We start from the raw sequence: 71820 nt of genomic DNA on the forward strand, positions 1-71820 counted from the left end.
CGTTGGAGGACCCCCTCCGATGTATGGGTTTGCTCCTGGAGCCAGACCTGGTCCAGGTGGCCATACGCAGGTCCAGGCTGGACATGCCCAGTGGGGTGGTTGCCTCTGGCTGCCTGCCTGTTGCCCTCAGCCTTGACCGTGCTCAAGTGACCCTGGAAAAGGAGCATGCATTTTCCACTAGTATGCTTAAGGCCTTGCGTGACTCATGGGCGCCACAGGGATTGGAGTTTGTAGTGATTAATGGCAACACAATAATTGCTTACATTTTATAAGTTTCTTTTTGGTTTCCGTGATTGTTAGTTGTTCAACTTTATTGAGCAACCAAGTGTCCCCTTATGTGTTTAAAGCCACTGTTTTAATTCTGAATGGGTACAGATCTTGTTACCCATATGTAACCACCACTAATAATAAACTGTTTCCATACAGCCTGGTGTTGTATCTGTCAGACTAATTGGATATTCCTTTTAAAGAGTCGAAATGGGAGCAATAGGCCGAATGAATCATAGGATAGAATTACAGGATGGTTAAAGCGCAGGAGGCCATTCAGCCCATCATGCCAGCACCAGCTCTCTCCAAGAGCAATTCAGCTAGTCCCAGTCCCCTGCCCTTTCCCCACAGCCCCGCAAATGATTTTATCCAATTCCCGTTTGAAAGCTATGATTAACCCAGTCCCCAATTGAACGTCTGCCTTCTGCCCAGTGTGAGTCTGAGCCTTGCGTTTCTATAGCCCCTTTCACAACCTCAGCATGATCCAAAGGGCTCTTGAAGTGTTGTCATCGTCACCGATGGCAGCCAATTTCACACAGCAAGCTCCCACAAACAGCGAAGTGATACTGACCCAGGTAATAGCGAACTTGAATAGCCTTTCTGACCAAGACACACTCATTCCTCCCATTGGCACCACTAAGCGACCTGTCCCTTTAAAAGATGTGCGCTTGCGCAGCCTTCCCCCAACCGCCCCATCCCGGGAAGGCGCATGCACAGAAAGCAAGCAACATCGGATCAGCTGAACGGAGGTGGATAGGGGGGGGGGGGGGGGAGATTGGAGAGGAACGCATGCGCAGATTCTCGGATCGAAGGGGGCGTTTGGGTGCATGCGCAAACGCTGCACGGAAGGAACTGTCGCATGCGCAGACGCTCGGCTAGAGGAGAGGGAGTTGGGGCGCAAGCGCGGACATGCCGGCTTGTCTGGGTGGGGGGGGGGGGGGGGGGGGCGGGGTGGTAAGGTTAAGGCGCGTGCGCGAACTTGAACGCCGGGCAGGGGCAGGGGCAGGGGCAGGGGAGCGGGGTTTAGAGCGCATGCTCGGAAGTCACGCTCGGCGGCGGGGCAGCGAGAGCGCATGTGTGGACGCTCCGGGCTCGGGACGCAAAGTGCTCGGCATCACTCGCGTGCACGCAATACGCTCGGGTGCGCGCGCGCAGTGGAGCGCCGGGTCAGCGGTGAAGCCGGGGCCGCGGAGAGCTGGCGAGTGGGGCCGGCCCGTGTAGGGAGGGTGCAGGCTCCGAGCTTCGGCCGCATTCTGCCTCCCTCCCTCCCTCTCCCGCTCGCCCTCAGTTCCCGCTGTCCGCCATGGATTAGGAGGAAGCGGTAAAATCCACTGACCCCCGGGGGCCCGGGCCCAGCTGCTCGCCATGAACATCGACGTGGAGTTTCACATCCGCCAGAACTACCCGTGGTCCAAACTCCCCGGCAATGTCCGGCAGGTGAGCCCGGGGTCCCGGGGGAGGCAGCCAGTGACAAGAGCCCTGCCTCAGAGGCTAAACACACACACACCCCCGCCCCCCTCAGTCAGCAAGTTCAGGCATCAAGTACCTCCCCCCGACTCCAAAGCACTGAATCCAGGCTGGTGTTCCCAATGCAGTACTGAGGGAGTGCGGCACTGTCGGAGGGTCAGTACTGAGGGAGTGCGGCACTGTCGGAGGGTCAGTACTGAGGGAGTGCGGCACTGTCAGAGGGTCAGTACTGAGGGAGCGCCGCACTGTCGGAGGGTCAGTACTGAGGGAGTGCGGCACTGTCGGAGGGTCAGTACTGAGGGAGTGCTGCACTGTCGGAGGGTCAGTACTGAGGGAGCGCTGCACTGTCGGAGGGTCAGTACTGAGGGAGCGCCGCGCTGTCGGAGGGTCAGTACTGAGGGAGTGCCGCGCTGTCAGAGGGTCAGTACTGAGGGAGCGCCGCGCTGTCGGAGGGTCAGTACTGAGGGAGTGCGGCACTGTCGGAGGGTCAGTACTGAGGGAGCGCTGCACTGTCGGAGGGTCAGTACTGAGGGAGCGCTGCACTGTCGGAGGGTCAGTACTGAGGGAGCGCTGCACTGTCGGAGGGTCAGTACTGAGGGAGTGCGGCACTGTCGGAGGGTCAGTACTGAGGGAGCGCTGCACTGTCGGAGGGTCAGTACTGAGGGAGCGCTGCACTGTCGGAGGGTCAATACTGAGGGAGTGCTGCGCTGTCGGAGGGTCAGTACTGAGGGATCACGGTACTGTCGGAGGGTCAGTACTGAGGGAGCGCCGCACTGTCGGAGGGTCAGTACTGAGGGAGCGCCGCACTGTCGGAGGGTCAGTACTGAGGGAGCGCCGCACTGTCGGAGGGTCAGTACTGAGGGAGCGCCGCACTGTCGGAGGGTCAGTACTGAGGGAGCGCCGCGCTGTCGGAGTGTCAGTACTGAGGGAACGCCGCGCTGTCGGAGGGTCAGTACTGAGGGAGTGCCGCGCTGTCGGAGGGTCAGTACTGAGGGAGCGCCGCGCTGTCGGAGGGTCAGTACTGAGGGAGCGCCGCGCTGTCGGAGGGTCAGTACTGAGGGAGCGCCGCGCTGTCGGAGGGTCAGTACTGAGGGAGCGCCGCGCTGTCGGAGGGTCAGTACTGAGGGAGCGCCGCGCTGTCGGAGGGTCAGTACTGAGGGAGCGCCGCGCTGTCGGATGGTCAGTACTGAGGGAGCGCCGCGCTGTCGGAGGGTCAGTACTGAGGGAACGCCGCGCTGTCGGAGGGTCAGTACTGAGGGAGCGCCGCGCTGTCGGAGGGTCAGTACTGAGGGAGCGCCGCGCTGTCGGAGGGTCAGTACTGAGGGAGCGCCGCGCTGTCGGAGGGTCAGTACTGAGGGAGCGCCGCGCTGTCGGAGGGTCAGTACTGAGGGAGCGCCGCGCTGTCGGAGGGTCAGTACTGAGGGAGCGCCGCGCTGTCGGAGGGTCAGTACTGAGGGAGCGCCGCGCTGTCGGAGGGTCAGTACTGAGGGAGCGCCGCGCTGTCGGAGGGTCAGTACTGAGGGAGCGCCGCGCTGTCGGAGGGTCAGTACTGAGGGAGCGCCGCGCTGTCGGAGGGTCAGTACTGAGGGAGCGCCGCGCTGTCGGAGGGTCAGTACTGAGGGAGCGCTGCGCTGCGCTGTCGGAGGGTCAGTACTGAGGGAGCGCTGCGCCGTCGGAGGGTCAGTACTGAGGGAGCGCCGCGCTGTCGGAGGGTCAGTACTGAGGAGTGCTGCGCTGTTGGGGTCAGTACTGAGGGAGTGATGTGCTGTCGGAGGGTCAGTGCTGAGGGAGCGCCGCACTGTCGGAGGGTCAGTACTGCGGGCGCGCTATACTGTCAGACGGTCAGTGCTGAGGAAACGCCGTACTGAGGGAGCGCCGCGCCATCATGTGGGTGATCAATACATAGAGAGTGCCGCACTGTCAGAAGTGCTGTCTTTTGGATGGGCCAAGCTCTGCCCCCCAATCAACATCACTGAAACAGGTTAAAGCAAAATACTGCAGATGCTGGAAATCTGAAACAAAAACAAAAATTGCTGGAAAAACTCAGCAGGTCTGACAGCATCTGTCAAGAGAAAGACAGTTAACGTTTCAAGTCCAGATGACCCTTCTTTGTCACAGAAACAGGTTATCTGGTCATTATCACACTGTTGTTTGTAGGCTCTTGCTCTGTGCAGATTGACTGTCATATCGAAACCTAGTTACTGTTACAATGTATGCAAAAAGTTCTCCATTGGCATAAACTGTTTTGGGATGTCCTGAAATCATGAAATGCAAAATCTTTCACTTTCTTGACCTCTTTGAGTGATGAGTGGTATAGAAGTGGGGTGAGGTATGATAGCTCTTCTGCTGGCACAGATATATGGGCTGAATGTCCTGCTGTGCCATATGTTCTATGTAAATGAAAGTTTTTGTGTCTTTCTTAACTTGTGTGTGTGTGTGTGTGTGTGTGTGTGTGTATGTGTATGTATTCACATACACAAAATGGGTATATATAATGTTATGATCTGGTTAGGGACGGTTAACATCCAACCACCTTTTAACCAATAGAACTATGCCACATTTTTACCTTTTTTAAAACAAGCACAAACTTTATTGTATATAAAAGACTTAAACAAAATAAGCAGCATTAATTTAACGATATGGTTTATGACTATGTATGTTATACACTCAGGTTTACTTCTTACTTCCACCCACTAAATCTCTTTATAAGACACGTCCATCTTAAAGTTATTTACTTCTTTAGGGACCCCCCATAACTATGCCACAGTCCTCTGGAAACTATTTTTAATTCTCATCAGTTCCTGCTGTTCTCAGAGGTAAGATGGTTATTTGCTAACTCTTGCCTCTGATTAACTCATTCCCTTGTTCTGGTTACTTTTCCTTTACTTCCAAGTTAATCTACTGGTTGCTTTCTCTGTGAGGACCACTGTAGATTATTTCACTAGTTTCAAACTAGGCAATCTCGCAGCTTCAGTTCCTTCACAAAATTCAAAGTGAGATTCAGCCTCACCCCCATTCTACACAGTGAATGATGAAGTTAGATTTTTACTCTGCTTAAGTGCAGGTCTGTCTAACTGTCATTGCCTTTGGCTATCTTCTCTCAGTGAGCTGCAAACTGTACACACCAGCTCCAAGCTGCCACTGAGCTTGGATGGTTCTGTGTCCCTTTATACAGCCTCAACCGGTTTCAGTCTGCCCAGAAGTTTTTGTTTCTAAACCTCAGATTCAGTTTTTGTTTCCTTAGGAACGTGGAGGGTCCTTTTCCTTTTCTGTTTCCGTTTTCAGTTTCTGTTTTCAGTTAGGGTTATGCATAAAGTGCTGTTGTAACCTGCTGTTTTGTAGCTCTATCTCTTCTATTCTGACCTTTTCAGTGTCTACCTTGTTTAGCCCATTTTCTACAGTTGAAATTTTTAGTTTTAAAAATGAATAATTTATTTTAAAACACATGAGCCCTGAACTAGATATTCACAACAGAAGGGATCAGAGCATCTGTTACCTGAAGCTATTGTTCTCTGCCCCTGCCCCCCACGTCCACAGCCACACTGCAGTATCCCTATATCCAAAGAATAGCTCTTTCTGCCCCTGCAGTTCCATCATTCAAAAGCTGGTGCTGCTCTACGTCAAATTTTGTTGCTTGAGGGTGTTCAGTGTCAATATAATGTGCTGCTTCCTTGAGCAATAACTACATATGTAGATGAAAGGAATTGGAACATATTTTTATAAAAAGGGTTGAGGCAATATTCATTTATTGCAAATTGGAAACTTTAAAAGATGAATCAGAATTGTTTTCAATAGGTGCAGCTATTGCTTTAATTACCAGTTAAGCTGTTTGTCTTGTTTTGCAAGCTAAAGCACTCTCTGCTTTGTATGCCATACATCAGTTTGGCTTGCATCTTGGGAGTACAATATAATCTTAAATTTAATCTGTGGATGAATAAATTTGATGGTGTAAACTTTTGTAGAGGAATGTAAGAGCGTTGCATGAAGTAAGTAATGTTGGGTTGCACATAATTCAACATGGAAACCTGATGTGGTGCTGGAAAAACTTGCTAGATAAGACAACTTCTGAGTCACAGAGGGCAGCTGCTGTCGTTTAGAGATGTTATTTTTTTTCCGCTGCAAAGTTGAAGGGAGAAGTTGTAGAATATATATGGCCCCAGGGATGGGGAGCCGATGGGGTGGTGATGGTGTAGTGGTAATGTCACTGGACTGGTAATCCAGAGAGCCAGGGCAATCCTCTGGGGACCTGGGTTCAAATCCTGCTAAAAATCTGGAATTAAAAGTCTACTGATGACCCTGAAACCATTGTCGATTATTGTAAAAAACCCATCTGGTTCACTAATGTCCTTTAGGGAAGGAAATCTGCCGTTTTTACCTGGTCTGGCCTACATGTGACTCCAGATCCACAGCAATGTGGCTGACTCTTAAATGTCCCCTACGGATGGGCAATAAATGCTGGCCTAGCCAATGACATCCCATGAATACATTTTTAAAAATCAGGGATTTTAGATTGGAGAAGCTGGGGTTTTTCTCCTCTGGGCAAAGGAGATTGAGGAGAGATTTGATAGTGTTGTACTAGATTATGACAGGTTTAGATAAGGTAGACAAAGAAAAGCTGTTCCCATTAGCTGATAGTACAAGGACTAAGTGTTGGAATCATATCTCTTTAAACTGGATTTTTCTTTTTAAATATGGAAGGACTTTGCATTATTTGGACATTGGAGGCTGCCCGCGAGTTTTTTTAAAAGGGTCATAAGTTCACCTTGGAGCTGTCAATAAGCAGGCCGCTTCCAAGCAATCACCTGAGCTGCATGGTACTTGAGAAGGAGTTTTGTTTGTTTGTTTTGAACTGCAAAGAACTTTAATTGATGAAAAGCTGGAAGACAAAAAGGCGATCGTATGGCAGAAGAAAAAGCCTTAAGTTTAACCTGTGGTTTTGCTTTCAATCTTGTTGGGGAAAGGCTGAGAACAGAAGGCTACCCTGACGAGCTCTCTCTCCCTCTCTGCTTTGCGAAACAGTGTGTGGTTGGACCTGTAGCCAGATAATCCTCATCCGAGTGTAGTTTGTCTGCTAATTTTGGACTTACCAGCTGAGACAGGAAGAATTGGTCCAGCTATACTCTCTTTCATACTGAAGCGCCGTTGGTGAACTTCCCAACATCCAGTGGGCCCAGCAGCACTTCACCCGAGGGAACTTCAGACCAACAGCACCAAACCCCCTTGAACTTTAATTTTTTTTCCTTCTAAGAATGTTTTTTTTCCATCCTCCTGACTCTGGAGACACTATCTGTGTGTCTTTTGTTTGTTTGTGTCTGTGTATGTGTGTGCACTGGGGAATTTAACAAGGGTTAGTTAGTCACACTTCCGGATTACAATCAAGTCGACCAGCTCTTGAAACTTGTTTAAAAGGAGTTCTGTTTTATAATAAATCAATCATTCTGAGTTAATGAAAGAAGTCTGCTCAGAGTCTCTTTTCTGCTGGTTACTAGAAGTATAGGTAAGCAATTGGCCATTTTGGTGAGAAAATTAAACATTCAAGTTAATGGTATGGCCTGCGGAGTAGTGGGGCTTGATAATTCGTGCACTCCTCCCATCCCGGTCGTAACATATGGGTGACACAGATTTAAGGTTCAGGGGAATGTGAGGAAGAACATTTTTTACACGGTGCGAAGTAATGACCTGGAACTCCCTACCCACAAGGGTGGTGGAAGCAAAGATGATCAATGATTTCATAAGGAAATTGGATTGACGTTTGAGGGAAATAAAATTGCAGGACTACAGAGATAGAAGGGGGGGAATGGAACTGACTGGAATGCTCGACAGAACAAGCATGGACTCAATGGGCCAGGTGACCACCACCTGTGCTGTTATGACTCTGACTCTATATTATCAGTTGTGTATGTTTTGTGCAGAATGATATTTCACCGCTAGTAATAAATAATAGATTTATGCACTTCAGGACTTATGTTGGTACGGTAATATAGTGGTTATGTTACTGGAGTAGTAATCCAGAGTCTGGACTAAAGAGCATTGCATGCAAATGCAAAATGAAAAAACAGATGGCCTGGCCATTTTCTATGACTGCTTATCATGACCAGTGAATGAATATCAGAAAATGCTGGAAATGTTCGGCGGGTCAGGCAGCATTTGTAGAAAGAGAAAAAGTTAATGTTTCAGATGGATGACCTTCTGCCTATTTCCGTTAGCCAAGGATATTGAGGGTTACAGAACCAAATTGGGCAGTTGGAGATGCAGATCAGGCATTAGAGTCAGTGCAGAAAAGATTCACAAGAATGGTTCTAGGAATGAGGAACTTCAGTTATGCAGATAGATTGGAGAAGCTGGGACTGTTTTCCTTGGTGAAGAGAAGATTGAGAGGAGATTTAATAGAAGCGCTCAAAATCATGAGGGGTCTGGACAGCGTAGGTAGAGAGAAACTGTACCCGTTGGTGGAAGAATTGAGAATGAGAGGGCACAGATTTAAGGTAATTGGCAAAAGAAGCAACGGAAGCTCGAGGAGAAATTTTTTTGCACAGCAAGTGGTTAAGATTGGGAATCCGCTGCCTGTGCGTGTGGTGGAAGTAGGTCAATCGAGGTATTTAAGAGGAAATTGGGTTATTATCTGAAAAGGAAGAATGTACAGGGTTACGGGCAGAAGGTGGGGACATAGCACTCGGTGCATTGCTCATTCATAGAACTGGTGCAGACATGATAGGCTGAATGCCCTAGCTCGTATATTCCTATCTAGCATCTGTCTGATATTATCGAAAGTCTTGTGCATGGCATGCACTTCATGTCCTCAAACCATACTTCCCACTCTCTCAATTGTTTTGGTTACACTTTAGTGGCGATATTTACAATGTAAAAAATGATCTGTTAATATTATTAATGCATTTTTGGCATGTCAAGTCATGCTCTCGATGTAGGGTCTGATTGCTCTGTACCCCTCTCTCTCCTATAAGACACTCCTTAAAACTTCTCATCATGCTTTTGGTCATCTGCCCTAATCTCTTGTGGCTCAGTGTTGAATTTTGTTTGCTAATCTGCTTTGAGATATTTTATTACATTTGAAGTTGCTTTCTAAATATGCCTTGTTTATAGGTGGCACTGTGGATCAAGTAACTGAAATCTGACCCATTTAAAAGCAATTTCTCTCCACAACACTCTTCCACCCCCCTCCCCCCCCACCCCGGCAACCTCTTTCCCTGTTAATCTAATAATTTGACTAAATCTCAATCTTCACCCAATGGATGGGGACCTGGCCCTCCATGTCCTTTTGCCAGCTGTACTTTCCTGTCCACAGGCCTATTTCAGACTGTGGCTTGTGCCAGGCGTTTGGCTAACTGGCCCACCCCCCTATTGACTTTCCCAGGTGATGCGTGATAAAGTCACTAACCTTGACCCATCCACTTTGTTGCTTGCACCCTCTAAACCGCAAACTGAAACCTGTAGCTTCGTGAGCCCTTCGCACCCTCCCCACCCTGGAATTGACTGGCGCCTGATTCTGCATTCATTCATGGACGTCTGCTCCACTGTTAACTTCTGTTGCTGTGCCTACTGCATTGCTAATTTATTGATTTTTTTTCTTTGCTTTATGAATTTGCTAAATTCACTGCTGTTCCATGAATCTGTTGATTTGACGTGCTTATTGTGAATTTATTAATTCAGCGTGCTTCAATAGTTTGGTATACCCACAGTAGTTGATTTGTGCTCACTGTTCCGTTAACTATTGAGACGTTGCTCTCTGCTCTTTGGATCTGTTCGTTCACTGTTCCCTGCTGCTATGTTAATTTGCCTACTTTTCTCAGGCCTGTTCACTACTTAATTAAGCGACTCATTCCCATTATATTTATGCCTCTATCAGCGGCCCATCTCTGTTTTGTTTATCAATTCGATGGTATGGCTGGTGCATTATGAATTTATTGATCTTCTGGTGCCAGGCATGCCTGATTGTACCTTTGCTGTTAACTGCTGCCTACTCCTACTTCATTCCCCAGTGTCTGTTGCACTTAATTCACCGGTGTTTGCTATACTATATGTTTACCTATTCACTGTCCATCTACCTTGTGCTGCAGTTTCATTTCATTTGTTATTTTCATGCTGTTGGCTGAGGGATAAATATTGGACAGGACGCTGGGGAGAACTCCCCTACTCTTCTAGAAATAGTGTCACTGCATCTTTTATGTCAGCAGAGAAGGCGGATAGGGCCTCGGTTTAATGTCACAGCTGAAAGATGGCACCTCTGACAGTGCAGCATTTCCACTGGGTGTGCTAGCCTGAATTTTTGTGCTTAAAAGTCCCTAAAGTGGGACTTGAACCTACAACTTTCTGAGTCAGAGAGCAAATTAATCTAATGTACTTTTTTTTTGTAAAGGAGACAATTTGGGTGTTACCAGTCTCATTTTGTTAGGAAATAGAGATAGTTTAAGTAAGTTGCATGTGTATTCGGGTGTGTTAGGAATAAGGTATATCTTTAAATTTAAGTTTTAGCTTTAAGTTTAATGTATATTTTTCTATTTGTAGGTTAAAAATGTGAAACCTAGGATCTAGTTTCATTTTAGAGTGGAGACAATAGGCCTGAGGCTTTGTTTGTGTGCCTGCATTCTAATGAGATTTTATGGCGCTTGAAGGGAAGTTAAAACAAGGTAGAAACAAACTGTGTTTTTGCCTAGCAACAGGGGTCCAGAGAGCGGGACCCACAGAGACAGAGAAAACCAGAAAAGCAATTTTAGTTCAGTTGAAACCAGGATTCCAGAGAGGCTGGACTCAGCTGAGAGAACTACAGAGAGAGCGGATTTTCCATAAAAATTCTAAGAGAAGGTACTTGAAACCAGGGAGCAGGTCCTAATAGGAAAAAAAAAGGTCAAATGAAGGACAGGAATCTGGAAAAGGCCCTGTTAAGTGAAGTTAAAAGTAAGGGGCAGAGGGAAACTTGAAGGGAGAGAGCTGCGAATGCAGATTTAAAGCAATATAGGCTTGGGAGAAGCCAGAAGATTCAAGGGGGCGGCCAAAGGTCTGTAACTCTTTACTATGGGCATGTGAAGCAGTGGTGTTCTGTTGGCACGACTGAGAGAGTGCATGGAAGAAAGCTTGAATGCACATGATGATCCAAGTGAGAGGAACATCAGGAGAGTTTGGAGGTGGTCTCTAGCGGAAGGCATTGAGAGAAAGCATCGGTTTGGGAGCGGATTCCAAAGCGAATTCTTGGAGAGTGGAGATTGGAAACCCTTATGTAGAAGATGTAGTTCAGTGAGCCCGGTTGGCTCACGGTGTGACAAGTGTCTGGGGGGAGTTGAGAAGAGACCCATAACATCTTTTTGGGGTGGCATCTATCACTTGGTTTCAGAGCGTGGTGTGCCTGACCACAGGTTGCCTATTGGTTTCCATGGGCTATGTACTTACTGTGAGCATTAGGGTGTAAAATAGCTTTTTGAAACTTGTTTTATCTTTACGGCTGTATATGTATCTGTAAAGGTATAGTTGTGGTTGAAGGAATATTGTAATATAGTTCATCTTTTTTTATTCATAACTGTTTTGTTCTTTTGTTAAAAGTCCATCAGCTGACTCCTATGACTCTGTCAGTAGCCACTCTGCACATAGCTAAACAAAAAATAAAAGTTAGGATCTATCAAGCCAGGTTCCACCTTGGGATCTGACTTGTCCAGTAGTAACATCAGCTGGGATGTTAACAATTACAAATAAAACTTGTGTGAATGATTGGATCTAAAATATTACATAAAGCTTTTAACCTTTAACCACAATTCTACAAATGAAAATGAAATTGTATTCACATGCAGTAATCAAATCATGATCTTAGTTTCAATCGTGGGGAAAGCTCATGCTTCAAATGTTTTGATATTTAAAAATTGAAATATGTTTTTGGTGCTGTGTTCTTTCAATATTAGAGCTGACTTGAGTCAGAGAGTGCCCAGAAGAAGAGCTTACTGATGTGTAAAGTCATGTGGAATATGTATAAAGTTGTCATAGTGTCAGCTGTGGATCACACTCTTACCTCTGAGTCAGAAGGCTGTGGGTTCAAGCCCCACTCCAAATAGTTGAGCACATAATCTAAATTAACATTCCCAGTGCAGCACTGAGGGAAAGCTGCACTGCCTTAGGCGCTACCTTTCGGACGAGGTGTTAAACTGCAGCCCCAGCTGCCCTTTCAGGTGGACATAAAAGATCTCATTGCACTTTTTTGCCAAAGAGCAGGGGAGTTAACCCCTGGCCAATATTTATTCCTCAACAAATTATCATGTCATTATCTCATTTCTGTTAACCTAAGAAAGCACACAAAATTGTGACCTATTTTTTATAACTGTATAGGATGTGGCTTCATTCAAATCAATGTTCCTATTATGAATTTCTGACAATTAATAAGGAAGATGAGAACTGCTTTCTGGTATCTTTTACAGAGTCTGGGCAACTCACAGCACGAGTATGAGAAACAAGTTCTGCTTTACAGCATCCGCAATCAGCTGCGTTACAGGAGTAACCTAGGTAAGCAGAACTCTAATGTTTTATCAGTGAAGTCTGATGTATAGTATTTTCAATTGTATTCACTTAATTCACCCTGCCCCATCAGGCCATGTGAGGTTAAGTGCTAGCTCCTACACAATGCCCCAGTGTATTGGAAGTATGCAACTTGTATTAATAAAAGGCAAATTTCTCCAACCAGCCACCAGATTAAACACTCACTCCCTCTATCACCGGTGCACTATGCTGGCAGTGTGTACCATCTGTAGGATGCACTGCAGCAACTCACCAATGGTTCCCTCATCAACCAACCAGAAGAATAAGTGCAGCAGCTGCATGGAAGCACCATCACCTGCAAGTTCATTTTTTTATTCATGCAAGGGATGTGGACTTCGCTGGCTAGGCCAGATTTATTGTCCATCCCTAATTGCCCTTGAGAAGGTGGTGGTGAGCTGCCTTCTTGAACCACTGCAGTTCCTGTGGTGTAGGTACACCCACAGTGCTGTTAGGGAGGGAGTTCCAGGGTTTTGACCCAGCGACAGTGAAGGAACGACGATATATTTCCAAGTCAGGATGGTGCGTGGCTTGGAGGGGAACTTCCAGGTGTTGGTGTTCCCATCTATCTGCTGCTCTTGTCCTTCCAGGTGGTAGTGGTTGTGGGTTTGGAAGGCTCTGCCTAAGGAGCCTTGGTGAATCCCTGCAGTGCATCTTGTAGATGGTACATGCTGCTGCTACTGTGCATCAGTGGTGGAGGGAGTAAATGTTTGTGGAAGGGGTGCCAATCAACCAGGCTGCTTTGTATTGGATGGTGTCAAGCTTCTTGAGTGTTGTTGGAGCTGCACTCATCCAGGCAAGTGGCGAGTATTCCATCACCCTCCTGAATTGTTCCTTGCAGATGATGGACAGACTTTGGGGAGTCAGGAGTTGAGCTACTCGCCGCAGGATTCCTAGCCTCTGATCTGCTGTTGTAGCCACAGCCACAATCATCCTGACTTGGAACTACATTGTCATTCCAAGCCACACCATCCTGGCTTGGAACTATATTGACATTCTTTCATTGTCGCTGAGTCAAAATCTTGGAGCTCCTCCCTAACAGCACTGTGGGTGTAACACAGCACAAGAACTGCAGCAGTTCAAGAAAGTGGCTCACCACCACCTTCTCAAGGGCAATTAGAGATGAGTAATAGATGTTGGCCTTACCAGCTATGTCCATATCTGAGAACGAATGCAAAATGTCCCTTAATCGCTTTTTTCCATACTAATCCATGTATGCCAGAAATTCAATTGGAATCTTACCATTTTATGTCTTGGGTTTCTTCTTTGAAAATTAAATGGGCTTGTTCCAAACTGTGTTACATTATTCAGTCTGAAAGATGGTCAGACTGTTGACCAATCCAGCACACACTCGTGTGCATCAGTGATTTTAACTGCTCCACCATTGGTTGTCGTGCCTTCAGTTGCCTAGCCTTCAAGCTCTGGGATTTCTTCCCCAAACCTCTCCGCTCCTCTACCTCTCTCTCCTCCAAGACGCTCCTTAAAACCTAACTTTTTGACCAGAGTTTTGGTCACCTGTCCTAATAAGTGACTCAGTGTCAGATTCTGGCTGCTGATGCTCCTGTAAAATGCCTTGGAACATTTTGCTATGTTAAGCGTGCAATATAAATACAGGTTATTGTTGTAATCATGCTGCATCGCTGACTGCCTTCTCTTTATTTTCCCCCACAGTGAGATACATCAAGAAAGATGAACGCAAGTACTATGAAGAGCTGTTTAAATATAGCAGAGAGCATCTCATGCTGTATCCATATCATTTATCTGACATTATGGTAAAGGGACTACGAGTTACCCCTTTTTCCTATTATATAGGAATTATGGAGGTGAGTTTCAAGCATTCAGGGACTTAAATTTGTGCAATCTCTTGTGAACATTTTTATGATGTAAACCTGTATCCACTAGGAATTTGATGGCAAACCAAAGTTATTTCAGCTGTAGTCAGTATTTTTTCCATTCATTGGAGCCCAGATTGCTAACAGCAAAGCGTCAAATCCCTTGTTGCTTGTTAAAATGTTTCTGCTATAGAATCAAACTCGCCCATAGAGGATAACTAGTTCAAGTGGCATCTGAGTTTGGAATTCGTGCCTCTTTAATGGGAGTTCGGTGTTGTCACCCGAAAACTTTCTGGTTCATCCTTGGATTATTAATTGTCAAGGTCAATGGGAAATATTCCCATACCTTTGATTCCTCTTCCTTTAACCCAAAAAATAACCTTTTGGAGCAAGTGGGGATGGATGAAAAGAGTTTATGCCACAATGTTGAATCTTTTCCTTCATGGAGTTCTGCCATTTTGGTTCATTGATTCCTCCTTGTCACAGTGGCGATGTGTATTTACAGGTAGGTGATGTGCAGTTCCACTCACTTCACAGGGAGCTTGCTCTTGGCATTGTTCTGAAGCTGACCCAGGAAAGTCCTTGATAATCTGGGTATGTGGTAGTAGCTGATTGAAACCCCATCCTCCACCTTAAACATTTGCTGCTTCCACCAACAGTGCACAGTGGCTGCAGTGTGTACCACCCACAGGACACAACTTATCAAACTTCCTTTGACAGCACCTTCCAAATCTGTGATCTCTACCACCAAGAAAACCCAGGCCAGCAGACGCATAGGAGTGCCACCAAGTTCCCCTCCAAGCCACACACCTTCCTGACTTGGAACTATATCACCATTCCTTCATTGTCGCTGGGTCAAAATCCTGGAACTCCCTTCCTAACAGCACTCTGTGTACTTGCACCACACAGGCTTCAGCAATTAAAGGAGGCAGCTCACAACTTTCTTGAGGGCAATCAGGAATGTGCAGTAAATGCTTTAATGCTTGCATTCCAAGAATGAATTTAACAAAAAAAAAAAGTAGCCAATTGGCAGGAACCTTTTTATTCGCTGGATCCTGCTTCATGCTCTTTATAGTGTTAATTAAAATTTGTTACATAAGCCTGAGAGCAAAAGGTAAAATAAGCATTTGTTGATGAATAAGCATCGACTCTTGTGACCTGAAACTTATTGACAGTTCATTTCAGAAGTACTTTATTAGCAGTAAACTGCTTTGAGACATTTAGTGGTTGTGACAAATGCTATATGAATGCAAGTTTTTTTTCTTTAATTGGGGACATTTTTTTATGAGTCCACTGACCGAAGTTGTTTCTGCTGTGGTCAGTAATTCTGTCCTATTGGTTTCATTCATTGGAGCCCAGATTTTTAACAGTGCTACACCCAAGTGGGGTGAATTGGTAGCCTGACCAAAGAGCTGATATAGGCACCATGGCATAAACGTCCTGAAAGTACCAGATCATTCAGTAATTCTAATTACGGGAACTGACTGGCTATTAGTTTTGTTAATGCACTTCTCTGCTGGCATGTTGTTGAATAATGACAAGATTTTTCACCACATGGGAAAGAAAATTGTGTTGGAGAATTGCCATTGGACTCTGAATTCTGAATCAGAGCAGTATTTGTTAAGGTTTGTGTGTCGATTCCCTGCTGCTTTCTTGACCATAGTAATGTGTGACTTAAACCAAAATAACCTTTCATATTTGCCATCTTCAACAAGTCAACTGCAACAAAGTCTTAAGTCATGCAAGAATGGTTTCCTTCTGGTTACCTGCCTTTAACTAGAACATTACATGCTGTGCTAATGTATTTATATCCTAGCACCATAAAGATGCTGATGATTAAAAATTGCAGCGTTACATGTAACTTTAAAATTTATAGGGCTGTAGTAACTGGGGTTAATTGGTAGTTCTACCAAAGGGCAGGCACAGGCACAATGGACCTTCTGTGCTGTATCATTCTATGATTTTACATAGCATTTATGGCAAAGGAATAAGCCATATAGTCAAACAGCCCATGCCAGGTGTCCATGCTCCACACTAGCCACCCTCCTACCCTGCTTTGCCTCACCCCATCAGCATAATCTTCTAAATCCATGTTTATTGGCTCCCATTAGTTCCTGTTTCTCCAAGTGCTTGATGCCTTCATCCTATCTTGTACAAAATTGCAAGGAGAGGAACTCTGAAACTAAGCTAGTTAGCAGTGTTAGCCACGTTTCACTGATTTTCAGTTCTGGCTTTCAGAGAGATTGACAAAAGGAGTCAAAAGCCAGAGCTGCAGCAAGAAGCAGTTAGTCCTAGAGTTGTAACTGTTCTCTGTAACACCAGCTGGAGCACATTCAAACCCTGGCTGCTGCTTTTAAAACTGGTGAAGACAAGACGAGAAGTTGCTAGCTGCGTCAGTTCTCGGGAGCTGCTTAATTGAAATCTGTGGATGGATTTATAGACCTGTGTAGGGATGGAATTACAAATTTGACAACAACAGCCCTTCAGTTTCGGAGTCCAGTGGAGCTGTTATTTATTTTGCATAAACAAATTTAATAAACAAAAACATTTTTTTTCTTTTTAGGATATTATGAACAGTGAAAAAAGTTACGATTCGTTACCTAACTTCACAGCTGCTGATTGTAAGTCTTTCGTATGCTTTTGCTGTCTGAATAAAACTGATCTTTTATGTTATATGTACAAAGGTTCTTCACCTCAAGCATTGCCTACTGTACCCCCAAGTGACAACAACCTGCATTTATATACACACCTTTATGTCGTAAAACATCCTAAGGTGCTTCACAAGCAGCTACTATCAAACAAGATTTGATACTGAGCCACCTAAGGGGACAATAGGGCAGCTGATCAAAAGCTTGGTCGAAGATTTAAGCAACTGGAAGGAGTGGGAGGCAGAGAGGCCCAGGGAGGGGATAAGGGCCTGTGCAGCTGAAAGGATGGCTGCCAATGGTGGAGCGATTCAAATTGTGGATGAGAAAAGGGCCATTTTGGAGGAGCGCAGGTTTCTGTGACTCTAGTAAATGGTTGGGCAATTGAATATTCAAAATCAGTGTTAATTAAGGTAGATTTTTTTGTTTTAAAAGCTACAGCTTTAACATGTAATAAATAAATCTATTAATAATGAATCTACATTGCTCTAACCGCTCATATTACCATTATAAAGCTTATACCCCTGGATTAGTATATTAAATTTGATTCTAATTCTGCACTTCTGAAAACTAAGTTGTGTAAGATGCTTATATAAATGGAAGTCTTTCTTTTTAGTGCGGCATTTCTGCTTATTGTTTTCTATAGTGTGCTTGGTGTCATGCTGAGGAGCTGGGGCGGAGACAATAAACTCAAGACCAATTTTCTCCAAACCGGATGAAGATTTGGGGATGAGGTTTCTAACGTACCCTTGTTACCGTTGTTGGCAGGGACCTAGGAGCAGACTCCTCACAAGCCGACGGAGGCCTGGAATCAGATCATATGTCCACTCTGGATGATGCCATTTTGTGTTTATCAACCTGTTATGTTGTTTGGAGAGAGAATGGCTTAGAAAAATAATTTAAATCAGTAAAAATGACTGATTTTTAAGAAGTGAGCTTCCAGAACTTTTTTATGCACTGGACAAAGCATTATTATTTCAAAGAAATGGCAGAAACAAAGCCCATGAAGTATGTTGATGTTGATTTCTTCAGGAACTGGCTTGTCTGAAATGCATATTTATTTTATTGACACTTCCCAAGATCTATTGCCCTCTGAGATCTCTGTACCCTTCCAACTCTGGGCTCTTGCAAATCCCCAGTTTTCATTGCTGCATCATTAGCCACCGTGCCTTCAGCTGCCTGGGCCCTAAGCTCTGAAATTCCCCCGCTAAACTTGTCTCCATTTCTCCCCTCCTTTCAAATGCTCCATAAAACCTACCACTTCTGGCCAAGCTTTTGGCCACCTGTCTTAATATCTCCTATTGCAGCTTGGTTTTGACATTCCTGTGAAGAAGCTTGGGACACTTTACTGCATTAAAAGGTAAAAAGAAAGCGTTGCACTTCTGTAACACTTTTCAGGACATCCCAAAGCACTTTACAGCCAGTGAAGTACTTTTCGAAGTTCAGTCACTGTTGTAATGTAGGAAACATGGCAGCTAATTTGCACACAGCCACATCCCAGAAATATCAATGTGATCATGACCAGGTAATCTGATCTTAGTGTTGCGGGATAGATACAAGGCAGAACACAGGGGAGGTTCCCCTGCTTCTCTTGGAATTAGAATTGGAATCTTTAACATCCACGAGAGAGGGAAAGTGGGGCCTCATTTTAACATCTCATCTGAAAGACGGCATCTCTAAGAGTGCAGCACTCTCTCAATACTGCAATGGGAGTGTCAGCCTAGATTTTTGTGCTCAAGTCTATGGAGTGCGACTTGAACCCGTAATCTTCTGGCTCAGAGGCGAGAGTGCAACCCACTGAGCCACAGCTGACACTATAAAAATGCATGTTGTTTGGTTTTTGGAACATGGGTGAAATTTTATGACTATTTTAATAATAAAGCTATGGCAACTTGAGCTATCAAAGAGCTGGTTTATAGGGAAGAGAGTATAGCTTAACTGTTGGGAATAGTTGTAAACTGCATTGTAGTGAAGCTTTTCTTGAGCGTGATCTTAATTTTTTTACATAAAGGTCTGAGACTTCTAGGTATTGGAAGGAACCAGTACATTGACCTCATGAACCAATGTAGATCATCAAAAGTGAGTCTCTTTTTTTTGTTATTTTAAGGAATTTGAAGTTGTTCACTTATTGATGAGATGTGATTTTTGGATTGGAAAATTGGGCACCTTGTCTCAGTATTGTGTATTCTTGGGTTTAAGTTGACCAGATGCAGAATATAACTCTGTGCCCCACTATGTTCCTTAACAGCAGCGTGAATATTTCCATGGGATTTGAACCTAGGTGCGTGGCGAAAGAGCAGTGTACTATATATTGTCAGGTTCCGCATTTTCATTATTGATGAGCTAAAAACAGTAAATGAGCTTTTTGGTAGCTATAATTTGGGTTGATGTGGATAATCTGTTACTAACAGTCATGTTTAGATTTAATTTACACATATGGGTTCCCTCACCCTAATATCAGTAGATCCTATATGAACAAATCTGGGAGAGAATAGTAAATTGTCCCATTTTAGACCACAGCTTGCTGTAAAATTATTAAGAAAATTAGTTCATAATTCATTCAACTAAGTAAACATTTTATATATTGCCATCCAATGAAATGATGCTGATAAAGAATATCGTAAATGGGATAGTGTTCCATCATACACTAATATTGTTTACTTTAACAAGCACACAGTATATCAAATGGAATTCTATGTATGATGTTGAACAATGAATGCATATGCTATAAATGTGTATTGGACTACACCGAAGAGATACTAGCTTTTATTTATGCATAACACATGGGTAACTACTTTATTTGTGGATTATGTTGGCTTTTCTTAATTGCAGAGAAAACTGTATTCACTAATTCTGCAAAATAACCATTATTCCAGAAATTCTTCAGGCGGAAAACAGCTCGTGATCTGCTACCAGTGAAACCCGTGGAGATTACTATTGAGCCATGGTGGGTGGTGCAGGCTGGTTTCATCACAGAGGATGATATCAAGGTAATGTTGAAATTAACAGACCCAAGTAATATTTATTGTGTAATCTGACTTCTAGTGCTTTACTTATTGTGGCTAATTGACTTACGTTAAGTCTTGAGCACAAAATCCAGGCTGACATTCTAATGCAGTGCCGAGGGAAGAAACAGGAGTAGGCTGAAACATATGGTTTGTCAGGGATGCCCAATTTGTCTATCTTGAGGAGGAGAAGGTAGAAATGCACTGTGTGAATTTGGTTGACTGAGTCTGGTGACTTGGGTTGGGGGTAGGAGGAGTGGTGGTGGGTGTGGGCGGCAATGTGGAGAGAGATTTTCAAGAGGAGTTTAGGTCGGTGGCAGTCTGGGGAGTGATGGATTGATGCTTAGTAGTAGGCTCTTGGAGCAGGGGTGATTGGCATTGTTGGGGAATTGCCATTCAGCAGTGACAAGCAATTGGCTCTTTTTCCCCTGTACAACAAAAGGGCCCCCTTTGTCAGCGGGTTTGCTGACATGCCAGGAATGGACCTAAGAGAATGGATAGGTGCAGGTTTGGAGAGAGATATTTCAGAGTATGTGAAGGTTAGGAGAGACTGACACTTTTAATCCCAATGGTTTAAAAATAAAAATTAAGAGGGTGGGAGGGCCAGGGTGGAGGGTGCAGGTGGATCAAGGAAACTGAAGACAGCAGAAAGCCCAAGACTTGTTGATGGGATGTTTCAGCTTAAAAAAAAAGGCATGGAGGGAAAGAGAGAAAGAGAGTAGAAGAAAAGCTCAGCATCACATTGAGTGAGGAATTTGTTGAGGTGGAGGTTAAGAAAAGGTGATGCTGAGGGAGGAGCATTCAGGGTCAGAGAGTGTAAGTTCAGAGGGCATAGTGAAGGTATGATGATGTGTCCAATGGGAAGGTTGGAAGAAAGTGAAGAAGGGGTCGGCAGATAGGCTGGCATCCAAAAGTTGTTGAAGCTTGTGTTGCTGCCCGAAAGAAAGGTAAATGTTTTTGTTGAAAGTGTCCAATGGGACAAAGGATGATGTGCCATTGAGAACTGGGCCGACTCTGAAATAAAGTGAACCGCTGCTGCTAATTGGCAGCCTGCTGGAGGGGGTGGATTTTTAAAATAAAAAACAGCGAGAACAGTTGCTTGAAAGAATGTTGAATATCGCAGAGACATCAGCGATCATGGGTTGATCTAAAATGGGGAAATTTAAGTTGGAATTCATATGCAGTGAGTTTGAGCTGGAGACAGGTACGAAGAAAATAGCGGAGGAGATAAAAATGGTTCTCGGAACATAACAGGGCCCACAGGTACTACATGATCGCTTTGCCCTCCCACCCCCACCCCAATGCTTTAAGCATTTCCAGCACTGTCAGATATCTTTTATTTAGTCTATCAATGGAAATATTGTTTTACCAATTTATTAAGGAAGGATGTCCATGTAATACCTGCAACATATCTGGGGAATGTACAGAAATAATGTATGCAGAAATTTCAAGGAGACTTAATAAGATTGGGAATAACTTAATTCTGTTAATGCTAATCCTGAATTGAGGTGTGCATTACTGTCCATAAAGTCAGATTGTAGATAGACCCTGCTTCCACATCTGAAAGTGTGAACGTGTGGTGTCTAGCAATGCTGCCACCTGACAACTCGGGACATTTTAACTGGTAACCTTGTAGTGTTGTACATATTTTTTTTGTTCAGTTGAGATCATTTTGAGAACGGCTGTCTTTTTGACTCTAGATTTGTTCAGGGCCCGAGAAGAGTTCTATTGATAAAATCATTGATTCGGGACCTCAACTGGCTGGAATATTGGAACACAATGTGGTTCTCAGTGAGTATATCCTTTAGGAATGACATTGCAGTAAAACCCTGTCTTGCTGAACTCTGAAACTTAAATTTTACCAATGGCCAAGTCATCCACATGCTGGGCAGAACTGGGGCAAATAGATTTCAATGCAGGCAAGTGTAAGGTCATCCATTTTGGATCAAATAAAGGAATGGATTGTTGGAGTATTCTTTTTAACTGGCAAAAAAACTAGCAACAGTGGTGGTCCAAGGAAATTTAGGGATCCATGTTCACATAATTAAAATGTAGTGGTCAGGTATAAAACTGGAATTGGCATTGCTTGAATCATCACTTAATGGCATCAGGAAATTCCCACAAAGACCATCCTCATAGACAGCAGTTGAATGCACATTGCAGATGAGACCATTCATGAGTATCATCTCACTCGTCTCTTTCTCCTCCCACCCCAGAACATTGGTGTCCCTTCAGCCTGCGGGAGCGGTGTGCTCTGTAAAAGTCCCAAGAAGGAATGCAAGCAATCAGCTGCTGTCATTCCCCTTTAATACAATTCTCAAATATGTTGGGGGAAGCTTAGTGTAAAGGAATGTTATTTACCTGAGTGGTTTACAACAGTCTTCTTTGAACCCGTCCTCATCAAAATTTTCAAAGTTGTTGTTTCCAAGCTGTTAATCACTGTCAGCAAGGTTAAGGCTGTGAGCTGTTGCCTGGCAAATACAGCATTCAGCAGCACAGTTGCCTTTGCCCAGTTGTATGAATAGTTATCAAGAGTTACACCAGGTGGAAGAAGGTAGTGTTAGTAAGTGGCTATATTTAAAGGAGACCCAGGACATTCCAACTAATATGTCTTGATTCTCGGCCTAGCAAGTCGCCCAATTCAGGGGCAATAAGAGATGAACAACAAATGCTGGCCTTGCCTGTGACCCCCACATCCCATGAAAGAATTTTTAAAAAGGGTGTTGTGGCTGCAGGCCAGGTGCTCCATGCTGCAAAATCTTTTTAATACATTGAGCAGTGAGACAGTTATTTCACTGAATGTCACTAAACATTAATGGCCCAGAAACAGGCCATTCCGTCCAACAGGTCCTTGCTAGTATTTAGGCTCCACACAAGCTTCCCCCCCATTCAGTCGTCTTCTTCCAAACCCAACAACATATCCTTCTGTACCTTTCTCCCTCATGTGTATCTAGCTTCCCCTTAAATGAATCTATGCTCTATATCTATGGATCAACCGCTCTCTTTGGTAGCATGCCTTACTTTCTGGGTAAAGAAATATCTCCTGAATTCCCTTAGTGCATTTGTTAGTGACTATCCTATATTTATAGTCCCTTGTTTTGGTCTCACCTGCAAGTTGAAACATCATCTCGATGTCTGCCCTATCAATTGTTTTCATAACCTTGAAGACCTCCATAAGGTCACCCCTCAATCTTCTCTCGTCAATCTTTCCTGATGGTTATAACCCCTCATCTGGTGTCAAATTTGTGAATCTTTTTGCTTTGTGAATTTTGTGAATCCTCTCTAGTGTCTCTATACCCTTTTTAATAACATGAAGACCAGAACTGTGCACTGTTCTCCAAGTGTGGTGTAACTAGGGTTCAATACATGTTTAACATACATCCCTGCTTCTTTGTTGTCATGCTCATCATGGGACAGTAAGACTTGGCAGTCTCTAAGTAGACCCCATTGTATTTTGGCAGTAAAGCTGAAGAGCTCTTCCTCTCTTGCATTCCTGAATCATAAATTTCTGTAGCTGGAAGTTGTCTGGACAGGGACTTACTGAAGATTCATCTGCCTTTTATGACCACAATCCTTTGTCATCTGCCTGCCAGCTAGCTCATCCTCTGAACACAAGAATAGGAGCAGAAGTAGGCCTCGAACCTGCTCTGCCATTCGATAAGATCATGGCTGATCTGATTGTTGCCTCAATTCCACTTTCCTGTCTGCCCCGCATAACCTTTGACTCCCTTGTCTATCAAAAATCTGCCCAACTTCGCCTTGAATAGATTCACTAACCCTGGCCCCTCTGCTCTCTGGGGAAGAGAATCCTATAGACTCATGACCCTCTGAGTGAAAAAAGTTCTCCTCATTTTCGTCTTAAATGGGGGACCCCTAATTTTTAAACTGTGTCCCCCTAGCTCTAGACTCCTCCACAAGGGGAAAGACCTTCTCATCATCCACCCGGTCAAGTCCCCTGTTCCTGGAAATCTGAATGCGACTTGTATTAGCCTACAATATGTACCAGATGCAGTTTTCTAAGAAGTGTGCTTTAACCCACAACTACATCTTCAGTATTTTTTTCCTTGTGATAACCCCTTGTATCATATCTGATTAAGATCAAATTTATGTAGAACTATGGGGTGTTTTGTGCCATGAACTTGCTTCCATTATGCACTGGGATGGCTCTCCCTGTACACTGGACCCTTGCATTTAGCTGGCATTGCAAGGAAACTATTCCCCCAGCGCAAACTTTACCTTGTATCTATCTGAGTAGGATTTTTTTTTGTTTAACTAGGTTGTAGAGTGAAAGAAAAACAAAAATAGCTGGAAAAACTCAGCAGGTCTGATAGCATCTGCAGAGAGGAACACAGTTGACGTTTCGAGTCTGTATGACTCTTCACCAGAACTAAAGAAATTTAGAAATGTGGTGAAATATAAGCTGGTGGGGGGGTGGGACAGGTAGAGCTGGATAGAGGGCCAGTGATAGGTGGAGGCAAAGAAGAGATTGCCAAAGATGTCGTGGACAAAAGGACAAAGGGGTGTTGACGGTGGTGATATTATCTAAGGAATGTGCTAATGGTGACATTAAACATAGAAAGCAGGACAAGCAAGTGCCAGATGGCCCTAGTGGGGGTGGGTGGGGGGAAGGGATCAAATGTGCTAAAAGGTAGAGATAAAACAATAGATTTAAAAATAGGTGGGAAAAGAAAAATATATTTAAAATATATAAATTATTGGAAAAAGGGGGATCGGAAAGGGAGCGGGGATGGAGGAGAGAATTCATGATCTGAAGTTGTTGAACTCAATGTTAAGTCTGGAAGGCTGTAAAGTGCCTAGTCGGAAGATGAGGTGCTGTTCCTCCAGTTTGCTTTGAGCTTCACTGGAACATTGCAGCAGGCCAAGGACAGACATGTGGGCTTGAGAGCAGGGTGGTGTGTTGAAATGGCAAGTGACAGGGAGGTCTGGGTCATGCTTGCGGACAGACCGAAGGTGTTCCGCAAAGAGGTCACCCAGTCTGCATTTGGTCTCTCCAGTGTAGAGGAGACCACATTGGGACTTAACATTGAGTTCAACAACTTCAGATCACGAACTCTCTCCTCCATCCCCACCCCCTTTCCGATCCCCCTTTTTCCAATAATTTATATTAAATATATTTTTCTTTTCCAACCTATTTTTAAATCTATCGTTTTAGCTCCACCTTTTAGCCCATTTCGATCCCTTCCCCCCACCCCCACTAGGGCCATCTGCCACTTGTTTGTCCAGCTTTCTACCCTTAATGTCACCATTAGCACATTCCTTAGATAATATCACCACTGTCAGACTCGAAACGTTAACTGTGTTCCTCTCCGCAGATGCTGTCAGACCTGCTGAGTTTTTCCAGCTATTTTTGTTTTTGTTTCAGATTTCCAGCATCCGCAGTATTTTGCTTTTATTGTAGAGTGAAGGCCTTGTCTACCTGTTGGCTATAAGAACCCTATGAGAAATGAACTTGGTATTTTCAGCTAAGTTGCAAAACATTTGCAGCGCAGAAACCAGCCATTTGGCCGTACAGGACTATACCAGCATTTATACTCCACATCAGCCTCTTCCCACCGCACTTCATCTAACCCCATCAGCATAGCCTTCTGTTCCTTTCTCACGCATGTACTTCTGGCGCACACGCAATGGGCCAAATGGCCTCTTTCTGTGCCATTAATATTTCACTTTTCTGTGTTTGTCTTCATGGTGACTGTGTGTTCATGGAGCAAACCTGTCTCTCTTTTTCAGCAGTGATTGGCATTAAGTTGACCTGTCTATCAAAACCAGAGGATAACTGATGGAGATGGAAAATTGTCACACTGATGCAGTAGAGTGCTATTCTGAAATTGGGGTGAAATCAAGATTGTTGGGGAAGAGTAGAGGGTGCTCTACTGTATGTCTAACCAGGCTATACCATAATTGAAATGCTCAAAGCTGGGGGTATGTTCAGCTTCGCAGCATTCAAAACCCTCGCCATTTTTAATTCAAAAGGTTGGTAAATAAATTGTGTGCGTTCTGCCAAAACTTTTGTTTCACAAGCAGGTGAATTCATATTTTTTTGTTTGCACTTAATTGATTTGGTTTCCCTCTTGCGTTGCAGGTTTATATAACAAAGGCTTCATTTACCTTGATGTACCAATATCAGATGACAGCTGCATAGCAGGTGAGCAGTTTCACTGATGTTCGATTTGATCATCTTAATATGATTAAATTTACCAGAATTTATGTTCTGAGTGGGTGTATGAATTAATTAATTGCTTATTTTAAGCAGTGGCATAAGCAATGGATTGTTTTCCTTTGGAGCAGGGAAGGTTAAGGGGAATTTTGGAAAAGGAGCTCAAAATCTTGAGTTTTGAAGGAGTAAGGAGAAACTTTCCATCGGCAGAAGGGTTGATGAGCAGAGGCCACCGATTTAATTGGCAAATGAACCAGGGGCAGCATGAGTTGGGGGGGTGGGGTGCGGTGGGGAAACATGCTTAAGAAGTGAGTTGTTGTGATCTGGGGTGTGCTGTCTGAAAGAATGGTGGATGCAGTTTCAATAGTAACTTTCAAAAAGGAATTGGATAAATACTTGTAAAGAAAAGATTTGGCAATGGGAAAAAGTGCATGGGATTGGAACTATTGGATAACTCTTTCAAAGAGCTGGCACAGTGGGCTGAATGATCTCCTTCAGTTCTGTATCATCCTGTGTTGCCACATGACCAGTTTGTTTTGTTTTTTGTAAAATCCATCAAAGGAATCCTGAGATGTCCTTTTCTTTTAGAATCTTGAGTTGCTATTTTGACAAATTAAAAAGAAAACTTCATTAAGCATATACATTATTTAAATTGCATGAAAGGGTTTGATAGCAAGGTCTTTAGTTGATCTGAAGTGTCAACTTGGTTCATTTGTAGCAATCTCGAGTCAGAAGGCTGTTAGTTTAACCCTCACTTGTCGTACATGAACCCGTGATCTGAGCGCTGATGCTTCAGTGCAGTCCTGAAGAAGTGCTGCATTATTGTGGTGGGGGTGGGGGTCACCAGGTTCCTCATTCGATCCGGTGTTAAACCGAGCTCCTGTGTAAACGTTCAAGTGGATGTGAAAGAACTTATGGCGCTCTTTGAAGAGGAGCTGAAGATTGCAATGTAGTGGCTGAAATTTATCCCTCTGTGAACACCACCAAAAACAGGCTGATGATTGTCTTATTAAAAACAGAAAATGTTGGAAAACATTCAGCAGATCAGGCAGGAAAACAGAGTTGCTTTTCAGCTTGATGAGCCTTCATCAGAGCTGGAAGATGTTGGAGATGAACGGCTTCGGTGCAAGGCAAAATGGAGGTGGTAAAGCGACAAGTAGACACAAAAGATGGGAGCAGGGGCAGTGTAAGCTGGTTATAGCAGGCAGCTTCTGGAAATGTGTCAGAGAAATATGAGTAGGTTCCTGGGGTGTGGCCCACCCTGCTGGCTGTGTCCTGCTGGCTGTGTGCTGATAAGAGATCTCTGCTCCTCCTTCATTCCCGGTGGCACTGGTGCACCCATCCTTCAACCATGTTGCAGATGCAACACCTGCACTTTAACCTCCTACATTCCCACCCTCTCGGACCTCAATCACTCCTTTCTGGTGAAATGGTGATTTACTTGGTAGTGCTTCTATACTAATATAGTGCATTTGCTGCTCACAATGCATCTCCTCCACTCAAAAACACAGATTGGGTGATTGCTTTGCTGAGCACATCCATTCGGTCTGCAAGCATGACAGTGAACTTTTAGCAGTTTAAGGTTGTCACAGGGTGCAGGGAAATGTCTTGGAGTATTGTTGAATGCTTTTCCACAGGGAATGATAGCAGCAGAAACTATTGTATCCTTTATGGGAAGATTAGGTAAATATTTTTGGCACGGGATATTATCGCCAAAAAAGGTAAAGAATTAGTTGTAGCAGATAATTGGCTACTTCTTAGGCAGTCACTCATGACGTTGCTTTATGAGGAAACATCTGATCCTTCTTGTAATGCTAATTTCAAAGTTAGCATTTCAGCTATTTGAGCTCTGTTGAAAAGAAGAGACATGCTGTTAAAGCTTTTTGCCTTGTACTTATCAGGACAGATGCAAGAATGCCAAACTTCAAAGGGAGCAACAATTTATACTGCATGAAAATATGGTGCTGTTTGGTTGCCAAGCTGACTCTGACTCGTTGAGGAGTTGCCTTGGGGAATGCACCAGGGAACAAATGCCCTGAAATTTGGCATTCTTGCGTTTGTCCTGATGAGTGCAAGACTGAAAGCTTCAACAGCATGTCTCTTTTTTTCAGCGTTACTCAAGTTCTGTACTATGAAGTGACAATTTAAGTTTTATATAAGTACTGGAAAATTCACCTTGACAATTTTTTTTCCTTTCATGTTCAGTTCCACCATTAGAGGGTTTTGTGATGAACCGGGTCCAAGGTGATTACTTTGAAACGCTTCTCTACAAGATTTTTGTTTCTATCGATGAGCATACCAATGTTGCAGAGGTAGGGGGGACAAACAAAATAAATTTTGTTCTACGTATTTTCTAACCCAGCGCAAACAAGCAGTCACAAAGCAGTTTTTTAAAAAACATACGGACAGGTTCCATTAATGAAAGAGCACTGCACTATCCAAGGTGCCATCTTTCAGATGAGACATTAAACTGAAGCCTTGTCTGCCCCATCGAGTGGACATAAAAGATCCCCCACAGCCCTATTCAAAAGAAGAAGAAGGGAGCGCTTCCATGTGTCCCTCAGAATATTTATCCCTTGACCAGCATCACTTCAGTAAAAAATAAACAGATTACCTGGTCATGATCCCATTGCTGTTTGTGGGAGCTTGGTGTACTCAAAATTGGCCACTGCCTTTCCTGCATTACAACTAAATTACAAAAATGCTTCATTGGCTGTGAAGTACTTTGGGGCACCCTGAGGTTGTAAAAGGCACTTTATGAATACGATTTATTTCTTGCTCTCTTTCCTGAAATTTTCATATAATCTGACTTGTTTCTTTTGTGTTATGAGCAGCTTTTTCCTACACTAGAAACTAAATACACTTGTGACATTTGAAAGGAAGAAAATAGCAAAATTTGGTACAAGCTTTGAAATCAGGCCATGTGTTTTTGGTTTTATTAAAGAAAAGCAGTTTTGTTTGCCTTTTCGAAGAAACATTAAGAGCTATAGTTGGTGAACAGCGCAGATTAACATGGGTAATGGCAGGGATGGGAAATTATAATTACAATTTGAAGAGAGACTTGACACTATTTCCTCTCAAGCAGGGAAAATAATTAGGAGACTTAGCAGAGGTTTTTTTTAATGAAATTATAAAGGGCTAGGCAGTTGGGATTTAGGAAGTGCAGTTGTAAGCAATTTAGAGAGTTCTCTCTAAGGACAAATACATTCGGAGCTGAATTTGGAGTGGTTTTGGATTGGGGAGGGCATGGGTGGTGATGGATACGAGGAAATGGTAGGAGATGGCCTTATCTGAGAGAGATCACAGGAGCAAAGTGGCCATGGTTGGTGACAAGATTGAGGAATGGTTATCAGGATGCGTGGGAACAAACTTTTGAAAAATTCAGGGGCCTATATTTTATTGACTTTGTGTTATAGAAAGTTTATCTCTCTGAAGAATGTAATGGCTTGTTTAATGTTTTGCAGTTGGCGAATGTCCTGGAAATAGACCTGTCCCTTGTGAAGGTGCGTATGATGTTTTACAATTTTGCGAAATAATGTTCAGACCCCCGGGCAGGGTAGAGTTGAGTGGATCTTAAACCTTTTAAAATTGTCCCCAGTTTTGGCTTGTGATGTTTTAAGTTATCGCATTATTTTTCCAGAGATATGACTTGAGATTTCAAAATGCTGCAAGGAACGAAAGTGTAGAAAGTTTGATTAACCTAATTAGATTATGTCTTTATGGTTTTCACTGAAAAATGGACATAGTTGTGAGGTTGAATTTCCAAAGTATCAGTAAAATCCCAGAATATCATGCAATTGAATGAAATGTCGCTTATCATTCACTCTGAGTCAGTGACCCTGATGTTACCCATTACATAATAATACAGGTCTTTGTATTGTTATAAAACATTGAATACTCTGATTCACCCCAAGCAAAACCATAGGAGACTTAGTACTAATATATTAAAAATCTTACATGTGCAACATTTCCAGTCAACATTAACCATTATACGTCCCTGAGCCCACATTTATACTAGAAACTACTTGTGTAAAACTTGTCAGGCTATAATTACACCAGTGGGTGACTGCAGCACTGTCACTGGCAGGAGGATGTAATTACAATGTGCAAATCCATGTTGGTAATTTCATACATATAATGCATGACGCTATGCCCTGGATTTTGTGGTTGTAATAATATTAAAGCTGTCAGTGTTTTCTGCCATTACGCTCTGAAACTGACAGGAACTTCTCGTGTCCACACACACAATCAAACCTGGAAATGCTGTTACTGATTCCTTGCTCCCCCACAGAATATGCTGTTGAAATGGACATCATCCAGCAATCGCTGAATTGACATGGATTTCCACCTCTTACCCTATTATCTCACTGTAACAGCCCTTGGGAAAAAGCAATAACTTGTTGAATGAGGTGTAACTGAGTTTTTAATGGGTCATAATTGCTAGTGAATAACCTCTCTGGCCTGAAAAATCTGATTTTATATTTGTGGAATGTTAAATTTCCCTAGTCCATGATAAAAATTTCATGAAAATCTGATATTTCACCTTCTTCCTTAATACTATGTGTATGTTCCAAACTATATTTTCATTTTCTGTAAAATTATAAAGTGTATTTCCTGGCTTGCTGTCTGAGAACTCTTTAGAATAATTGGCTGCTTGCCCTGCTTAGTTGCTGAATACCAGAGACCCCCTACAGCGGGTGCCAGATTTAAATTTATGTCAGAAAAGGTGAAGTCCACGCCAGAGAGCTCATCGGATCTTTGTGGGCAGCTTTTTTTGAGGGGTCAGATGCGAGTACCATCACCTCATTGCTCACTGCGAAATCTGGACCTATGTGGCCCAAATATGTCCTTTAGTTATATTTAGTGATAACCCTGTGGAACATCATTGCTTGAGGGTGTAATTTTGCAGTTCATTTTGTCTCTTCAGAATGCAGTGTCAATGTATTGTCGACTGGGTTTTGCACACAGAAAAGGACAAGTGATAAATGCAGAGCAGCTTCACCCAACATGGAGGACTGTTCCATCGGTCAACAGATTAAAGTAAGTGGAGGCTTTCGCACTAAATCTATATGGGTCATAGCAATAGGTTGTGAATTTTTTTTAACTAGGAGGATGAGAAACAAAAACTTGCTTTACGAGCATAAGTTGGGTATATTTGAGACAGAGCGACATGTTGACTCAGTGAAAGAAAGTTGTTAACTTGTTATTCATTTAGAAATGTTTTATTGCTTTTAAAAATGATGAGCTACAATACCACCTCAGATGGCATTGAAGACTCCTAACTGTAGCTTGTCAACAGGAACTCTCATTTTAAAAGTGGCAGCCTTTACCTGCAGCACCTGCTGTACCTGTAGGTGATGATGGGATTGCCCTTAACAATGTTAATAGTCCTGGCAGCTCATGTTAATTGGGTGCTGCCATCTACCTTTATATAAAACCATATAATTCCATGAGCCTTATTTGCCCATATAAAAGATTTTATGGGACAAAAGTTTGTTTTCTTCCCCACAAAAGTGCAGCAGTAATAATAAAAAAAAGTTCAAAATTATTGTTCCTTCTGTAGTGGGATGCTATAACTGAGTTTTCAGGCCTCTGAATCAAGCGACTATCAAGCTTCAGATGGATGCCTGCTATGCCAAATGCCACTTCAGGACACTAAGATGTTCCATCCTGAGCCAGGTTACCTTGTTAAAAACCGTGCTCTCTAATCTACTAAGTGCTGTCTAACTCCTCCAGTATTATTGGATACCGTTACAAACTTTTCGGAAATTTGCACCCACTCCCCACTCTCTACTGCTCATACTTTTGCTGATGCATTAGTAATAAAACTGTCGTCTTTGAGAATTATTCCCACTCACGTAGATCTGAATAGGGATCCCAACTCTCTCGTAAATTTGAGAGAGTTTATCTTTTTTCCATTGGCCACAGAATGAAGAGAAAATGGAAAATTGAATTTCTGGAGATACAAGAATTTGTGTCCTTTTTATGTTTCCTAAAGTTACAGCCATTAACGTATAAGTCACTTAACTATTTTCACCGTCTTCAACCTGCTTTGCATCGCCCAGTATCTATCACAGAATTTAAGAATTGAAACAGATCATTCAAACCAATCAGTCTGTGCCAGTGTTTATGATGCACACGAGGCCCCGCTACTTGATTTACTCTATCTTATCCCATCAGCATCTTATCTCCTGTATGCATTTATCGAGCCTCCTGTTAAATGTATTTGTGCTATTGCCTCAGCCACTTCCTGTGGCATCGAGTTCCACATTTTGGCCACTCTTTCAACAGAGAACATTTTCCTTGAATTCCATGTTGGATTAATTAATGACTATCTTATATTTATGGCCCCCAGTTCTGGTCTCCTGCACAAATGGAAATATTTTCTCTGTCTAACCTTTCGAATCACTTCATAATTTCAAAGACCTCTATCTAGTTACTCTTCTGCATTTTTTCTAGCAAAAAGAGCCCCAGCCTGTTCACTCATGCCTATTAGTTATAAATCTAATCATTAAAGAGCTGTACTAACATATTGCAGAGCACAGAGTTGCTCTTACAATTGTACATGCTGAAACATCATTTAATTACAATGGCTATCACCAGACCTAGGAACTACTTCGCTTCTGAAAGGAAAGCTGCAGTCTAGAAACACTTACGTCAATGACATGCATTTGGAATGCTCTTTGCCCGTTGAGTGAAGGAAATTGCACATTAAATGTCTTTGTTGGTTTTTCTTGCCTTCGTGAGGATGATGCTTGCTTATATTGTTTTAAAATATGTTCCTACTTAACGCCTGAAGTTTATTCTGATGAAATTTTTTTGCTTGCACGAATATGGATTTGACAAAGGAAAACCTGGTAAGTGCTGTTTTTGGCATGTTCTGTTCACAGATCAGACTTGGCTTTACTTTGCATCTTTGAGTGTTTCTAAGCTGCTGATACTATTAACTACTTACAACTATGTGCTCCGTGTGTGTGTGTGTGTTTGATATATAAATGAAAATGGAATGTTATATCAGCTAATGGTTTTCAGGTGTCTGAAAGAAATGGGTTTAATGTATTGCTGTTGGAACCCAGTTCACAGTGCTTTTGATATGTTTAGTACACTTAAGTGTTCAAAGTACTTAAAGTTCTTCATTTTTCAGCCTTGGTTATCTTTGAAAAATCCTATCTCTTTTCTCCTGCCCGGGATCTTCCCTGTTCTCTTGCTCCTGTCTTCCTCTTCCTATTCTGCTTTTCTCAGCTTTGCCTGTAAATTTTGTACAGATCTTCGTTAGAATATAGTGTCTGTATTGCACCTCCCAGCCGTACTTTTGGAGCATGAAGTGCAGCACATATGAATAACTATTGTTTCAAACCAGTGCTTAGCTCTTATTGTCACTGGAAATGAGATGCAAAAAAGGATCAGGTTTCTAATAATCAGTTACTACAGTGAACTTCTGTAAAACAGCCTGCACTGTTTCTATCATGTACTTTCTTCAATGAAATAAACGTTCTTTAAAGTTGAACACTCAACAAATTCCATACGTGCGACTTTGTGGCTGTTTAAGTAGAACACCACCCAAAGCTGTACTTTGTTGCTTCATACAGGTGTGCAATGGATCCACAGAAGATGCTGCTCTCATGGGATGGGAATGAAAGCCGGAGCCCTGTGCACGATATAACGTCAACAACAGACACTGATGCAGCTAGTCAAGATGATGTAGGTTAGTGCATGACTCTTGAGTTAGTTTTATCAAATTTACAAAGTGTGCTACTGAATAATGTTTATTCATTAGGTAACTTATTTGATAATTGTCAAAAAATGTATGTAGTGACTTGATCTAAAAGAAACTTTTGCAATTAAAGACAAAGGACGTTTGCACTGTAAACACATAGTCCTACCTACACCCTATGGACTGAAGCAGTTCAAGAAGGTGACTCACCACCATCTTCTCAAGGCTAATTCAGCATGGGCAATAAATGCTGGCCTTGCCAGTGACACTTACATCCTACAGATGAATTTTTCTTTTACAAAGTGTCCTTCTAATCTTCTGGGTTTTTCAAGCTTTCAAACGCTTTACCTTAAAGCGAAGACCAAAAAAAATCTGAAATAAATTTTGTGATGTCGTACAGTTGGCAATTGCTGGGCTATATTAGCGTAGTGGTTATGTTACTGGACTAATGATCTGGACTCATGAGCTTAAAACCCATCGCAGCAGCTGTGAAGAATTTAAATTCAGTTAATTAAACAAACCTGGAATTTTAAAAAAAAAAGCCAACATCAGTAATGATGACAATGTAACCATGGATTGTCATAAAAACCATCTGATTTATTAATGGTATATTAATTTTGTTTTTAAGGTACACAAGTGAAGGGCGTTGTTTAATTAATCACTTAGAGCTGCATAAATTATGCTGCATTCTGTGAATAAATCTATTATCAAGTATCATCAAGAAAAGTATTAGTGTCTAACTTCATACTTCACCAATTGGGATTGTGATGATATGATTCTCTCGTGTTGTTTTGGGGGGGGGTGGAATGGGGAGAGATCTGCCGTCCTTGTCTGGAGGGGCCTATAGACTCCAGATCCACTTCAATGTGGTTGGCACTTAACTGCTCTCTGAAATGGCCTAGCAAGCCACCCAGTTGTCGAGAAAGCCACTCGCCTCCAACTTCTCAAGGGCAATTGGGGATGGACAATAATTGCTGCCTTTGCAAGCATCACCCACATTTCATGAATGAGTTAAATAAAAGTACCATAGCTTGTGGCCTTTGTGGATCAGTGCTAGTAGGTCATTCAAGTATTTTCCTAGCTTTTTTTGTTTGCTTATAACTTTAACTTCAGATTTAAGGGATCATTATTGTCTTGATTTTTAGCTGACACTGCCAGCGTCAACAGTCTGAGCATGCCCAGTGGACACACTAAGCGAATCGCCTTCCTGTTTGATTCAACCCTTACAGCATTCCTAATGATGGGAAACCTTTCACCGGTAAAGGCTTCTTAGATCTTTCTTTCATAGTGTATAGTGATTAGCACTATTGTATATAAGAAAGACTTGCAATTTAACAGTGCCTTTCAGGGCATCTCAAAGTGTTTTATGGCCAGCAAAGTACTTCTGAAGTGCAGTCATTTGTAATGTGGGAAGTATGGCAGCCAATTTACACAGCAAGCTCCCACAAACAGCAATGTGATAATGACCAGATAATCTGCCTTAATGATGTTGATTGAAGGATAAATATTGTCCAGGGCACTGGGGACACCTCCCCTGCTCTTCTTCGAAATAGTGCCGTGGGATGTTTTAGAGAAGAATAGGAATTTGATACAGCATAATAATGTACATGTGAAATTTCAGAGTTGTAGTAATTAAAATCTAAGAAAATGATAGGAAAAATAACCAAGTGTCATAGTTCAACAATGATATATTTGTTGTATAGTGCTACTGTTGCTTAGGTATGTGAAATTTTGCATCAGAAGTAATGCTGCAGTTGCTAACTAGCATGAACTAGCCTTAATACAGCTTTAGAAAAGTTGGGTAAACTTTGCACCAGTTTCTATATAGCATTACCGCAAACGCTTGACTTGTTTTTAATGTTAATTGTTTGTCTCTGTTTTGTGTCAGTTTTGTTCATGTTTCATTGTTTTTTTTTCCCTACAGAACCTAAAGAGCCACGCTGTCACAATGTTTGAAGTTGGGAAGTTATCGGATGAGTCACTGGACAGCTTCCTTGTCGAACTTGAGAAGGTGAGGTTACTGTTATTGGGGAGCGGTTGCTGCAATTGGCTTTGAAGCCATCTGTAGGTCACCGGATGTTCAAAACGATGAAGTACATTAAAATTCTAAGGTGTTTTGATAGAGCAAATAAGGAGAAACTGGCTCCCATAGCAGGAGAATCAGTTACGAAAGGACACAGATTAGAATAAAAGAATCATAGAATCTTTTATTCTATTCTAAGGACACAGAATTAAGGTAATTGGCAAAATAGACTTGGGGATGAGAGGCAACATTTTTATGTCACAAGTTAAAACCTGGAATGTGCTATCTGAAAGGATGGTGGAAGCAGCTTCAGAAGTAACTTGTGTTAATTCTATGTTAACTGTTTAATTGTATTAATTATTGTGGGACTAACTGGGCTTCACTTGACACAGATTAAAACTTGTGTTTTCAAATTATGCCTTGGTCACTTTACTGTGGTTAAACATTAAGACATAATTGTTATAGGTTTCATTTTCCTTAATGTGGCTTTGTCAATTCTGGAGGGATAGGATTGAAATGCCATGTAATTCTTTATAAAGTTGAACAGCAAGTATTGAAATTCATTGTAGCATACACCCTACAAGCTGGACGCAGTTTGATTGTGCTGCATTACGGTGTCACTGTGCTCCTAAGTGAACAGCTAGTAGTAGAACATTGCTTGAAATCGGTGGAGCTTTTACACTGGTCAACAGAGTGGATTAAGTAATTCAGTCAATTCCACTTTAAGGAGGTGCAGAAGCTTATTGAATTTCCTGAAATAGCTGGTGTGTTTAATGTGTTGTAAACAGGTCCTTTGCAATTGACTTCCATGGTGATAGGGAATTGCATCAGGAGGTGTATGCTTGTAATGTGTACCTCTGTAAATATAATGTAAAGATTAGATCCAGTTCTATCCTTCGACTGCTTTCCTGGATTGGGACAACTCAAAAAGGAAATTGAGTAAATACTTGAAAAGGAGAAATTTACAAGGCTATGAAGAAAGAGAAGGAGGAATGAGACTGATTGTGCCTGTGCCGACTCTTTGAAAGAGCTATGCAGTGGGCTGAGTGGCCTGAATTTCGATCCATAAGCAATACAAAATATAAATTTGGTTTCCTAGTTGGTAGAGAACAGAAGAGACTAAAATATTAAATGGAAGTAACTGACTTTCTAGTTAGTTAAATGTTATTTCTGAGAGGTTTTACAAATCACTATTAAAACTTAATTTTTCCAATGAAGAATTTAAGTTTTTAGATGTAGCACCTCCATACAGAGCTCAATATTATCAGCAGTCTAATACACTGTACAAGTTTGATTATGATAAAGCAGTTTCCTCTGCTTTATCAAGGCTGCTCTGTCGTTAACACAAATGATCCAATAGGCACAGCCGTGCAGTAAAATTTAGAGGTGCCAAATAAAGACACTCTCAATCCTGCCACGCTGCTCAGCCCAAAATTGTATGACACGATTTGTCAGCTCTACTGTGTTTATGTAAAGTGAATAACAACAACTTACCCCTGTACGGCCCTTCAACATTGTAAGACATCCCAAGATGCTTCACAGGAGCATCATCAGACATAAGTTTAAAAATAAGCCACATCAAGAAACATTAGGACAGCCTGGTCAAAGAGGAAGGTTTTAAGGGGCATCTTCAAGGAGGAGAGAGTTGGAGAGGTTTATGGAGGGAATCTCGGAGCTGAGAACCTGAAAGTGCATCTGCTAGTGGTGGAGTGAAGTGGGTGTTCAAGGGGTCCGAATTGGAGGAATGCAGCTATCCTGTAGGCTTGTATGGCTAGAGGAGGTCACAATGAAGAGGAAGCAAGACCATGGAGAGCCATCAACATCCCATAAAGGAGAGGCAGGACCATTAAAAACCGTGCCCTACATCTAGTGAACAAATGTAATCTCAACATTCGACCAGTAGTTCCCACCCCACCCCACCCTTCAAGCTGGGTGCAGTCTGATTGTGCTGCATTGCTGTGTCACTGTGCTCCTAGGTGAACAGTTAGTTGTAGAACATTGCCTGAAATCAGCAGAGCTTTTACACGGTCAAAAAGTGGATTAAGTATTTCAGTTAATTTCACTTTAAGGAGGTGCAGAAGCTTATTGAATTTCATGAAATAGCTGGCATGTTTAATGTGTTACAAATAGGGCTTTTGCAATTGACTTCCGTTGTGTTAGGAAATTGCCTTGGGTAAGCAGTGGCCCAGCACTTGCATGGGCAATATATGTGGCAGCAACTGTACTTGAATTTTCATGATGTGTTTACTTTTATTGACGACCAAGGAAGGAATAATGATTTGCAAATCTCAAAGCATCAATTTAAAAACACATCATGTAATTTCCTGTGATGAAATTGGAACTTGATTTTATTGAAACGTATAAGATTCAGAGGGGGCTCGACAGGATAGATGCAGAGAGGATGTTTCCTCTCATGGGGGAATCTAGAATTGGGGGCACGGTTTCAAAATAAGGGGACTCCCATTTAAGACAGAGGTAAGAAATTTCCTCTCTCAGAGGGCCTTTAGTGTTTGGAATTCTCTTCCCCAGACACCAGTGGAGGACGGGTCTGAATATATTCAAGGCTGAGTTAGATTTTTAATTGACAAGGGAGTCACGTGTTATGGGGGGGGAGGTGGGGGAGCGCAGGCAGGAAAGTGGAGTTGAGGCCACATTCAGATCAGCCATGAACCTTTTGAATGGCAGAGCAGGCTTGAAGGGTTGAATGGCCTACTTCTATTCCCTATTCCACTCCTGAAAACCAAGAGGTTCTGATTGTTACCACACTTTTTTAAGTATAAGCATTTCATTTTAAACATTTTTGTTTCAATGCAGTTTAGAGTCTCAAAGTAATCAGAGTGTTTAATATTAAAGGTTCAAAACACTGGTGAGGGGGAAGCCCAGAGGTACTTTGATCATGCACTAACTCTGAGAAACACTATACTCTTCCTGCGACATAATAAAGAGCTGGTTACAGATGATGAACAACCAAACAATGGTAAGATTTATACTTTGTTGAAAATAATTGCTCAAAGTTATTTTTTTCCAAATTATGCCTTGGTCACTTTACTGCGTTAAACATTAAGACATAATTGTTATAGGTTTCATTTTCCTTAATTGTCACTTTGTCATTTCTGGAAGGATAGGATTGAAAAGCCATGTAATTCTCTACAAAGTTAATCAGCAAATATTGAAATCCGTGGTAGCATGCTTTAAAATAGGGACTGGCACGATTCATGCCAGGCAAGTATTGCAGGTTGTTAAGTAATGACTTGCATTTAAGTTGCACTGCTTAGATTGGTAGCATGTCAGTGCTTTACAGAGAGACGAACGTGGGTGTTGGGTGGGGATGAAAGAATGGGTGGTGCAGGGTTGTGACCACTGCTGAAGAATAAAGCCTTTCACTCGGCTTTCAAAAGCAGGGAAGAGTTAAGACAAGGAGGGGTTTGGAATGGGTGTTTGAGAGCAGGGTCATAATGGGTAAAAAAAAAGTGGCCCTTGTTAATGGAACAAAGAGGATGGAGGGGAGCTTTTTTTAATATCTTTGTTTCTGGGATGTGGGATCTGGGATCTCTGGCAAGGCCAGCATTTGTTGCCCATCCCTAATTGCCCTTAAGAGCAGTTAAGAGTCAACCACATTGCTGTAGGCCAGACCAGGTGCGGACAGCAGATTTCCTTCCCTTTTTAAAAATTTTTTTAACAGCTGATAATTTTTTCATGGTTACCATTGCAGAGACTAACTTGCAATTCCACACTTTTTTTTAAAAATTGAATTTAAATTCCACCAGCTGTCTTGGTGGGATTTGAACCCGTGTCCCAGGGCATTAGCTTGGATTTTTGGATTATGAGTTCAGTGATGTCACTGCTATGCCACCATCTACCCTATCTGAGTATCTGAGGAGCAATGGGGGCAAATGGGGGAGAACAGTTGCAGGTGGTCACGAGGATAGGAGGGGTGAGGATATGGTAACATTGTAGATAAGAACAAAGATGCTGAAGCTGGTCCTTAGAGACAAGCTGAGCCATTGGAACTTGACAAGGGGGAAGAGGAGAGTGGCTTTAAGAACAAGGACATGGACAGTAGTATTCTGAATGAGATGCAGATTATGGAGGATTAAAAGTGACTGAGCATTATTTCCACGTTAGTGAATTGCTTAATAGATTAACAGATTAGTTAATATGATGAAGTCCCAGAAGAAACAGACCTTTTTTTTGACTGGCAGAAACTTGACCAATTGGTTTTATGCTGTGAGCAAAAGAGCATTAAAAGTGATAATTGATTGAAGAACATTGTTTAAATGAGTTGTTACTTTTTAGACTGTCTAATTTTCATTCTTCCCAGATGGAGGTTGGGAATGTTCAGCACTATAGTTTCTGATTCTTTTAAGCTTTGCTGGAAGTATCAAAAGTCATATAAATACAAGGTATATATATGCTTGTTATACTGAAAAGTCCTATTTTTAAAAAAAATGACAACCATTAATTAAATTCTTTGGAAATGAACTTTCCTGGCACCAATACAGAATGTATAATGTGCCTTCCCCACCCCCCCCCAAAGAGTGGCTCTGTGAATGAGATTTTACTTTCTGATGAGATTGTTCTGTTTCAGGCTTTCCATTAGATCTATTGCGTTGCGAGAGCTTGTTGGGGTTGGATCCTGCAACTTGCAGCAGAGTCCTGAACAAGAATTATACTCTGTTGGTCTCCATGGCACCACTTAGCAATGAAATCCGGCCAATAAGCAGCTGTACCCCACAGGTAAGCACATGAGTTACGGAATGATCTTCCGATATGACCTTTTATACTTCTAGATCCGCTAGGGAGTGTTGCTAATTAGACAGCTCTTTCAGAAGAACCAGCACAGGCCGAATGGCCGACTCCTGTGCTGCATAATTCCATGATGTGTGGCTGAAATAGTGGAAGAAGCAGATTGAGTTCAAACGGGAATTGGATATGTACTTCAAAAGTAAGCTTTGCAGGAGAAAGAGCATTGGGTGGTTTTAGGATTCTGTCAATTAGTTATCCCTGCTGTTAGCCTAATTGCTGAATAGTAATATAGCCATTATATAGTAATATAACCATCTATAACCACTGCATGTTGAAGCTATAGCCAGCTGCGTACCTATTGATTGCAGAGATGAGTGCCAGTTCTAAAGATCTGGTGGGAAAGCAGCCACCAATAGGTGTATGCATGTGACAGCTTCAACATGCATCATTTGGTGGCCTCATATACAGGTTGTAGATGCTCAGCTACGCACAATGCACAAAACGCCACTAGAGTTTTAATATTTTTGCTTTGTTCTATTGTATCCCAGTAAAATATGACTAATTACAGCCCACAATACAAACTGAACATCACAGTAAGAATGAATGTTGTTGTGGCACAGCAAATGGTAAATGCTAAGCTGCTCAAATCCCAGAGAGAAACTTGAAACAACTAACATAACTGTTTTGCAATTTGTATTTTTATTTCGAGGTATGTGCCTTGAATTCAGTAGTAATAAGTCCACCGAGTCTTAGAGGTTTTCTTTACAAAACTAAATTAAACATTTATTAATAAAATAAATAATTTTAAGCACATACATAGGTCTCTACAAATTACTACTATAACTCCTAGCTTCCCTAATTACTCTGACTCCCAGTTACACCCCTGTTAAGGTAACAGTAAAAACAAAATAGATTTTAACAGGTTCATGCAAAGCTCGCAACCCTGGACAGGGATATTCACTGTGAATTCTCTTAGCTTCGATTCCTATAGGCAACAGCTTGGTACATAGAGGCTGGAGGGTTTTCACATTTGTTAGATCTTAGAATGTCTTCTGCTTATACATAGCCTTCTCTCCTTTATACATATTTTCTTCTTTGAATGCAAATTTCACTGTTTCAATATGCCTTTGGACTTTACCTTTCTAATAATAAAAATCTTTCATTGTGCCAGTTTTATCAGTACGCTTTGGGAAAAATAAACACACTGTTTGGCTTCTTCTGGCTAAGTGTAACATTTCACCCTCTCTTTTGAAATTCAAATGACTCTGGTTTATCCAAAAATTTAAATTTTCCTTTACACTTCACATTCTAAAACTTCAGCCATGTTTACTTACTTAGCATTTCAAACCTTGCTTCTCTTCTGATACATCAAAGCCTTCAGACCAGCTGTCTTTAATTCCATTAAGTCCCACACACACACACAGACTATCCAGACCCCACTATTCCTACTTTACAATAAATCCCAATAATGATATGAAAATTATTATATTTTTATGACGATGTCCAGAATTTCCATCCACGTCTCTCTGTATCAATGCACATTTTTGTTTGCTCTGTGGGAGCTGTTGAAGTTCAGAAAAGATGTGATCAGCTACAATGAAACATTAATAACAAATAGAAGACCAGAAATGATTAAAAGCAAAATACTGTGTATGCTGGAAATCTGAAACAAAAAGAGAAAATGCTGGAAAAACTCAGCAGGTCTAAAAGCATCCTTGGAGAGAAAGACAGAGTTAACAGTTTCGAGTCCATATGACTTCTTCAGAGCGCTGAAGAAGAGTCATATGTACTCGAAACGTTAACCAGAAATGAGTAGTTGATTGAGGGAGACTGAAAGATTTAATTTGTTTTGTTCGTTTAAGACGTGCTTTAAGCATGAATCATTTTTTATTTCTTTACATTTATTGTTTCTAAATGTACAGTGAAACTCTCTCTTTGATTTCATATTAATTTTGACTATGTTTCCACCAATTTCTAACTGCCTGGCAAAAATGCCCTTATAACCTCTGATCCAGGTTTCTGCGATATGTACCATTGTGAGGTAAACTGGTGATTACAGTATACCTGAAACCTAACAGAATCTGTCATCAGCGCAGTGACTGGTCATCAGCTTTCTTTGGCTGTAATCACTTAATTTCAGATAACCTTGCATATACTTTGCGTTCGCTATCTGATGTTACACTGTGCCTAGAACTATAGCTGTGATAGGCTTGCAGTTTCTACTTCTGTCTGGATCAATGGCAAATTAACCATTCTTATACTTTCTGACCATGCGTTCTTAAACATTTTCTCAACTTTGAAAATTTATTTGGATTTTTCTAACTTCTTGAAAACTTCCTGCAACACTCAAAGACTTATGAGCCTCGAGAAAGCTGAAGTACCATGATCACTTTCAAAGGTGTCAATGAGCAGACAGTATGTATAAGATTATAATTAGCAGACATTAATTAGTTTTGCAAACTACACTTTCAATTCTTTCTTTTCTCCTTCCCCCTCACCACCCCCCCCCAAGTATTTAAATAATTGAGAGCAGGCAGCAAACTCACATTTCCCCACCCCCCCCCCCCCCTCCCGTCCCCTCTCCCGTGTCTCTCTCTCCCTCTCCTTCCCTCTCTCCTCTTTTCCCTCTCTCTCTTTCTCTCCCTGCCCCCCCCCCCCTGCCTTTTTCCTTCCCCACCCCCAAGTGTTTGTATGTGCAAATATAATTTAAGGCACACTTAAAAATGTTTTGCAGATAGAATATACAAATAGTATACGCTTATGTTTTGTCTGAAAAGAGATGAATTGGCTGCCAAAAGGATATAAAAACATCTGCATCATTTATTTTGTCCATTGCAAAATCCAGCTATAATCCTCTTTTGCAGCTTAAAAGCTTCTTTGGGTATGTCTCCAGTGAGTCAAAGTATAAACATATTAAGGAATGGAGTGCTAGCATTTTTATTGCATGTAACGTGCAGACTGCAATGAGGCAGAGAATCTTGTGGGGTCAACAAAAGGAAGTCACAGACTCTGGAACCACTGAATTATTCATCTTATCCAATGAGGCACGATTCTGAACAGGCTATCTTATTTTTGAAGGCCTTTTAATGCAATGTATATCAATTCTTGGAAGTAGGTCTTTTAACAAAAATCTGGTCTTTAAAGGCCTGTCAGTGCAAATGTCTTTGCTAGGAATTTGTGACCGGTCGGATTACCGATTTGTTAGGTTTTATTCAGCTGTGTCTAATTAGTTATAACTTGCTGGAGTTGAAATGAATGCCATAAGATGGCCCCTATTGATATTTTATACAGGCGTCTCGGTGCCTTAAACATAAAATAAAAACTGTAACATGAAATATTACTGAAAATACACAGTATGCTATTCAGCCTCTGAAAGGAAAAGATACGTTAATGATTCACATGTGATTTATATTTTTTATGATATGACTAAATAATTTAGCATACATCATTCATTTAATAAATCAATCATTTTTTTTGTTGTTCAAAACAATTAGCACATAGGACCAGCCATCCCAGAGGTTAGTTCAATCTGGTTTAAACTTTATATCTATCATATTACTGGACAAGGACCCCCATCATTGCTACTTTCAAAAGGATCAAGGCTCAGAAAACTTCCAGAAATTTTTCAGGTATTTTGAGAAATCATCCTTTCATAACTTTCCTGTTTTAAGTATGTGAAGTTCACTCATTACTGTGCTGCATCAGAACCATTGATTAAAAACGCAGTGTTGTTTTCTTCCTGTTATTTCCTCAGAGCTATGATCGATTACTTATAACCTCTTGGGGACATGATCCTGGTGTTGTTCCCACTTCAAATGTGCTCAGCATGCTGAATGATGCACTGACGCATTCAGCTGTATTAATACAGGTAAAAACATTTGACTCAATCTCCTGTCAGTCAAGCATCTTGCCTGCTGACCTGCATTGTTAGGAAACTTGCGATCCGACCCAGGGAAAGGTGCGGGGTTTTTTTTGATGTTCAGTTAATGACAGTGGTGCCAGTAATCTAACAATACTGATGTGTACTTGCAGTAAGTACGTGGCTTTATAGAAAGCGTTTTACAAAGGGTTTATATTAATCTTGTGAACAGACTTTAGTGCTTGTCTTCAGAAGGCTTGAGAATGTTGCGTTCAGTTGGAAGAAAATCTGGTATCTAGATGTCGAGACACAAAGTTTGTGATAACTTGGGGGATAATCTTAGTTATGTATTTTTTTTATTCCTCAGCAAGCAGATTTAAGAAATTACTTGATGTATTTTTAGAGTGCTGTTCTATCCTACAAGATTGTATGATTGGATCACACACTACGGTTTTTTCCAAGCATCTGAAATAGCTTTTATGATTCAACGCCTCTGTAATGTGATTCAGTTTAACTCCCACTAAGGTTGGATTGCTGTGCTACCAGTACTGTGTAATTTTAATAAAATGGACTAATATGTGATTGTTCATAGGGTTATGGTATCCACAGTGATGGTGAAACTGCTTATGTTCCATTTCCTTTTGATGAAGCAGGGATGAAAGGAGGTGAGCATTTCTCGTTACCTCCCATTATCGAGTCTGATTAAAGTATGCATGCACTGCTGGAAAATACTTGCAATGTGTCTGATCAACTTTTTTTCTTCAGATCAACTTCTACACATAACTCTCTGTTTTAAGATGCACTTTAGCCAAATAATGCTTTATCTTGGATTTGCTGCAGAATTCTCCCGGAGTAACATGTGTGCTCACCGAGCTTTGAAAGTGTTGAGGGCGAAAGTGGATCTGGACCATTTGTGTGGCTTTGTGAATATGCTGAACCCTCGTGTTCAGCGCACCAATGGAAGGCATCCTAGTGAAGACTTGGATGAGAAAGGTACGCAATCACCAGCTTAGTATGATCAAAACTACATCGGAAATGAACTTGCGCACCAATTTGTTCTAAGTCAGAGAAACCACTGAGATAGTTTAATCCATTTTAAAAGTTTTGCGATATTGTTGGAAAATAGCGCATTAATAAAATGTTTTGGTGTGAATAGAACATAAGAAATAGGAATAGGAGTAGACCATTCGGCCCCTCGAGCCTGCTCCGCATTGCAATAAGATCATGGCTGATCATCTTGGAATGTGAATGTGGAACTCAGGGCCACATACGTAGAATTTGCAGCACAGAAACAGGCCATTTGGCCTAACCGGACTGTGTCCGTGTTTAAACTCCACACCTCTTTCTTCACCTGACCATAACTGCATATTCCCCTTCCCTTCTCCCCCTCAGGTACTTAGCTTCCCCTTAAAGAAAGACTTGCATTGCTTTAGGGTCTTTCATGATCCCAGGACATCCCGTAGCACTCTATAATTGCTGAAGTACTTTCAAAGTATGGTCAATCTTGTAACGTAGGAAATGTGGTAGCCAGTTTGTGCCTAGCAAGCTCCCACACACAACAAAGATAACCTGTTTTTAGTCATTAGTTGAGGGATAAATATTGCCCTGGACACTAGGGAAAAGTTCTTTGAAGAGGATGCTATTCTTCAAAATATGCCATGGGAATTTTTAAGCCCACCTGATGGGGCAGAAAGGGGCGTTGGGTTGATGTCTGATCGGAAAACGGCATCTCCGATAGTGCAGCACTCCCTCAGTACTGCACTGGGTTTGTGCCCAAGCCTCTGGAGTGAGACTTGAACCCACAACCTTCTGACTGAGCGTGCTGCCCACAGGGCCTTGGCAGACTTCTTAAAGGCATTGATGCTAATGGCCTCAACAACTGCCACGTGGTTGCAAATTCCACACGGTAACCACTCTCTTGGTAAAGAGCGGAGTGATCAGGGTGAATAGCTTGGATGCATTTAAGAAGAATCTGGTTAAGTACATAGAGAGAGAGAGAAATTGTGTAGGGCGTGTTGATAGGATGAGATAAATTAAGGTAGGCTTGTGCGAAGCACAACCTCTGGTATACCACCAGCCAGACTAAACCATGCTGTAATTCTGTGCATTTTATTTGCACACCCATGTTATAAAATTTGTGCCATCAATGCACGGGCTCCACCAACTTCCTTGATCTTATCTTCAGCCTTCCTGCTGAAGAACTTTGCCTTGACGATGCCTGGCTGTTTTGGCAGTCTTCCTTTGCCCAGGACTTTATAGTAACCAGCATGCACAACATCAGTAACAGGTGCTGGCCCTTCAGGTTTCTTGGCATAGTTTAACCTGGTCTGTTCACTGACCAGCGTCCACAGCTTATCCAGATTTATGGTCGGACGGAATGACTGATTCTTCTTTAGACGGTCATTTAACGTACTTTGATTTAACAATGGACTTTGTGGCCAGATGCAGCAGTCACAGCCTGAAAAATCCATCTGAGAGATAATTAAATCATTGAAGAAGTTCACGGTTCAATGTAAAACCCTAATTACAAAACTCTTCAGATTATCATGATGTGAGTCACCTGAGCTTCCTTGTCATAGTTTTATATCCTTTAAATTGCTTCAATGGATTACAACAGACTTAACTATTTAACATAATTATTATGATCTCAGTTAAGCTGGGCTCACAACTAACCAGTTTATTGATGGCTGATACCAAAACAGAGTCAAGGTGTGCGATGTAGGCATGGGTGTTTTGAAGATCTTTAGATCTCCTATTGAGCAAAGAACTGTAAGCAGTCTGTGTGTCTGGGTGCTTTCCTTAATATATTAAAGTTGCTGGTGAGCAACTTTTTCCTAAATACTAATCTCCTTTTTTAGTTATCTAAATTGCCCTGCTGAAATCTGATTTTGGCAGTGTTGTACTTCAGGTGTCTTGAATGTTGTCAGCCATGGCTCAATGGGTAACACTCTTGCCTCCGAGTCAAAGTTGTGGTGTCAAGTCCTACTCCAGGGACTTGAATACAATATATCAGCTGACACACACAATGAGAGGATGGGGAGACGGTGGTCTAGTGATGTCACTAGCAAGCTAGAGGCTCAGGCTAATGCCTTTGGGACATGGGTTCAAATGGCAGCTGGTAGAATTTGAATTCAACGACTACATCTGGAATATAAAGTTAGTGTCAGTAATGGTGACCATGATAACTGTCAGCAATTGTAAAAACCCATCTGGTTCACTAATGTCCTATAGGGAAGGAAATCTGCCATCCTCATCTGGTCTGGCCTACATGTGACTCCAGACCCACAACAATGTGGTGGACTCTTAACTGCCCTCTGAAATGACCTAGCAAGCCACTCATTTCAAGGGCAATTAGTGATGAGCAACAAATGCTGGCCTTGCCAGCGATGCCCACATCCATGAAAGAATAAAGAACTCCCAGTGAGATGCTGAAAGTACTGTTGGAGATGCCGTCTTTCAGATGAGATACTAAATTGAATCTTGCCTGTCTCCTTGGGTGGATGTAAAAGATCCCATAGCTACTATTTCAAAGAAAAGGATGGGAATTCTCCTCCGTCAATCAACGTCACCAAAGCAGACTATCTGGTCATTATAATTTGCTGTTTGTGGGAGCTTGCTTTGTAATAATTGGCTGTAAAGCATTTTGGGATCTCCTGGGAGGCCGTAAAAGGCACTATATAAATGTAAGGTTTTTTCCCTCTAAGTTAGATTTTTTTAAAATCTTTACCTTGATCCCACAAAATGCACTTTGGGACCTCAAAACTCTCCCACCCTACTCCATTACTGAATGTTCCCATCTTCTGCAAAGATACTTGCTTAATGGTGCTGTTTTCACACTCTAAATTAACTAGAAACTGCCGTAAATAATGTTCTTATCAAACATATGGTGTGAATTGAAATATTTTGCAGAAGAATTTGAATCCCCCCCTGGATCTGATGCTCAAGGTAGTACTGAATCCTTTGAGTTGGTAACAGATGAGCCCATGGCTGACGCTGTGCCCAAAAGAATTGCTGAAGGTAAATAAAATTATTGTAGTACAGAAAGTGAGTGTTTCTGAAAAAAGAGACATGCTGTCAAAGCTTTTTGTCTGGAACTCCCCACCTTACAGCACTGCGGGAGCACCTTCACCACACAGGCTGTAGTAGTTCAAGGAGGGGGCTCACCACCTGAAGGGTAACTAAGGATGGGCAATAAATGCTGGACTTGCCATTGACACCCAAATCATGAGAATTAATTTTATATTTTAAAAAACTGGGCTTCCTGTTTCTCCGTGGCTCCATGAACCCTGTGATCACCTTGAGGCATCCGTTTCAAAATATCCCACACCTGATCCCCGGTCTGTGCTGCACTAGCAGATCTCAACCACTGGACCAGACTCTTGGGTTGGAATGGGGAAGAATGAGCTGGCCTCTTCTAATTGCGATCCAGTGACTAATGTCTGCCTCACTATCTCTGTAATCTCCTCCAACCATACAACCCTTTGAAATTTCTGCACTCCTCCAATTCTGGCCTTTTACGCATCCCCTATTTTAATTGCTCCACCATTGACATCAGCTATCTAGACCCCATGACCTAAAATTCCCTCCATACATCTCTCCTCATCTCCATCTCTTCCAGTTTGAAGATGCCATTAAAAGCCTGCCTCTTTGACCAAGTTTTTGGCAACCTGTCCTAATATCTTAAGTTGCTAGGTGTTAAATTTTGTCTGATAATCGCTCCTGCAAAGCTCCTTGGGATGTTTGAAGACATCAAGGGTGGTGTAAAGATGCAAGTTGTGGTTGTATGTGAGTTAGCTGTGATGCCCCACAGGTCAAATAGCCCTTGCCACCTATAGTCAAGACTTGTATGCATCAAATGTTTCTTTTTGGGCAAGGCATCCACAGGATGAGGAAAGGAGGGAACAGGAAAATTTTGGTGCGCTGATTTTTGCAATGTTCTAATTTTCCAGCCTCCATAACAGAACAGGATTGGATTCCTCTGGAGCTGTGCTTCGGGATCCCGCTCTTCGTTTCAGAGCTGAACAGGAGTGTCTGTCAGAAAATTGCCACACATCAATTATGTGGGAAGAAAAGGTAAATATTGTCTCAGGCTTTGCACATTATGTTTATTATTGCCTTTGCAAGTACACAGCTCGAGTTGCTATGTCACATAATCATGCCACACAGGAGGAGGCCACTCAGCCCATCATGCCTGCACCGGCTTCCTAAAAGACCTACCAATTAGCCCCACTCCCCTACTCTTTCTCTATAGCCCTGCAATTTTTTTTATTTCCTTCTGAAGTTGAGATCCAATTTCCTTTTGAAAGTTACTATTGAACCTGCTTCTACCACCCTATGAAGCAGAGCATTCCCAGATCATCTGTGCCTCAGTTGGTTGTACCCTTGGGAGGTTGTGGGTTGAATTCCCGCTCTAGGGCTTGAGCACAAAAGTCAAAATTGACACTGGAATGCTGAACTATCAGGGGGATGCCTTTCGGATGAGAAGTTAAACTGAGGCCCTGCCAGTCCTTTCAGTGGGCGTAAAAGATTCCATGGTACTGTTTCTAAGAAGAGTTCTCCCCGGCATCCTGGCCAATATTTATCCCTCAATTAACATCACAGAAACAGATTACCTGGTCATTATCATACTGCTGTTTGTGGGAACTTGCTGTGCACAAATTGGCTGCTGCATTACCTACATTACAACAGTGACTACACTTCAAAAATACCTAATTGGCTGTAAAGCCCTCAGGTGATCCTGCACTATAAAAATGAAAATCTTTCTTTATCACCACAGCTCAGTGAGTGGGGGTGGGGGGTGTGGTGGGTGTGGTGGTGGGGGGTGGGGTGTGGAAGAAATGCTTGAGATCCATCTACCCTGACTTTTTTGCCAATTTATTAAATGTGTCCTCTGGTTACAGACCTTCCTGCCAACGGAAACAGCTTCTCCTTCTTCCCTCTATCAAAATGGCACACAATTTAGAACAGTTCTGTTAAATGTCCCCTTAACCTTTCTCTGCTGTAGGGAGAAGGATCCCAGCTTCTCTAGCGCCTCTATGTAACTGAAGTCCTGTATCTCCGGAACCATTTTTAAAAATGTATACTACGATTTCTTGTCAACCACGTATGCACTTGACCGTTTTACGTTGTTGCGTCCATAAAGATGGTCTTGCGAGTAACACCTGCGGTGAATTCGGGTAGTGGCGTCACGTTGAATAACTTTGCGCGTTCTTAACTGTGGCAGAGTTTCCCTCAGATTTTTGAACGGTGATCCAATTGTTTCTGTATTTTTCTGCCATTTTTTTAAACTTCTGCACACTATGAAACAGAAGAGAAGAAAAAAAAAAATCAGCTGACTGATAATCTTCTCTCAGCCCTGTATGACCAAGTGGATAAATACAGTCCTCCCATGCTAGAAAGATACACAGGTCGGAGATGGGGCTGGAAACCTGGAGGCTGAATTCTCCAATCTGCATTGACTTTGAGCGCAGCTTAGATATTGGACTTATTGCCTTTAACCTAAAGTTAAATACAAATTGTTGTTGAAGGGGCCCTGTTCAATCCTTTTTACACTACACCCTCTACCTTAAGGATCACAAGCCAGCCAGGCTCCTGTTGATCTGCAGTGATCCCATTCTTCCACTTACAGTTTTAAACATAATTACTTGGTATCCACTTTTGGGCATTTTAGCCCTGAGAAAACGTTGGTGTGGGCGGGAGGGTATAGATGGTTTGGAAGAGGAGAACATGCAACCTTAAGGTGATCACGAATGAAGTTCAGTTCCAAGTGAGAGCAGCTAAGACTGTCGAAAAGGAAGTAAATTATCATTGGAGATGCCAACTGTTTTGGGCCTGTACAAGTTAACTATTTGCGGTATTATTTTCGTAGTTAACGCATTGGTAGAAACCTGTCCTACGCATTCAAAATGATCAAAACCTGCAAAAAGGTTAAAAATTCAAAATGCTGTTAATTTGCTTGGCTCAAACCGGTTTGTTTACATTTTCCACTTTGTCACTGTAAACACAGCATTACGTTATTTATTTTCTTTTCATGTTGATCTTCCTGTGCAATTGGTTGATGGATATATTTGCAGAGAATTAATCCACTGTGTCCTGTTCTCTCTACAGCCTTCAGAAACTTTTGCATTCCAGTAGGAAACTCTCTCTGCAGGTCCTCAGCTTTGTACAGTCATTCCAGGTATAAACTACCCAAAACATTCAATGTTGTGTGCATATGAAATTGATTTTAAAAAAAACGATTGGGATTAGGTGAGAGGGATGAGGCACTACCCCTTCAGCGTTCAAATTCAGGATGAAAATCTATCCTGTTGGCTTCAACAATCTTAAATCACTTGAGTTTGGCAGCCTAAAGTTAGTTTCTAACTTTTGTTATTGGTACATGAGTAATAATTGGTACTAAACCGGTAATATCAAAGAATGGCTGTAGAAAATAATGCAGAACGTTGGGGCTGAGACACAGAGGTAGAGTATAGGGAGCTTTATTCTGCATTTAATCATGATGGACTGGCTTTGGGAGTGTGACACCGGGTACCTGAAATGAAGTTGAGTTCCATTGTCCAGCCTGAGCATCCCTCACCTCAATACCTACAAAATCAATCATATAAAAGTAACACAAGTAGGACAAAGTATTACCAGCACAGCAACAAGCCATTTTGCCCAACTGGTCTGTGTTGGTGTTAATGCTCCACATGAGCCTCCTGGCACCCTACTTCATCTCACCCTATCAGTATATAAGAACATAAGAATTAGGAGCAGGAGTAGGCAATTCAGCCCCTCGAGCCTGCCCCGCCATTCAATATGATCATGGCTGATCTAATTTCGGCCTCAACTCCAATTTCCCGCCCCCTCCCCACAACCTTTCAACCCGTTACTAATTAAAAATCTGTCTATTTCCTCCTTAAATTTATTCAGTGTCCCGGCATCCACTGCACTCTGAGATAGTGAATTCCACAGATTCATGACCCTTTGAGAAAAGTAATTCCTCCTCATCTCTGATTTAAATCTACCACCCCTTAGCCTAAAACTATGGCCTCTCGTTCTAGAATGCCCCACAAGGGGAAACATCCGCTCCACGTCTACTTTGTCTATCCCTCTATTCCTTTCTCTCTCATGTTTTTATTCAATTTTACCCTTAAATACAAATATGTTATTTGCCTTAACCATTCCTTGTGATAACGAGTTCCACATTCTCACCACTCTCTGGCTAAAGAAGTTTCTCCTGAATTCTGATTTATTAGTTACTATCTTATATTTATAACTCTTACTTTTGGTCTCCTCTACAAGTGAAAATATCTTCTATACATCTGCCCTCTTAAACTTTTTTTAAACACCTCTTTCAGGTCACCCCTCAGCCTTCTCTTTTCTAGAGAAAAGAGCCCCAGGTTGTATAATGTAACGTACCATACTACATACTCTGTCTGTAACTTCACCTCCAAGATATGAAACCACATGACTATAAATCCAATTAGACAAACTGCACACTCTTGTCTTCCTTGACTCCTCTATGTTCTATCGATAATCCACCACCATTTCCTATTCTAGCTCTCGACTTTCCTCCTCTAATCAAGGATTTTAAAATCCAATCATTCAATTGGTGCATCTCGATTTACCACAGCTCTTTAAAACATTGCTGGCCTACTCTGCTATATTACTCTTGGCTGTTTCATAGGAACAGTAGAGGGCAGAAAAAAGGACTAATGGAATTAACCTACATACGATCAACATCAGTCACTCAGCATCTGTGATCAGTCACAGGAATTGATTTCATTTTGTGTTTCAGCAATTTTGGCAGCATGAGGTGATGTTTTTATTTTGTAAGTTTAAGTCCAAATGAGTGTTTCCATATATGGTGCACTTGTATGTTAGAATGTTTTATTTATTTATTGGATGACCTTTGTTAGGACAATTACTACTTATTATTTGGAGATGATGTTATGATTGTTTAGTCTCTCAAGCTTGTTCAGCCGTTCAGTGAGATCAGGTTTTGTTTTATAATGCTCCTTGGAGTATTTCATTATATCAAAGGCACTATATAAATAGAAGTTGTTGCTGGTGTGTTTGTGTTGCTGGTCGTGCATTACGATAAATGTTGGCAGCAATTGGGCAGAAACCGACCACTTGAAATATGTTTGAGTATTAAGAAAGTAACAGGTGAGATAGATAAGGAAACATTGACTGTAATTGATATGTTTCTGGAAAGCTGTTTGCTTTACAAAGCTAGCTTTTCGTAACTGCTGTTTTCTTGTGTGATCTGTGTTCAGGAAACTGGCAACTCAGATGGTAGTATTACAACTTTATTTACTCAATCATCATCCGTTGATGTCGGAGTCCCACTTCCAGCCAAGAATCTGATCTTCAAAGATGGCGTTTTGTCTGAATGGATTGGACGGTCTCCCTCATCTCTACATATTGCTAGATTGCACAAGGACCAAACTAATTAAACCCTTTTGTCTTGTTAAAATACTGCTCATCTCAAGCAAGTGTCAGAATAGCAGTGTCTGCCTGTCTCCTCGCCTTTTTTCTTTCTCGCCCTTTGCCTTTCTCTATATCTCTCTCCCTCGCCTTTCTCCCTTGCCTTTCTCTATCTCTCTGTCAGCCTTCACCTTTCTCCCTCACCCCTTCCCTTTCTCTTTTTCTCTCTCTTGCCATTTACTCTCGCCAGTTCCCACAGGACAGCCAAGTTTTACACGCTGATTCAAATTGATGTGGTTATATAGCACCTTAATAATGTTTTAATAAAAAAAAGCCTAAGGACTCATGTGTGATTTAAATCTCTTGTGAAAACTGCTGAAGGAGATGATCTCTTGGATAACTGTAAACAGACTGGTTGCTTGTTTTAGGTTGAAGAATATCTTGGTGATTTCCCCTTAACTCCCATATGTTGGAAAAAGAACATTATTTTAAATAGGGTTGGCACAACCACTTGCCCCCTAAACCATAATATCAACACAGTGAGAAGATGAGCTTTAATATCCACTGCAACTCTGTGGAATGGTGACCATACCCTTGCTGCAACTATTTAGGTCAGTTTTCTGCTTTTCCTCCTGTCCAGGGGATGGTTGGAATCAACGTTTAGTAGCCCAGTTATAAACCGGTGACCGCTTAGTCAGGCATAAATGTTGGCCATTATCAGCACCGTGTTAACCATATGGATGATATGGTAGATTTTTAGTTGTTCACCCTTTGAGCTGCTGAGTGACAGCTGCTTGGGGACAAAAATGTACGTTCGCATACCTCAAATCCCAAATCAAATTGAAAACTACTCCACTGCAAGTTAACAAATCGTGCACGTGACTGAAGGATAATGTTGAAATACATTTCAAGTACCACTTTAAACTTGAGTGTTATGCATGGGTACAGTTTGAGAGCAAGATCTTCATGGCACTGAATATCAGTATGTTAAACTATTAGCTGGTGTACAATGTGCTACAAATATTGTCTGTTACATGCTGTCATAAAAACGCAGTTGAAAGGGGAAACTGTTTTTGTTTTGTGCTGCTTTAGTTGAGAACAAATTTATTGACTTAAGCTGGTGTGCGAGCCACTCAACGGCCACACCATCTAGCTTCATTCGTTGATGAGTCTGCCTTGATCTTGTGATTTCTGAAAGATGACAAACTGGACTCTGATATCAAGTATCAACATATCAGTTTCACCCATGTAAAATTGTATGAACATAAATGGAGAAAGGTCTCAATTAAGTTAAATGTACCTTTTTTTTAATAGTAGAAATTCTGTCTAATGTAAGGGTCTATTTTTGCATAACAGTAAATAGTTTTTACTATCGATCTGTTGTAACTCTGGCTTCAATAACAGTTGCGTTGATTATTTTGTACCTTTTTTCAGGATCCCATTGCTGAAGTTGATTTGGAGGGATTCTGAATTTAACAGTTTCTATTTTTAAGTTTTGCTCATTTTTTTTAAATTGGGAAATGGTTTGGGGGCAGTGAAGTGACCAATAAAGGCTTTCTTGCAACCTACAAAACATGTACAAACAGCAGATCTTTTTCTTTTGAAATCATTGCAAAACTGCTCTTTTATGTGCAGTTTGAGCTGCTACTTAAAAGTCAATTTCATTTTTATATAAGTATTAAAGTATCTGACGTGCAATTGGAAGGTTCATTATCCAAGTGTCATTGGCTCATTCACTGTATATTGCCCTCATCATCTTGGTCATGATAATCTGCATCCAAGATTGTGGATAATTTGTCAAGACAATGCCTTTTGTGGTCTGTTCTGGGAGCAGCAATGCTGTGCAGATGATGCTGAATGGCAGTGAATCAATTAAATCAATCACCATGTACTCTCTGTACTCGTCTTTTGTAATGAAATTTGTAGTGAAATTTCAAGAGTATTCCTTGTCTCATTTTCATTCTGTGGTGCTCTTCAGCCTTGAGGTGCAATGGATGCGAGAGTTATTATCTTTGCAAAAAGATTTATGAGGTGTAAGGATAGAAACCCTGAATAATATATATATAATATATATATATTAATATAGGCATCAAGTGTATATGTTCATTGATGCTTTTAATGGACCGTAATGTTGGGCAATGACCATTTGTCTTTTTCTTACACTGCATACTCCTACAGATTTTCATCTTGTTTTGCAAAAGAAGAAAGTTAAGCTACTTCAGTCGGTGAGATTTGACCTCTTCAATATGGCACCTTTTTTAAATGGTGAGACTGTTGATTCATGTTAAAGGCTAATATCTTTGGACACTTATTATACATATTATCTTGGAAGAATATAGCCAATAAATGTTAACAAGATTTTCACGTTTTTCCACCTTTATTTTCATGCCTAGTGTACCAGAAGTGGCCCACAGAACTGTACTGATTTGTCACATTCTCAGGTTAAATATTATTGCTATGGCGGGGTTACTGTTTTGAAAGTACAGTTTTGTTATCTTCATTGTATTCCAGCTATGCTCTCATCATTGCCTACTTTTAATCCATTTAATTTGTACCTTGATATGAAGGTATTGGAACAGGGGAATATAGGACTTGGGAGCAGGAGTAGGCCATTCAGCCCTTCAAGCCTGCTCCACCATTCAATAAGATCATAGCTGATCTGGCTGTGGTCTCAATTCCACTTTCTGGTCTGACCCTCATAACCCTTGACTCCCTTGTCTATCAAAAATAGGTCTAACTCAGTGACCCAGCCCCCACTGCTTTCTGGCGAAGAGAATTCTACAAAATAATGACCTTCTGAGCAAAAAAAAATCCTCCTCATCTCAGGCATAAAAGGGAGACCCTTTACTCTGTTCACTGGTTCTAGTCTATCCCACGAGTGGAAACTCCACCCGGAAAAGTCCCTTCAGGATCTTGCATGTTTCACTAAGATCACCTCTCATTCTTCTAAATTACAATGGTTGTAGGCATAACCTGTTCAACCTTTCTTCTTAAAATATGCCCTTAATCCCAGGAATAAATCAAGTGAACCTTCTCTGCACTGCTTCTAACAATACAAGTCTGCATATTCCAAATGTCGATTAACTTCAATAATCTGTAATCTTTGCTGATACAAACAGTGGGGGAAAATGCATGGCAAAGTACCGCTGCACAAGGCCAGGCATACCTCCACCAATGCTTAGCCAGGTTGTGACTGAGAGTCAATACTGGGAGCTCCTGGCCTATGGGGTTTCCTCCATCCCATTCACCATATCCCTTTATATCAATCGCCTTGTAAGAGGCATTCAGAACTTCCAACTGAGAGGTTGGGACCCAGTGTAGTCGGGTCTCCCATGGATTTTTGACCATTCCAGTGGACCTTTGCAAAACTGCAGCGGGGAGTCCTCTGGAATGGGTGGAAGAATTATGGCCCTAAGTATCTTCTGGCACTTCATAGGATTATAGGAGGAGGCCATTTAGCCCTTCCAGCCTGTTCCACCAATCAATTGAGATCATGGTGGATCCGTGACCTAACTCCATTTGCCCTCCCTTTCTTCCCCTATCCCTTAACACCTTTGGTTAGCAAATATTTATTGTAGATTTAAAATTAACAATTCATCTAACATCAACTGCCTTTTACAGAAGAGTTTTAGGAACAGAAGTTATAGGAAAACCACATTAAATTTACAGGCTAAGCGGCCCAACTGGTCCCTGCTGTTCATGCCCCACATGAGCCTCCTCCCACCCTACCACATCAAACTCCATCAGCATATTCTTTTATCCCTTTCTCCCTTGGGCATTTATCCAACTTCACCTTAAAAGCATCCATACAATTCACGTCAACCACTCCCTGTGGTAGCGAGTTCCACATTCTCACCACACTCTCTGGGTAAAGAAGTTTCTCCCGAATTCCCTGTTGGATTTATCGGTGACTACCTTACATTTATGGCCCATAGAAATGGAACATTATGGAAGAAATGTTTTATGTATACTGATTTGATAGATATTTCTAGGTTAAATAAAAGTTCCTTCACCATCCTGATCTGCGGATGAACCTTAATGGATCCCGAGTTGTGCTTGCCTTATGTTGGTGACCTGTCGGGTATGTTATGATGTAGTATGCAATATGTGCAGTAACATTCTTATCCCGTGACCCAAACTTCCTAATTTAACACCTCAAAGGTCTGGCTCTAACTTACATGCTGGTGTCCCCTAGCCCTAGACAGTCCAACCAGCAGAAATTATTTCTTTATCTACCCTCTACCCTCTCTTCCCCTTAATATCCCTTCTAAATTGCAGGGAATGCAATCCTAGTTTGTGTAATCTCTCCTTGCGATTTACAAATTCCATAAAATAACACAGTTTGATCATTTTCATCTGGTGTTTTCATTGGAGTTTTCAGTTCAAATGAGCACGTCAATGTTTGCAATAGTCACCTGAGGGACACCTAACAAGGTACTGGAAAAAACAGAAGGGTAAGTTAATCTGGCACCAAATTGAATGAGGAAAGCAGCAGTATATGAAAGTCAAGATAAATTTGTAAATCCATCAATACAGAAACGAACAGCAAGACCAACGGTTGGGTCAAGTTGAAACAGCCATTCAGGTTGAATGGAAGTGGGAAATGGGGCGGGAATCCATTTCGCCAGATCTCTCTGACTCTACTGTGGCACACATTTAAATTACATGGTAATGGTCTGAAGATATCCTTGTATCCATTGTTACAGACAACAAAACTTGCATTGATATAGCACCTTTTAACATCCAATTGTTGTGCAAAGGTCTCAGGAGGTTACACTCATTGGCAATCATTCCCATGTAAAACAGGTAGTCAAATTACCACAGCTTATAGAAATGGCCAGCGTGTATTTGAAGGTCCCAGCAACTACTTTCCAAACATTCATGAGAAGCTCATTTCTCAGTTCATTTGAGTTTTTCTTTTGTCTTTATACTGCTTATAACGACTTTGCCATCTGCCTTTACGTCTTATCCTGTGGGTGTCTATTTGCCCCTCTGCACCTTCCAGTGTTCCCAGTTGGACTCCCTCATAGAATGGTTAAAAGCAAAGAAGGAGGCCATTTGACCCATTGAGCCTATACTGGCTCACTGAAAGAGCAATTTCAGCTAGTCCTACTTCCATATCCTTTCCCCATAGTCCTGCAATTTTTCCCCCTCTTCAGTTGCACATCGAAATGCCTTTTGAAAGCTGCAGTTGAATACCTCCACCAGGCTCTCAGGCACTGCATTCTAGATCCTAACCATTTGTTGTGTCAAAGAGATTTCCAGGACACCAGACGGCGACCACTAGAACCATCAGTTAGTGCACAATCAGATTGTTGAAAGGCAGGAACTTGAAAGATTCCAATTGTGCCTTACCATGTAATCCAGCTAAGGTCTTGAGCGTTTGGGTTGTGGGGTTCCTGCTGTGCAACTTTGCTTTACAGAGAGGTCTCATGATGGGGGCTTCAGGGGAAGAAGGTACCCAAACGGCAGCAGGGGGATTAGTCGAGAGGGGCAGCAACACCTTGAGAGATTATGGAGGCCAACCTGTGGCTTGTTGCAAGAAACATTGGTGCCACTTTCATATAGGTAACCACTTCTAGCTCTGGCCATTAAATTACTTCCCACCCATCATCGGTACACCCTTCTCTTTGTGCATTGACTCAGTTCCCATTGAGAACACCAATGAAAGCCATTTCCATAGTATATGGATGTGCCTCCTGCCTTCTATCAATAGGCCTCCAATAGGTGCCAGAAGGGTAAACCAATTCTCTTTCTTGGTGCTACTTGAGTTCCAGGAAGGCATGTGACGGCTGCCTGCTGTGAGCATCTTGGGACCGTGGTGGCTGTCATTGCTTAGCAACTAAATCCTGAGATGGACCCGCTGTCGTCTGCATCCCTTCCACTGCAGCATGAACAATCTGGCCCATCCCAGACACAGACAAACGACACTTGTAGGCAAGGCTAGTGTGCAGAAAGAGGCTGACGGTGCATTCTTGGAAGATGTGGTTGGCAGGGTGACTAATTTTGGATATTTCTAGCCTAAGAGCCAGCATAGATGTAATGGGCTGAATGGTCTCTATAAACTATAATGCGTTGTCTGACTTGTTGAGGCAATTAATCATTTTGCAGTGTTCAGTGGCTGTGTGCCAGATATAGGAATTGAAACTACACATTCTTGTTCTCTAGACACATTAACAATTCTTTGCTGCTTGTTTGAAGCAAAAGGCGACTCCCTCCTGGTTCAGTCCATCACTCCGAGGGGTGTGGGTGGGAGGGGGACCTTGGCTTCAGTGTTTAACATTCCGCTGGGTAAAAAGCTCTTAATAGACGTACATCTCAATGCACATCTTCATTCCTTTCTTGTGTCGCCTCCGCTTTAAACCATTAGCGCTCTTACTTTGCCAAACTGAGTCTCCCAGGGGGTGCACTTGAGGCTGTTGCAGTCAGTAATAAAAATATTGCCTACCACCTTCATCAGCAAACATGAGACAGCACCTTAACTCCCAAAATCTTCCAACAGCTTGTTGAACTTCCATCAAGTTATCTTCTTTCCAAACTTTGCTGCTGAAGGTTGGGTCATGGGATAAGAATGTTACTGCACATGCTGCATATTACATCATAACATACCCGACAGGTCACCAGCACAAGTTAAGCACAACTCGGGATCCATTAAGGTTTATCCTAAGATCAGGATGGCGAAGGAACTTTTGTTTAACCTAGAAATACCCAGCAACTCAGTATACGTAAAACATTTCTTCCATAATGTTCCATTTCTATGGGCCATAAATGTAAGCTAGTCACCAATAAATCCAACAGGGAATTCGGGAGAAACTTCTTTACCCAGAGAGTGTGGTGAGAATGTGGAACTCGCAAACACAGGGAGTGGTTGACTTGAATTGTCTGGATGCTTTTAAGGTCAAGTTGGATAAATGTCAGAGGGAGAAAGGGATAAAAGAATATGCTGATGGAGTTTGATGTGGTAGGGTGGGAGGAGGCTCATGTGGAGCATGAACAACAGCATAGACCAGTTGGGCTGAATGGCCTGTTTCTGGGCTGTAAATTTAATGTGATTTTCCTGCAACTGTTTCTCTTTTGCCAGTGTGAAATTGTATTTCTGTTCTTTCTACTTGCCTCTTGCAATCCTTTCTCATTTCCCTCTCGTATGACAAATGAAGAGGTGCTTGAAATTTCAAGAGCAAAAAGAACCCTAATAAGTGACATCCAGAAAAGAAAATCTCAGTATTTCGGCCATTTGATCAGAGCTGAGGAACGACAGAGATCTCTGTTAGAGGGTAAAGTGGAGGGCAGCAGAATGAGGGGTCGATCTAGGTGTAGTTGGATGATGGCTGTCAGAGTGGTTGCAGACGCGCTACAGTCGAGGTGTGATAGATGAGCGTAATGTACCATGACAGCAGATCTCCCGGTAGGAGTAACTACAGGCAGCAGCAGCACCATTTCCATCTCTGCTTTTCTTTAAATCATGATGTCTTCATCTCCAACTCCCTATCTTGCACCTTTTACCATTCACTTTTCCAGTAATTCATTTCTCCACACAGTTGTCTCTCTCTTCTGTGTACATCTCACTATCTCTGCCTAACTGGAGAATGCTGGGAAGCCCCAGAAATGCTGAGGCCACATAAGAGAGAGACAAAATATATCTCTGACCTTTTTGCTGGCCTTTCTGACCAAAGCTCCCCAGAATGAAAGATCTGGAAAATTAGCCCTGAAATGCCCCAGGTGCACAACTTAACAATTATCGACTTGAATTTCTGCTGTTGCCTTTTATCTTAAATAATTGACTGGTCAAGTCGATGCCTATTATTCTTTACCCCAGCCCCAGAGATGCAAAATTGATTATAATAATTTCAGTAGATGCAAACTGATATTTAGTTTAAAATCTCAATAACACACAATCCTATTTCCTTGGTAGTACAGAGCTTGCGTACTGCTGAGAAAAGAGGCACGTTGTCGAAGTTTTTTGTCTTGCACTCATCAGGACAGGTACAAGAATGCCAAATTTCAATGGGAGCAACAATTTATACTGCATGAGAAGAGAGCGCTGATTGGTTAGCAAGTCGACTATGCTTGGTTGAGGCGTTGCCATGACAAGTGCACCAGGGAACTATTGTTTCCCCATGCTTTTGTTTAATTTGAAAAAGATGCAATACCTGAACATGTTTTCAGCCACCTATTTCCCTTCCAGTCAGAAGTTATTAATGATTTAATATGTTGCGAGGAAAACAGTGAAGCAGGAAATGGAGTAACTAAAAGAATTAAATAATTGTATCCATGATCAGAAACAAAGTAAAGTGTGGCAGTTTGAAGTGGAGGAGAACCCAGGAAAGCTGAATGTAAGATCAGTCTCCCAGATTTCTAACACTGGAGCCTAAATTGCTGCAAGTGGCTGTTTGTGCACATCTATGTAACTTGTGACATCCTGGACACAATATCCTGGGAAGGATAACGAACATTACCTGATTAGAAACAGAATGTGCAAATCATTCCGCAATATGAGGAGTTTTCCGGGAATGACTGGAGAATTGTGACCATTACGCCCTTGTTCAAAAAGGGGACACAAGGATAAAGTTGGCAACTACAGACCAATCAGTTTGACCTCCGTGGTAGGGGAAACTTCTGCAAACTATGGGCAGGATTTTCGGGTCGTCAGGACTGGCTGGGAAATGGCCACCGCCCGCGATCGGCCCCTGACTGCAATTTCATGCTGGCTGGCTGTTTATTGGTGTGAAAGGCACAGCGCTGCTGAGGTGGGGGTGAGCGCTGAAGTCAGTGCGGGTACGGGGGAGCGCGCAATGAAAACTCCCTGAAGGCAGAGAGCTGCCTCAGGGAGCTGGAGAATTTTAAAGCCAAAAATAAGCGTTATGAAATCCCAAAAAACATCCCACCCATAAGAATCACCTAAACATACTGAACCTAAACATAAAGAATCACCTAAACATAATGATAAAAATTCTGCCCAAAACATTTTTTAAAATTAATAATGGAAACCTCATCCCGCCCTTGGATGAGGTTTCCTCAAAAATCCAAAGGCTGCTTGGCCAATTTTGCCCGCCCGCCAAGCGTAACATTGGATGGGCAGCGAAAAATCCAGGTCAATTACTGCATTAATGGCCTTAATCGGCCTCTGATTTTTTGGCGGGCATGCTGCCAATTCTTGAGTGCACCCGCTGATCAAAATATCGCGCAAGTGCACGATGACGTCGGGACACTCGCCTGATGCCCTCGCCCGCTGTTTTACGCCCGATTGGGGTCGGGCACATGCCCACCTGGTGGGACGTAAAATTCTGCCCCATAGTATGGGATAGAATCAATAGTCACTTAGACTAGTGCAGGATAATTAAGGAAAGCCAGCACGGATTCATTACGGGAAAACCGTGTTTCACTAACTTGCTGGAGTTTTTTGAGGAGGTAACAGAGAAGTTTGATAAGGGAAACGCCATTGATGTGGTGTATATGGATTTTCAAAAGGCATTTGATACAGTGCCACATGACAAACTTGTGAGCAAAATTCATGGAATAAAAGGGAAAGTTGGCACTTAGAGAAGAAATTGGCTGAGTGACGCAGAGAGTAGTGATAAATGGTTGTTTTTCAGATTGAAGGAAAATCTGTATTGGAGTTCCCCAGGGGGTCAGTGTGGGGACCCTTGTTCTTCCTGATATATATTAATGACCTAGACTGTGGTGTTCAGGGCATGATTTCAAATTTTTCAGATGATACGAAGATTGGAAATGTTGTCAACTATGATGGGGATAGTCTTGAACTTCAAAAAGACATCGACATGTTGGTGGATTGGGCAGACAAGTGGCAGATAAAGTTCAATGCAGAGAAATGTGAGGTGATTCATTTTGACAGGAAAAAATGGCGAGACGGTACAAAGTAAAGGGAGACCCTCTAAAGGAGGTGCAGGAACAGAAGGACCTCGATGTATATGTACATTGGTCATTGAAGATGGCAGTGCATGTTGTGAGAGCAGTTAATAAAGCATATAGTATCTTAGACTTTATTAATATGGGCATTGAGTACAAGAGCAAGGAGATCATGTTGGACTTGTATAAGACACCAGCCAGGCCTCATCTGGAGTACTGCGCTTGGTTCTGGGTGTCTTACTTGAGGAAGGATGTGAAGGCATTGGAGAGAGTACAGAGGAGATTCACAAGAATGATTCCTGGGATAAAGAACTGTAATTATGAGGATAGATTGGAGAGGTTGGGACTGTTTTCCTTGGAGAAAAGAAGGCTGAGAGGAGACTTGATGGAGATATTCAAGATCCTGAGGGGTACGGACAGGGTAAATAGAGAGAAACTGTTCCCACTCAAGTCAGCATCAAGAACTAGGAGTAAGTGTGACATGAGGAAAAATATTTTCACCCAGAGGGTGGTAGGGGTCTGGAACAACTTCCTGAGAGGGTGGTGGAGGCAGATTCAATCAAGGTATTCAAAAGGGAATCAGATGGCTACCTGAAATGAGAGAATGTGCAGGGTTATGGGGACAAGGCAGGGGAGCGGGGACTAGGTGTAATGCTCTTTCAGAGCCAGTGCAGACTTGATGGGCTGAATGGCCTCCTTCTGCACTGTAATGAATCTGTGATACTGTGAATATCGGAACCCATGAGGTCAACATCAACTTTCCTTGATTGGGGCATAACTTCCCAGAGTTTGGAAAAACAAGCTGAGAACAACAACAACTTGCACTTAGGTGGTGCCTTTAACATAATAAAACGTCCCAAAGTTCATCGCGGGAGCATTATAAAGCAAAAGTAGACACCAAATCACAAGGCGATATTTGGGCAGATGGCAAAAGATTTTAAGTTGGGTTCTTAAAGCAGGAGAGAGAGGTGGGGAGGCTTAGGGAGGGAATTGCATAGCTTAGGGCACAAGCAACTGAAGATGCATTGGCATCTCTGCCAATGGTGGAACGATTAAAATTGTCATGTACAAGAGGCTAGTGTTGGAGGAGTGCAGAGATTTCGGAGAGGCTTTGGGCTGGAGGACCTTACATAGGTTGGGAGAGGCGAGGCGGGTGGAGGGATTTGAAAACAAAAGGATCAGAATTTTAAAATCTAGACGTTGCTTGATCAGGAGCCAATGTAAGTCAGCGAGCACAGGGAAATATAATTTGAATATATGGTTGAATATAATTTTGGTATCAAGTTAACAGTACAAAGCGGTTTGACAATTCGCAGCAATGCCACTGCGTTTTAATCCTTGTATTTCTAAAAAAAAAGCTGTTAAGCTGTTTTGCAATATGAAAACTTTTTTGGCAAGTGACTTTAGTTAGTTACATGGTATCCGGTGACACCAACTGGAAATCATATGTAATTTCATGCTTCGTGAAATAACATTTCTTGGTAGATAAAGGAGCAGAGTTCATGGGTGGAAAAATATTTAGCCAATTGCCTGATGAGCACACCATGTGATGCAATAAATCACATCAAAACTTAAAACTCCATCCATCACTCACGCTCAAGGATAATTATGACAATGTAACTGACCTCTCTCTGCAAATAAAACGTTTTTTTTTGTGAAACCCTTCTCCTGGCCACTTTAAATGCAATTTTCACACAAAGCCGCCTTCTTTTTTTTTCTTGGCAACGTCCCGCCAGTTTAGTATGATCTCCCCTTAAGGAAAAATCAGTTGAAACCAGCTGGCAGCAGAAGTTTGAATGCTCAGTTATATGTCTAGCCTTCACCGGCTTCCAGTGTTCGAAGCAACGGAGCTAAAGAAGAGTTCCGAACGTGACTGAGAGAGGCAGGTTTCGTTAAAGATTGTTTGACTGACTCTGCTAATAACTTAGCCTCTGATCATGGTAAGTCTGTTGCTCATATTCCACTTAGTACATTTTTCTTTTAAACAGTGAACATTAATAGAACTTCCTTTTCATTTGCATTCAATTTTCCTGATACATTCTGTGCATAACGCAATCTGTGACAAAGTAGCTATGCTATTTCGCTACACAGTGCTTAAACCCTTGGGTTAAGAAACGTTAGCCCAATTGCTTTTCGTTAAATGTGTAGCGATCCAGCTTGAGAGACGGTGCAGACACGACGGGCCAAATGGCCGCCTCCTGTGCTATGACAGCTCTTGTGATTCTGTGAGAACTTACCCTTTTTTACCGAACTGAATTTATGTCAGTTCAGTTTCTTGGCTGTTCTATCCTTAAGTCTGCAAGATGCTGGAATAGTGTTTGGTCGACTGTGTAAATTATTGTGACAAATGTTTTATATCTTTCTTGCTTCCTGGCTGACATTGTTATTGGAGACGATCTTAGCGGGATAAGGATTAACTGGTTACATTTCGAATGCAAAATATGCTTTCATTGTCGTGTCTTTATTGTAAGGTTACATCAGATAAAATAGGAATAAAGAGCGTCTTTTATTTTGATGGAATTGCGTTTTTTTGATGGGACCTCATTTCATAACATCTTCCAGCTATTTGTTAAGATTTTTTTTCTTAAATTAAATTCTATTAAAAGTGCAAAATAAGCCAGAGAAGATGTACAATTGTTGACTTGCGTTGTTTTGGTGCTGGTGCTGTAACGATTTCCAAGGAGCCCCATCTGGCTAAATAGTTTTAAAGTGACGAGAAAAGCATTGGAAATGAAACATTGGACAATAGCAAATCTGCAGTATGTGAGACATTTATTACATTGGCCTGTTTCTTGCTGTAAAATTCATTCAGCCCAACAGGTCTATGCTGATATAAAAAGTAAAATACTGCAGATGCTGGAAATCTGAAATAAAACTAGAAAATGCTGGAAAAGCTCAGCAGGTCTGGCAGCGTCTGTGGAGAAAGAAACAAAGTTAACGCTTCAAATCGGTGTGACTTCTTCAGCTCCCTCTGAAGATGAGTCATATGGACTCGAAACGTTAACTGTTTCCCTTTCCACAGATGCTGCCAGACCTGCTAAGCTTTTCCAGCATTTTCTGTTTTTAGGTCCATGCTGATGTTTATGCTCCACCTGTGCCTCCTCCCACTCCACTTCACCCTATCAGCGTATCCTTCTATTCGCCATGTATCTGTCTGGTTTCACCTTATTGAATGCTGCTGCTTGTGTTACTAAGCCCAGCGTTGTTTAGCACTTATTTTACAGGATATGTTTTATTCTAATAATTATGCTTCCATTTATGCTCCCTTCTAATTTATTTTATTCGCTGCATTGAAATATGTATTATTTCTGACAATGGGGACAGGAAAAGGACTGTGTACAATAGCCATTGCAGCCTCACCCAAGCATCCTAACTCTTGATTACAACCTTCTTTACAGCTTACACTTGCCATTTTCAGTTTGCTTTTGCACTTTGCAATGCAAGCCTTGTCTCCTCTGGACCAGGTGTTCCAGTATATTGATGAACATCAGGACGACTATGTCCAGGTAAGGTCTGCACACACAAATGGTTGTCAGAATTGGGATAGTATGGTTAATATTACTGATCTTTTGGTGCTTGGTACTTGGTAAAGCTCCCCTCTGTACTCTTTCACAAGGGAAATTTCACAGGAGGTGCACAATGAGTGCAGTTGATGGTCACATTACTTTAAAAGGTTCTGCAGATTTTCGTTAGAGGGCATAGGCATTTCATAATATTTGTGGGAAGTTGTTCCAGTCTTTATTTGTTTTTTTTTGGGTGGGGGAGAAAGGAGTTAGCTGGGTGCTGGGGTTCCTCAGGGTTGAATTTAACCCAGGGCTGGTTGGATGGTGTGGAGGCTTTGGATATAAAGTATTATTTGGACAACCTCTTCTCTAAGGGTATGAACATGTTGCAACTGCTCCAGAGTGACTTGAATGTTTAACATTGAATGGGTGGTTGGTGAACTCGGCCCACACCTGTAAATATATCACCTGGTTAGGAGGATACATTTGGAGCTAGTGGTCGGAACAAGGGATGCCTGGCTGGTACAGTTGGAATGGAAAACACACTACAAAATAGGTTCCAATTCTCCAGCTTCTGGGTTAGAATTGAGGTTCAGTTGCAAAACTTGCATTTATGCGGATTATTCCATGACCTCAGGACATCCCAAATTATTTTACAGCCAATGAAGTACTTTTTGAAGTGGAGTCACTGTTGTAAGGCAAGTAATGTGGCAGCCAATTTGCGTACAGCAAACTCCCACATACAGTATTGTGATAGTGACCAGGTAATGTGTCCTAGTGATTTTGGTTGAGTGATAGGTATTGGCCAGAACACCGGGGTGAACTCCCTCGCTCCTCTTCAAAATAGGGCCATGGGATCTTTTACTTCCACCTGAGAGGATAGACGGGAGCTCGGTTTAACGTCACATCTGAAAGACAGTGCGGCACTCCCTAGTCAATGTGCTCAGGTGTCCAGAGAGAGGCCTTGCATGTGGAGTGACTGCATTCAGTTCTGGGCACCAGGCCTCAGAAAGGATATGTTGGCCTTGGAGTGGCTATACCGCAGGTTCTTCAAAATGACACTGGGCTAAAAGGGCTAAATTATGAAGAAAAGTTGCATAGACCAGGCATGTATTCCCTTGAGTATAGACGATTGAAGGGTAATCTGATCGAGGTGTTTAAAAGAATTAAAGAATAGATACAGAAATAATATTTCTTTCTGATGGGGGAGATCAAGAATAAGGGGCTTAATCTTTAAAGACTGAAATTGGTAGGTTCTTATTGGAAAAGGGATATGAAGTTAAGGCAGATAAAGTGGGGGTTGAGGGAATGATCAGTCATGATCTAATTAAATGGCGGAGAAGGCTTGTGGGGCTGAATGGCCCCCAATTGTTCCTATTGATCTATACTTGTAAAGAAAAAATAATTGAAGGTTTACGGGGAAAGAGCAGGAGAACGGGATTAATTGACTAGCTCTTTCAGGGGGCTGGCACTGGCACGATAGGCTGAACGGCCTCCTTCTTTGCTATACAGTCCAAGATTTTATGAATATGTGTAAAGACAAAAAGCAACCTTTTTCCCATTAATACTCGGTATTGTGTTGTCATTGTTTAACAGTTTTATTGGGACTATTTCCCCCCAGCCCACCCCAAGCCAAGTTAACACTTGAGTACAATATTGGTCTCCTTATTTAAGGAAGGGTGCATTAAAAGCAGTTCAGAGAATGTTTGCTAGACTAATACCAGGAATGGGAGGGCTGTCTTATGAAGAAAGGTTGGACAGGTTAGGTTTGTATCCACTGAAGTTTAGAAGACTAAGAGGTGACTTAATTGAAATCTTTAAGATCCTGTGGGGGGGGCAGTGGGGGAGGGCTTGACAGGGTGGATGTGGAGAGAATATTTCTTCTTGTGGGAAAATATAGAACTAGGCATCAGTGTTTAAAAATAAGAGGGTGCCCATTTAAAAGATGAGGAGAATTTTTTTCTCTCAGAGGACAGTGAGTCTTTGGAACTCTCTTCCTCAAAAGGCAGTGGAAACAGAGTCTTTGAATATTGTTAAGGTAGAGGTAGATAGATTCTTGATTAACAAGGGAGTGAAATGTTACAATCAGATCAACCATGATCTTATTGGATGGTGGAGCAGTATTGAGGAGCCAAGTGGCCTACTCCTGCTCCTAATTTGTATGTTTGTATGTAACACTCTACAAGACCCTTACCTGGGAGAATAGCACAATCCAGGTAATGTCTATGTTCAAGGATGTAATGATTAACGGCTTGTTTTGCCTCTGGTTAAGGAGGCACATGTGTAGAGATTTGGTTGTGTTAAGTATATAATTATGCAGCAATTTCAATTTGCAGAATCTGAAAGAATGGATAGCAATTCAGAGTGAATCAGGCAATCCGACAAAAAGAGATGATGTGATTCGAATGATGCAGGTTGTGGGTGAGAGAATCAAAGGCCTCGGAGGAACTATTGAGCTAACAGATCTGGGCAATGAGGAGGTACAGTATAACTCAACCTGATGGATCCTTTGCACATTAAACAAAATGCAAGGAAATGCAAGAAAAGAAACACTAAATATTTGTAAAGATATGAAGCCATCACTTTCTTCCGTATCTCTGTGGTCCCAAACCTGGGGTGGCGGTGTAGTGGTTATGTTCCTGGACTAGTAGAGAGGCCTGGACTAATAATCTAGTGATTTCAAATCCCACCATTGGAGTTTGAGAATTTGGAAATTGAAAAGCTGGTGTCAGTAAAAATGACCACGTTTGCCATAACATGGTTGACTCTCAGCTGTGAGGTGGCGAGATAGTGGTAATGTAATTGGACAGGCTAATGCTAATGTTCTGGGGAGATGGGCTCAAATCCCACCATGACAACTGGTGGAATTTAAATTCAATTAATAAACCTGGAATTAGTGTTGGTAATGATAACCATGAAACCATTGTCGATTGTCGTAAAAACCCATCTGGTTCACTAATGCACTTTAGGGAAGGAAATCTGCCAGCCATACCCGGTCTGGCCTACATGCGACTCCAGACCCACGGCAATGTGGTTGACTATTAACTGCCCTTTGAAATGGCCTAGCAAGTTACTCAGCTGAAGAGCAGTTAGAGATGGACAATATATGCTGGACTTGTCAGTGATGCCCACATCCTGTGAAAGAATAAGGAAAAAAAATGCAAGCCTCTCAATTGTATCAAACTGCTACATCTGGGCACCTAAGGATGGACAATAACTGTTGGCCTTACCAGCAATGCCTACACCCTGAGAATGAATCAAAAATACGTTACTGAAAATTCGGCCTTTCAAACTCGTAATCTCCTTCAGCATCTCTGCTAATGTAGTTCAAAATTATCACAAAGGGATATGATCGCCTGGCCAGGGATGCCTCACATGATTTACCCTCTAGGCCCTGTGTTGGCATTTTGCTGGCATTTCCTCCAAACACTGAGATCAGAACTCATGGCCAGGAGCCGTCCTGATTGACCAACATCACATGATAACATACCTCAGGGAGTGCTTGAAGTGAAAAGCATAGACACATTGAAGTAGAAGCTCAATAAGTACATGAGGGAGAAAAGAACAGAAGTTTATGCTGATAGGGTGAGACGAAGAGGAAAGAGGTGGAGCATTAACACCAGCATGGACTAGTTGGGCTGAATGGCCTGTGCCTTTGCTGTACATCCTGTGTAACCTGATAACAGAGCATCAAGCCTTAGTCCCTTGAGAGTAGAGTCCCTTGGGAAGTAAGTAATAACTGAATCATTGTTGTGAATTGGTATGTAAGGTATAATATTTCAATCCTCAGATGATCAACAAAAAGTCAAAAAAATGATTTTATTCAGAATTTGAAATTTGACTCTGATATGCCTCTGCTCCCTCATTACATTTACCTATGAATATTTTATTTAATAATTTGATAGCGATGTACAGTGCTATGACAGTTCTTGATAAGGTAGATAAAGAAAATCTGTTCCCATTAGCTGATGGTGCAAGGATTCTGGGGACACAGCTTTAAGATTTTGGGCAAGAGATGCAAGGGGGTAGGTGAGGAAGAACTTTGTTACTCAGCGAGTGGTAATGACCTGGAACTTGCTGCCTATGAGGGTGGTGGAAGTGGAGATGGTCAATGATTTCAAAAGGATATAAACTTACAGGACTAAGGGGATAGAGCGGGGGAATGGGACTGATTGGATTGCTCTGCAGAGGGCCAGCATGGATCTGATGGGCTGAATGACCTCCTTCTGTGCCTTAATGACCTCATGACGAATTTCTGGTTACTGCTTTGCTTTATGTGATATGCCCATGCTCTCTGTAGCTTCCCTGTGGAAAAATCATTCCATTACCTCCAGTGGTTTTGGGCGAATTGGGAAAAGATCCAAATAAAACTACAGTCTGCATTTATGGTCATGTTGATGTTCAAGCTGCAAGAATCGAGGACGGATGGTCTACAGACCCATACCTGCTAACAGAAAAGGATGGTCAGTATTGTGACTGGGTACTAATTTTTACATTACCTCAATTTACATTGGTTGTTGGGCCACCATGATTATTTTGCATTTTCTTCAAGAGGAATGTTCTTTGCCTATTTTATTACCTTCTTGCTGTACTAGGCACGATTACCACTGTATTGAAGCCCTTTGTTCCTGTATTAACACTAAATCAAACAGAAGCTACAAAACCACCATCACTCAGCTTATACAACACTTTGTATATCCTCTAACAAGAATCCCCCTTAGGTAATGCTACCTTTGGCTAGGGGCCTGCCAGCATCTCAGTTATAAAATCCTCAAC

At 42.0% G+C, this 71820-nt stretch overlaps 2 protein-coding genes across 4 annotated transcripts in view; both read left to right on the forward strand.

Annotated features, from left to right (window-relative positions):
- Positions 1-1406: 1406 nt before the first annotated feature.
- fam91a1 (family with sequence similarity 91 member A1) lies at positions 1407-55565 on the forward strand. Of its 2 annotated transcripts, XM_078539884.1 has the most exons (24): positions 1407-1704; positions 12150-12234; positions 13936-14087; positions 16660-16717; positions 18753-18820; positions 19618-19731; positions 21447-21537; positions 25847-25909; positions 28127-28233; positions 29386-29424; positions 30849-30961; positions 33511-33626; positions 34781-34893; positions 35560-35646; positions 38512-38635; positions 40247-40395; positions 43899-44033; positions 44159-44272; positions 44856-44928; positions 45104-45256; positions 48173-48280; positions 49213-49336; positions 51371-51440; positions 53524-55565. In XM_078539884.1, exons 1-24 carry the CDS (start codon positions 1633-1635, stop codon positions 53701-53703), a joined length of 2508 nt encoding a protein of 835 aa, XP_078396010.1. In that variant the 5' UTR covers positions 1407-1632; the 3' UTR covers positions 53704-55565. The 2 variants fall into 2 exon arrangements, with proteins under 2 accessions (XP_078396010.1, XP_078396011.1); XM_078539885.1 differs by lacking the exons at positions 1407-1704; positions 12150-12234; positions 13936-14087; ... (2 more) ...; positions 19618-19731; positions 21447-21537 and adding an exon at positions 25579-25737.
- A 9516-nt stretch (positions 55566-65081) lies between these two features.
- LOC144679477 (cytosolic non-specific dipeptidase-like) overlaps positions 65082-71820 on the forward strand; it is a 21615-nt gene continuing 14876 nt past the window's right edge. The window contains exons 1-4 of one of the 2 annotated variants that reach the window (XM_078539886.1): positions 65082-65481; positions 66940-67047; positions 69381-69524; positions 71345-71507. In XM_078539886.1, coding sequence (XP_078396012.1) covers positions 65479-65481; positions 66940-67047; positions 69381-69524; positions 71345-71507 — 418 coding nt within the window. In that variant the 5' untranslated portion in view covers positions 65082-65478. The remainder of the gene's footprint in view (positions 65482-66939; positions 67048-69380; positions 69525-71344; positions 71508-71820) is intronic. The other variant, XM_078539887.1, reaches the window with a different exon arrangement.

The sequence above is a fragment of the Cetorhinus maximus genome, chromosome 4 (genome assembly GCF_964194155.1).
Source record: "Cetorhinus maximus chromosome 4, sCetMax3.hap1.1, whole genome shotgun sequence".
NCBI classification, from domain to species: domain Eukaryota; kingdom Metazoa; phylum Chordata; class Chondrichthyes; order Lamniformes; family Cetorhinidae; genus Cetorhinus; species Cetorhinus maximus.

Bases quoted from the DNA above. Each gene is read 5' to 3' on its own strand.
- fam91a1 (XM_078539884.1), top strand. From the start codon at position 1,633: ATGAACATCGACGTGGAGTTTCACATCCGCCAGAACTACCCGTGGTCC. The intron at 1,705-12,149 runs GTGAGCCCGGGG...TATCTTTTACAG, and splicing joins TCCCCGGCAATGTCCGGCAG to AGTCTGGGCAACTCACAGCA. The intron at 19,732-21,446 runs GTAATGTTGAAA...TTTTGACTCTAG, and splicing joins TCACAGAGGATGATATCAAG to ATTTGTTCAGGGCCCGAGAA.